Consider the following 70,548-nt stretch of genomic DNA (forward strand, 5'->3'; position numbering starts at 1 on the left):
TCCATGGGACACACACACACACACACACACATACATGCACATCAATTGCTTGTAAGATAAACTCCAAACCATTGAGCATGATAGTCAAGGCCCTTTCTGACCCAGCAGGCCAAGCCACCCTCCTGCCCTCACCACCATCCCCACCCTCATGAGCCCAGTACTCCAGCCCCACTTGACTTCCTTCACTCCCCAGACATGCAACAGTGCTTTTCTCATTTTTGTCCCCTAATCTAGAGAGTATTTGCCCCTCTTCTTTTCAGAGAACTCCTACATAGACTTCAAAACTCAAACCAAATATTTCCTCCTCCAGGAAGCCACAAAGTTAGTTGTTCCCTCCTCTGTATGCCAAGAGGCCTTGTACCCGTCTCTATGTCACTTGGCATATTGAATTCTGAATAACCATGCATCCCTCATATCAAACAGAAGTTAGCTACATTTGGCTGGGCCTGTTAGGAAAGGCGTGGTGGTTGCCAGAAGTGGAGGGGCTTTCTAAGAACTGTAACTGATTAATCACTATGTCAGTAATAGTTGTATTTGACAACTTTAGATTTTCTGGAAGCCTAAAAATAGTATCAAAGCTGTGCTTTGTACGCTACTTTTTAACTCTAGAAGCCTGTCTGTCTTATCTTTGGGAAGAGAGAGCATTATTTATTGTGTCGACCATATGCCCAATAATTGGTAGAATATGATTAAATAAAACATAGCCTGTAGCAGATCAATGCAGACATCAGATCCAGCCCTCCTCCTTCAACGTTATCAATGTTCTCAGGCATCTGACTCCACATCTGTGTTCCCCACGCCAGGCTGTGAATTCCCTGAGGGTCAGGACTGTGTCTTTTATTTCCCTGGCACCTGGCTTGGTGTCTGGCACACGGTAGGTATCCATCAGTATTAGGAGACTAACAAACCGGAAAGAATCACATGGGTTCCGGGGTCAGATTGCCTGGGTTCAAATCCTCATTCTGCCATGTACTTGCTCTATAATTTTAGACACGGTTTTAACCTTTCAAAGGGGCCTCTATCTTCTCACCTGTAAAATGCGCGTATTACTAGTATATGCCTCATGGAGTTATGGTGATCTCTATGACACTGGGTAAAAAGGACCAGGCATACAGCCTGCCCGGTAGTAAACACCTCATAAAAGGTCATTGTTATGGTCACTAATGTTGGGTTGAATTGTGCGGTTTATACTTAAGCACAACAGGAATTCAGAGAAAAGAGAGGGTGCCTTCACCAATAATCCAAGATGACTTGGATCTTCCAGGTCAGTATTTACTGAGCACTTTCTATGTACCTTGAATTAACGATGAAACCTCATGGCAATTCTACGAGGTGGGTACTATGATTATCCCCATTCTATTTCCATAAGCAACCAGGTAAAAGTGGTCAAATAACTTGCCTGGGATCACCTAGCCAGTAAGCAGAAGAGTCAGGAGTCAAACCAGGGCAATTTGGCCCCAGAGTGGGGCTCTTCACTTGCATGCCACAGAGCCAACCTCAGGGAAGCTGGAGACTCAGCTGGACTTTGCAGGACAAGCCACAAGACAGAGGCACCTCTGCTGGGAAGAAGGAACAAGAACTTCCCCTTATGCACTTCCCATGATCCAACTCAGGGTTTCTCCCGAAGGCCTGCGTGCTTCTCTCTATTCTCTCACCCCTGCCTTTCCCACCCTGCCAGCCTCCCTCACTCCCTTCTTTCCCTTCTTCTTCCTGTTGTCCAGGTCTGAGAGTTCATCCTGGCCAATGACTGGGAGCTCCCGGAGCAGGTGATATTGGAGTAGGGCTTTGAAGGATCCGTAGGAGTTTGCCAGGAGAAGGTGGAGGAGAAGTCAAGGTTGACTGTACAGTTGTCTCCCTACATTCTTGGCATTCTGGGAGTCTCTGTGCCTCAGTTTCCTCATCTGTAAACATGGGAGTAATGAGTACCTACTGCTTCTCAGGGTTTTAGTAAAGATTAAATAAGCTACTACATGTACAATAATTTTATTTAATAAACACTCCTGTAGTGCTTACCACATGCCAGGCACTGTTCTAAAGGCCTCACACTATTAAAAGTTGCTTAGAGCATGCCTGGCACACGGTAAGTCCAATCCATGTGTCTTCTGCTATTATTATTACAGTTATGCTCCATATAACAATGTTTCAGTCAACCACAGATCACATATACAGAGGTGATCTCATAAGATTATAAGGGAGCTGAAAAACTCCTGCCACCTGGTAACAGCACACACTGGTGTGAACAAACCTACTGCACAGCCCGTTGTATAAAAGTCTAGCACAGGGCCAGGCGTGGTGGCTCACGCCTGTAATCCCAGCACTTTGGGAGGCCGAGGCAGGCGGATCATTTGAGGCCAGGAGTTCAAGACTAGCCTGGCCAACGTGGTGAAACCCCGTCTCTACTAAAAATACAAAATTAGCCAGGTGTGGTGGCGTGTGCCTGTAATCCCAGCTACTTGAGAGGCTGAGGCAGGAGAATTGCTTGAATCCAGGAGGCGAAGGTTGCAGTAAGCTGAGATCATGCCACTGTACTCCAGCCTGGGCGATTGAGTGAGGCTCCATCCCAAAAAAAAAAAAAGTCTAGCACATAGGATTATGTACAGCACATAATACTTGATAATAAATGACTATGTTACTGGTTTATTTACTATATTATACTTTTTATCACTATTTCAGAGTGTACTCCTTCGACTTATTAAAAAAGTTAACGGTAAGACAGCCTCAGGCAGGTTCTTCAGGAGGTATCCAGAAGAAGGCACTGTTACCACAGGAGATGACAGCTCCGTGCACGCTTTTGCCCCTGCAGACCTTCCAGTGGGACAAGACCTTCCAGTGGGACAAGACCTTCCAGTGGGACAAGATCCAGTGGGACAAGATCCCACCTGAAGACCTTCCAGTGGGACAAGATCTGGAGGTGGAAGACAGTGATACTGATGAAACTGACGCCATGGAGGCCTAGGCTAATGTGTGTGGTTGTGTCTTAGTTTGTAACAAAAGAAGTTTGAAAAGCAAAAATAAAAATTCAAAAATTCAAAAATAGCTAGAATAAGGACATAAAATGTTTTGTAGAGCTATACAACTTTTTTTTCTTTTTTTTGAGATGGAGTCTCACTCTGTCGCCCAGGCTGGAGTGCAGTGGTACGATCTTGGCTCACTGCAACTTCCACGTCCCGGGTTCCAGCGATTCTCTTGCCTCAATGTTTTACTTCAGTAATACAGGTGCGCACCAACACGCCTGGCTAATTTTTGTATTTTTAGCAGAGATGGTAGAGTAGAGTAGTAGCCACATTGGTCAGGCTGGTCTCGAACTCCTGACCTCAGGTGATCTGCCCATCTTGGCCTCCCACAGTGCTGGGATTACAGGCACGAGGCAACACATCCGGCCTACAATGTGTTTTAAGCTACGTGTTATTACATGAGTCAAAAAGGTACTTTGGGTTTTTGCTTTGTTTTGTTTTTTGTTGTTTTTTTTTTGAGATGGAGTCTCGCTCTGTCGCCCAGGCTGGAGTGCAGTGGCACTATCTCGGCTCACTGCAAGCTCTGCCTCCCGGGTTCACGCCATTCTCCTGCCTCAGCCTCCCGAATAGCTGGGACTACAGGCACCTGCCACCATGCCTGGCTGATTTTTTGTATTTTTAGTAGAGACGGGGTTTCACCGTGTTAGCCAGTATGGTCTCAATCTCCTGACCTCGTGATCCACCCGCCTCGGCCTCCAAAAGTGCTGGGATTACAGGTGTGAGCCACCGCACCCGGCCAATTTTTGTATTTTTAGTAGAGACGGGGTTTCACCGTGTTAGCCAGTATGATCTCAATCTCCTGACCTCGGGATCTGCCCGCCTCAGCCTCCCAAAGTGCTGGGATCACAGGGGTGAGCCACTACACCCAGCCTAAAAAGTTTTTAAAAATTAAAAAGTTTATAAAACTTTGAAAAAGTTACAGTAAGCTAATTATTATTGAAGAAAAACATTGTATAAATGTAATGTATGCAGTGTGCACTGACAGTCCTGCTAGCTGCAATCATGGCAAATGCCATATATACGTGCACCGTTTTTTAATCTTTTATAGAATATTTTATTGTACCTTTTATTTATTTATTTTTAGAGACAGGGTCCCACTTTGTCACCCAGGCTGGAGTGCAGTGGTGTAATCATGGCTCACTGCAGCCTCAACCTCCTAGGCTCAAGTAATTTTCCTGCCTCAGCCTCCTGAGTTGCTGGGACTGCAGAAATATACCACTACACACAGCTAATTTTTTAAGTTTTATTTTTATATAGAGAGAGGCTCACTATATTGCCGAGGCTGGTCTCAAACTCCTGGCCTCAAGCAATTCTCCCACCTCAGCCTCCCAAAGTGCTGGGATTACAGGCATGAGCCCCTGCGCCCAGCCTCTTGCACTTTTTCTATGCTTGGATATGTTTAGATACATAAATACTTGCCATTGTGTTACAGTTGCCACAGTGTTCAGTAGAGTAGCATGCTGTGCAGCTTTGTAACCTAGGAGCAATGGGCTATGCCATATAGCCTGGGTGTGCAGCAGGCTATCCCACCTCGGTTTGTGTAAAGACACTCTATGATGTTCGCAAGGTGAAATCGTCTAACGACGCCTTCCTCAGAACACATCCCCGTCGTTAGGTGACGCATGACTATACTGCGGTATCTTTGGTGTCTTCATTTTTAGTGCTGTGCACCTGCTGTGTGTCATTGTGCTGGACACTTAGGTCTGCCCACTTTTTGGGTCCTCACAAATCTTCTCTGTAGCGATCATCACTGTGCAAATGACACAGAAGAGGAAGCCAAGGCTCGGGGGGTGGGGAGGAGGTGAAGGGACTTCCCCAGGATGACCTAAGAAGAACTTGCTGTAGCTAACTGTGAATGACACCTGTGTGCCCCCAAACCCACGCCCTTTCCTTACAGCATGCCGGTAAGACAATTTCAATATTCCAGCAAGACAAGATAAAGGTCTAGGCTTGGCCGTAGCCTTGAAAATGGGCAGGGGCGGGCAGTGAGGGTAGGGGATGGTGATGAACAAATCTAATGTCCTCCAAGGTGGGAGGAGTAATCCCCAGCCGGCCCATCTCCCAGGACTGATGTGAATGGCAAGCAAGACCAAGGACTTCTTGGACAGTGCTTCATAAGCTGAAACACATGGCTCACTTGGGAAGGGCTGCTTTTGCTACTTTCTCTGGCAATGGACAAACACCTCTGGAGGAGGGAAACAGCTGAAGCCATGTCAGTCGTGACAATTTCATGCAAATTATTTCAACAGAGCCATTCATAAGAGTCAGTTTTCATACAACGGGAGGGAACAGGGTCCACGAAGGCACTGACCACTTGGAAGTGGATGACGTAGAGCCGAGGAAAATAGGGCATCGCGGGAGTTCACAGGCAGGGGTTGGGCGAATGGCCAGGGCCCTAGCCTTGCAGCAGGGGAGCCAGCTCTGCATTTCCTGGGGGTGCGACCTCAGGCCCCTCTGGGAATTGCTTTCTTTTATTTTTTATTTTATTTATTTATTTATTTATATTTTTGAGACTGAGCCTCGCTGTGTCGCCCAGGCTGGAGTGCAGTGGCGTGATCTCGGCTCACGGCAACCTCTGCCTCCCAGGTTCATGCCATTCTCCTGCCCCAGCCTCCCGAGTAGCGGGAACTAGAGGTGCCCGCCACCACACCTAGCTAATTTTTTTGTATTTTTAATAGAGACTTGGTTTCACCATGTTAGCCAGGATGGTCTTGATCTCCTGACCTCGTGATCCGCCCGCCTCAGCCTCCCAAAGTGCTGGGATTACAGGCATGAGCCACCGCGCCCAGCCACTTTCTTTTCTTTATTAAGGAGAATTTAAAATGGAAACTTAGATAGAATAATATAACGAAGCCCCTATGTACCCATCACTCAGCGTCTATAATGATCAACTCAAGCCCCATCTTATTTCCCCCGTTCCCTCGCCCACTCCTCCCCATATTATTTTGAAGTCAATTCCAGACACCCTGTCACTTCATCTACAAATATTTCAGTCTGTATCTCTAAAAGGTAAGGACTCATTAAAAAAAAAAAAAAAAACATAACTACAGGGCCCTTATCACATCTAAGAGCACTGACAATGAATCATTAATAGCAAATATTCACTCGGTCACTTGAGCCCAGGAGTTTGAGACCAGCCTGGACAACATGGCAAAACTTTGTCTCTACAAAAAAATACGAAAATTAGTCAGATGTGGTGGTGGGCACCTGTAGTCCCAGCTGTTTGGGAGACTGAGGTGGGAGGATCACCTGAGCCCAGGGAGCTCGAGGCTGCCGCGAGCCATGATCAGACCACTGCACTCCAGCCTGGGCAACAGAATGAGACCCTGTCTCAAAAAAAGAGAAAAAAATATATATATATAAAAAAATATATATATATATGTTTTTACTCATTCACTCAGTGTTCAATTTCCACTTGCTTCATAACTGGAGCATTTAAAAAATATAATGTGTTTGAATCAGGATCTGAATCAGGTTCCCATATTGATTAGTTAACATGTCATTTAAGCTTATCTATAAATTCTCCATCTCTCTCTTTTTTTTGTCTTCCTTATAATTTATGTGTTGGAAAAAACTGGGTTGTTTTTCCTATAGAGTGTCCCACAGTGTGGATTTTGCTGATAGGGCCAACGTGTTTATTGTAAACACATTGTTTATGATAAAATGGGGGTAATAATTGTCTCCAAGAATTAAATAAGATAATGTCTATGAATGAACGATGATAACTGGAAGGCACCCCACAAATGTCGTGTGTTAATGCTTCATTACAGCCTTTCAGTAACACCCTAGTGCTCCTGTTGTTCTGGTGATATAATTGAGGTTCAGAGAAGCTGAGTAACCTGCCCACCCTCACAGCTAGCTCATGGTAGGGAGGAGACAGCAGAATCCCACTGCACCTTCCAATTGCTCTAGGGCTTTGGGATCTACGGTTTGAGCCTCAGTTGCTCCATTTGCAAAAACAAGCCAAGAGACCAGACCAGGGGCTTAAATGAGCTAACGTGATACCTGGCACTTGGCATAGTGCCTCACCCTATTCCTTTTGCTGTCTGCCCTCTCTCATCCCTACTGGTTATCTGGTGGTGATAAACCTAGATCCTCATGTGCCCTAAGCCCACCCTCAGGCCGGCAGAGGCAGGGTGGGTGGCCCTGGAAGCTGAGCACACTCTGTTCTCAGGGAAGCTTGGGCCGGGTGGCTGTGACCTCTTGGGCTGCAGGAAACAATCAGCTATTCTTCCTCCTTCCCTCTTGATTCTGTTGCTCATATCTTGGGTGAGGGGGCCCAGAGGGAAGTGCTCCAACTTCCAGCAGTTCCCAGCCTATCTGTGCCCAAATACGTGGTTTCAGGGCTCTGCCCTTGGCTCTAACAAGCCTAAGTCATAGTTCATACTAGAGCTGACCCTGATAGTTTAATTTCTACCCAAGCTCAGTGTCACTTATTCAATCAATAGGCAGTGTGCTGGGCCCTGCAAATAAGAATAACAGTAATAATGGTAGCAACAACAGCAGTAATAATTGCCCACATTTGTACAGCACCTACTCTATGCCTGCCATAGTTCTAAGCACTATGCATATGAGGCCAGTACTAGTATTGCCCCCATTTTACAAGTGAGGAAACTGAGCACTATGTTTGAATTGCTCACCCAAGGTCACACAGCTAGTCACTGACAGAGCTAGGATTTGAATAAAGGTTTGCCTGGTAAAATGTTGGTGCTGCAAACAGAAGAATGTAAACCCAGCTGCAGATGGGCATGTATGCCATGCTTCATGCCTCCAAATACCAACCTTATTGTCCTCATTTGCCTTCAAGGAAATCAAGGCTCAGAGAGGTAGAGCAATGAGTCTGCTTGACTTCAAGACCATGCTCTTTCTACTCCTCCAAGCTGAAAACAAAATCACATCACTAGAACTCAAAAGAGAAGGGGAGAAAGGTAGGAGGGAGACGGTGGGCTGACAGCACTCAGAAGATGGGGTATTGCCTTCTGAAGCTTCCTGCATGAACAGCCACTCATGCTTGGCTTTGAATCTTGGTAAACCAACCCCTCACAGCATAGCAAGTGTCTAACTGGCCCACTCCTGTAAGGACCTCCCAGTGGCAGGTCTGGCCCCTTCACCCCATTTTATAGCTGTGCAGACTGAGGCTCCAAGGAGTCAAACTGTCTGAGGTCCCACAGTGAGGCCCTGGGCACCATGGCTCTGTCCCTGAACTGCCTAGCAGTGAGGGGCAATCTTGGTGGGGCTTGGAGGTGGCAACTGAGGAAGAATGACACCCCCCCCCCAACAACCATCACCGTCACAGACCAGTGTCATCACAGTCACAAGACTCTGGTTATCAGCTATCTCCCAGATAGACTGTACATCTTCTAGGGAGAGGGGTCGGGGCTGTCGTGGGGACCCCTCGGCTCCCAGTTCCAAGCACAGAGCCAGGCACAGAAACTTCATTGGAGGGAGGGAGGGATGGGTAGGATGGTGTACCAAAGCCAAAGACCTCAGGCTCCAACCCACTCCCAAGGCCAGCAGCGCCCTGCCTATCACATATTAAGAAGAAATTTCTTTCTTTTTTTTTTTTTTTTTTTGAGACAGGGTCTCTGTCACCCAGACTGGAGTGCAATGACGCAATCTGGGCTCACCGCAACCTCTGCCTCCTGGGTTCAAGCGATTCTCCTGCCTCAGTCTCCCAAGTAGCTGGTATTACAGGCACCCGCCACCAAGCCCAGCTAATTTTTGTATTTTTAGTAGAGATGAGGTTTCACCATGTTGGCCAGGCTGGTCTCGAACTCCTGACCTCAAATGATCCACCTGCCTCGGCCACCCAAAGTGATGGGATTACAGGCATGAGCCACCACGCCTGGCCAAGAAGAAGAAATTTCTAGAAGAAATATTTGTAGGACATGTAGAGCTTTCCCTCGAAGGAGGGAATTTTGTGACTGTTACACCCATACCTGGGGGCTGTCCCATTGCAAGGAGCAGAACAATCCCGTGTGCCCCCAGAGCGTGCGAGCACTGGAGACGGGCAACACTGGAGAGACAGATTTCAGGTGAAATTAGGAAGTACTTCCAAATAGGCAGGGTGGCCCACTGGCCCTCGGGACACACCCAGCTGGCTGGGACAGGAGTTATGCCAAGTGGGGGCTGGAAAAGGGATTTCTACACCAAGGAGGGCCCCAAGGCTGGCCCAGCTCTATGACCCTGTGATGTCAGGAGTTGGCCTGTGATTCTGGGTCACATTCTCCCATCCCAAGGTTCTATTCTGTTCCAGCGCCATCATCAGAGCCCCTGTGAGCTACGCATTGACTGTGGCAGGTGCCGTGCTGAGCATTCTACCTCATGCAGTCCTCACACCATTCCACATAGGGGATATTCTGACCCCATTTGACAGATGGGGAAACTGACACTCACAGAGGTCAAGTAGCTTGTCCAGAGTCAGCGCTAGGAAATGGCAACACCTGGACTTGAAAACAGACTTCAGACTTCAAAGCCATCTCGTCTCGGCTGCTCTGATTCTGGTATCCTGTGGTCCCAAGATTTTCTCTGTGGCCTAAAGCCAGAGTTCCCCTGGGAGTGAACCACAGGCCCCTCTCACCACTGCCTGGCCCCTCCCAACCACAGCTCCCATCCCAGCCTCACCGCAGCGGCTCCGTGGCTTCCTGGACACTCTCAACCAACAGCAGCTTTTACCATAATGGTTCCCACGAGGGGCTGTTAGTCCATTTTCCCTGCTTAGTTCGCAATTTCTTTGATGGGGGAAGATGGCTGGGCCCAGGGTGCGGCCATTGGCTGCCCTCCCCTAATGACCATATTTATCTTATACTCTGGACATGGCACATCATTTCAGCTTAATTTTATTTCCTCTTATAAATGGGCACAGCACAGGAAGTGTTAAAAAACAAACAAACAAAAAAAAAACCAAAAACAAAAACAAAACCAGTTCCTTCACAAGGCTGGAACAGGTGAGTACCCACAGTGGGGCAGGCGCCTTGGTCTCTTTTTTCCACTGTCTTTTTCCTTATTTAAGGTTTTGGCCATGAACTCAGGACAGGTACGGTTAATAAACAGGTTACAGGGGAGAGAAGGGGCAGGGAAGGCCTGGGGGAGGGAATGGCAGAGCCCCACCCACCCCAGGCCGGTTCTGTACAGGAGAAAGGACTCACGGGAGGGAGGGACACTGTCTTCAGGGGGCTCTCTGGAGCCACGCCGCCTACGAAAAATATTTACATGCATTTGCCACGCTGAGGCCAGGGTCACTGTGGTGCCAGGCAGGTACCTGGGGGATGCTGGGGCCATCGGCTCTCAGATGGCGACCCCCAGGGCCCAGTCTCGATGCCTCTGTAAATCTGTACAGTTTGCGGGCTTCTATTTACAGGCAAGAGGCCTGGGGAGGCGAGTCCAGGGTTGTAGTTGTTGGGAGAAGAAATCCAGAGAACACAGGAGGCAGCCACTCCTACCCCATGAGGCAGAAGCTCTGCTCCCTGCGTCCGGGGCCCCCACCAGGAGACCTGACAGGCGGCTTTGCCAACCCCAGGGGGGTTTGGCCCACACACCCTAAGCCCTGCCCAGCCCTGGTTGCCACCCACACGCCTCCAGCGATCAAGGGGACCAGTCTTTCAGGCAAGGCCCCCATCTGGCCCCCTGGAGACAGGGTCTGGGCTCTCCAGGTCCTGGCCTGCCTCGTGCTCTGGCAGCCAAGGCCCCAGAAGCTTTCAAGCCACACAGGCTCCCTCTCGTTTGGAACTTGCTGTGCTTCCAGCAAATGCCAAAGACCCTCAGAACACTCCATCACAGGCAGGGGTAGGGCGACATGAGGGCCCTGCACCCACATTGCACCTTGGAGAGCCCTAGCTGGTCCTCACTGAACTCTCCTGGACTGCCTTGCCCCGGTCAGGCCGGCCAGGGCAGATTTGGGCTGGTCAGACTCTTCAACCTCACAAGGATAAAGCCTGGAGATCTGCCTTGGGTCCAGGGCTCCATGAACAAGGCCCCTGGCCTCTTCTCTCAAATGCTAAGGACACAGAGAAGAGAAGCCAGTGCCTGGAGCCCAAGCCCCAAATCAGAAGCCAACCCCTAGGATGTGAGGAGCTAGGCCTGCTGGGGCCACCCCCACCATGGGCTCCAGCCCTACAGAGAACCTGCACCCACTGTTGGGTCTCCCACCCAGGGTCTGGCGTCTTCTGGGGCTGGGGGCCCAAGCCCTTTCTCCTCTATCCTCCCTGGCTTCTCAGCCTTGGCCTGCCCAGGCCGTCTCACCAGAGCTGTGGTCTCCAAGACAGCAGCACCCCAGCGAGCAGGGTAGGGAGGCTGAGCCTTGTGGTCTCTGGCCCCAGGACCCAGCCCTTCTGCTCCAAAGATGACCGAGGCCAACCCACACCCTCTAGATATCGGGGGCCCCTCATGCCCACTCTTCTAAGGCTGGGTCCACCTGGCTTCCTCACAAGCCTCTGGGCCCTGTGAAGGGGGGTTTGGGGACTGAAAGATGGAGCCCAGCCTGGAAAAGGCAGGCTGTGGGATGGCCCCCAGAACCTCCCCCTTCCTGCCGACACACCGCTACCCCTCATCCCGCAGAAATCTGCTGCCAGGGCGTCTTGAAAAGGGCCCTTATTTTATTTCAAATCTGCCTTCCTGACTTGAATCTGGGATGTGGGTGAGGGGTGGGGGTGTGAGTGCCAGCCAATCACAACTCACACCACATCCCTTTGGCTCCAAGAGGCCCCCTGCCAAGCACACCCTCCCCCAAAGATCTGTGACCCCACATTTAAAATACCGATGGAAATAGCCCTACTTGCTAGGTAACAAAAGAAGTAACCCCTCCCCCACTCTCACCTGGTCTCATCCCTCAAACCCTGACCTCAGGGCCTGAGGGATCTGCAGGGGCTGCTTCCAGCCATGGCCCCTGAAGCTGCAGCCAGAACTGTTTGGCCAAATAGGTGAGGGGTGTCCACAGGGAGGGCCTCTGGGCAGGTGGGCTGAGGTTGGCCTGCCAGGCAGAGGGCAGAGGGTGCGGAGGGCCCGCCCTCACAGGCACTTTGGAGACTTGTGTCCTGGGAGGCAGAGTCAGCCCCCTAGCTCAAAGCAGGAAGGGACACAGGGAGATAAAGGAGCCCAACCACATGCCCCCTCCCTGCCCTGGGCCTTCCGTCCTGGGAGACCCAACACCCCCCAACAACCTGGGGTCAAATTTCCTTCCTCAGACTTAGAGGAGCCCCCAGGCTCCCAGCCAGTGGCGGTCTGGCCCCAAACCTCCCCCTTTGCCAGCTGCAGTGGGGAGGAAGCAGGTAGGGGTGAAGCCAGGCCCACCTTCGTCCAATGCCCTAAAAGGGCTGTGGCCCCACACTTTTTCCAAGAAAGGCAAGGGCCTGCCTGTTTCCCTCCAGCATTGAGAGCAGGTCATGTGGAGTGAGAATGTGCATCCACGTGGGATTGTGTCTGACACTGGCTGGGGTTGGTGGCTGCATGGTTGGTGTGGGCACCATGGCATGGGACTGAGTATGACGGGGCAACTTAGGGGGACCCAATATGGGCTGATTGTTCCAACTCAATTCCACCCTCCCCAGTGAGCCTGAAAGCTGGAGACAATGTGTGTGGTGCCAGAGTGTGGGTGTGTTGGGGGTAGGAGGAGGCCACACGGTCACTGTCATGTGACCATGACTAGTGACTTGCATTGCAGTACGTGTCTTGGTGTGTGTAAGTGATGCATGAGGATAAACATTCTTGGAAGGATGTGTGTGTTCTGTGATATGTCTTGATTGGCTGGGCAGTCAGGATTGCGTATGGTTTTGTCATTGCATGCTTTTTGTCTTGTGTGTGACTGCATGAAAATATGTGTGACAGTATGGGCAATGGTGTCTGTGCAGAGTCCCCTCATAGGAGGGACATCAGAGCAGCCCCTCCTCACCAGTGGCTGCCCCAGCACCCTCAGGAAGCTGTTTCTTGGGGGAAGATGCAGAAAGAAATGAAGTCTGGGGTACATGTGTAATTGGCAGGCAAGAGGAGAGATTCAACAACCCCAGAGAGACCAGGACAAAACAGGCTGGTGACAAGGGACACCCTCTCACCCAGGCAGAGAGAGGCCCTGGGATAGGAGCAAGAGGTTGCAGTGTCTAGACGATTTCAAGGGCTGTGTTTACCAAATGTTTGTCCTGGAAACCAGCCTGAGTGCCTCTCTGCCCCAAAAAGGAGATATCAGTGAGCCCTGTGGGTACCAAGTCGGGGCTCAGGCCCATCTCAAGCCCCACCCTTTCTTCCACCACCAGCCAATCAGGAGCTTTCTTCCTCCCATCCATCTGACATGAGGTCCTGAAGCCCCAGACTGGTGGCAGGGATGAGGGGAACAAGAGATGAGCTCATAAGGGCACAGTCTGGGGCAGATGGCAGCAGCCCCTCTTCCTCAGGGAAGATCTGTGTGAGGTTGGCAGCCTGGGCAGACCTTGGGAGGAGGGCAGAGAAGAACTGGGGCCAGGTTCCAGGCCCAGTCCCAGGCTTGGGCTGGTGGGGCCAGGCTGGGGACTGGACAGCAGGGTGGTGTTGAGGCTGCAGGGAGGCACTGTGGCTCCACTAGGCATAGAACTCCTCCTGCTTGTCAGGCTTCTGGTATGTGACGCTCGCCTGCTTGGGTTCCTCCAGCGTGTAGCTGCCCTCATCCTTTTTCTTCATACGATAGATGAGCAGTGTGACCAAGAAGGCAGCAAAGAGGGCGCCCACCACCCCGCCCACAATCACAGCTGTGGAAGAAGAGGGCACAGGTCAAGGCCCAAAGGCAGGGTAGAACCAGGGCAAAGGGTCCTCAGGGGAGGGGGCAGGGTGAGGAGAGGGCTGGGAGTTCCGGATCTGGGTTGGAGTGGAGATGGAGTCAATACTACTACTACCAGCACTGGGTACCATTATAGGCCTTCACTGGCTGCATTCTAATCGCCCAGCACACTAACTCACTGAACCCTGACACCAGCCCTATGAGGGAGGGGTCATCCGAGGGCTTCATCATATTTAAAATGCCATCAGTCAAAAGATGCCCTAGTATTTTATAACTGCTAGGAAAGAAAAAACTCTGCTAACTAAATGTGACATACCCCAATTACAGAAGAGTTAACATGTGAACAGATGTGCCTCTTAGAATTGATTAAGGGCAAAATGACTATCCCCATTCTACTGAAGAAGAGAAGGAATACTGGAGAGGTGAAGTACCTTGCCTTGAGTGCAAAGCCAGGATTTGAACCAGGAGTCCACAGACTCCCTAGATGCGGCCAGGGCAGGTCCACAGGGACGGGGGTCAAAAACTGGGGAAGGTCAAGCTGAAGGATGGGTCAGAGATTAGCATCTAGGAAGTGAGGTCCCAGGGGGTCAGCCACTGTGGCCCAGGAAAGTGGGGATCAAAGTCAGAGTCCACAGAGGGGTCAGAGGACACTGAGGAAAGACCTAGAGATGGACATGAAGTCAGGGTTGGATATTGGGAAGGAGGAAAGTCAGGAGGAGCCAGAAGGCAGGTCCCGGGGGGTTGAGTTCTCAGGTTTCCTTCCTATCTGGCTCCTAGGAAACCACGCCCTGATCTCCTTTCTGAGTTCCTAGAGGCAAACTGAGGCCCAGCCAGCTGTCTCACTCCGGTATCCTCCCAGGCTCCCCTTGGCCCAGACCCCAAGCCTCACCTACGAGCACCTCCTTCCGCTCCAGGATACTCTTCTGAGGCAGCTGAGCAGCTGAGCTGCCCGAGTCGATGGCATTGTCCAGGAGGCCAGGGCCTGGGCGGGCACCCTTGGGCAGTGTCCCAGGTGGAGATGATGGCTTGGCCGCAGCCCCTCCCACAGCTACCACCTCATTGGCTGTGTCTGGTTGTGTGGTCTCTTCTTCTGGCAGCTCGAAGTCTCCGCTGGGCCCCCCACTCACCGGCACCTCTGGCTCATCCTGGATTGTGGTCAGGAAGGTCTCTGGAGTTGGGGTCTGCAGAGAGGGTGGCATGAGCCCAGGACAACCACACATGCATGCATGACCCCCCACCACCATCCTACTGCCCTGGGGGGCTAACACTTGGCACTCCCTACATGCCAGGCACTGTGCTACACACCTTCCCCATGAAGGAGTGTAACAACGCCCCCAGTTTACAGAGCAGGAAGTCAGCTCAGAGTGTAAATGACCTGCCCAAGGACACACAGCTAGTAAGTGGGGGACAGAAGTAAAATTCAGACCCATCCGTCTCCGGAGTCTGTGTTTCTAACACACTGCGTCTGTTCTTGCTCTGGACACATCCTGTCCCCTCATGTCCCCTCCAGCTGCCTTAGTAACAATCCTCAGGGGATTCCTGCCGAGAAGCTGTTTGGGAACTGCTGGGTGCAGCCGCTATGGATGTGGGCCTGGTCCCGGTCCATGCCTAAGGCAGGGGAACATCCTGCAGCCTGGAGGCCAGTCCAGCAGCACAACCTGCAGAATACGATGGCCTCAGGGGCGGGTGTCCTGGAAACCAGCTCAGTGACTGACAATCTCCAGGGCTCCCACCACTCGGAGGCAGGATCAGAGCTGGGAATCGTGAGACCACAGTGGGGGCCGTGGGAGCCATTAGAGCACGGATGTCGCTACTTCAAAGGTGGGCATGGAAAGGCGGGCCTGGTGTCCAGGCTGAAAAGAGGCTGCAGCAGTGCCCCAGTGTACACAGCACGCACGGTGGCTCCTCCAGCAACCTGGGCTCTGTGCACCTTCTCCTGGGCTCCGTGGCCCATCACTGTTTCCCCTTCCTGCTTGGCCAAGTCCGTGTGAAAACCCCAGACTGCCCCAGCTGCTTGAGGAGGCCACGGAAGGGCCTGCATCCTGCTGGAGCTGGCTGGGGAGTCAGACGGACGGACGCTGACCCTGAGGCAGCTCCACGGCCCAAGGGCCTTCCTCAGTGAGGCCGGCTGCAGAGGGCTCTGGCACCCAGTCCATGTTCCCACCTCTCCATCTTACTCAGTGCACCCAGCTGGGACCAGACCACCTCTCTCATGTCCTTGGGATTCATCCATCCCTGGCACTCCTGACATCTTCTTCCTCTTCCCATCAATTCCCCTGCCCCATCCAGAATATCCCAAATGCACACACATGCAGCCCTGGCCCTGCGAGACTGCCCTGCTCTGGCACCAACTGCCTGGGTTCAAATCCTGACTGTCATCACTATCTACGGAGCCTTGGGAAGTGGCTTCACCTCCCCGTGCACCCGCAGTTGCTTGTTTGTAAAATGAGATGACCACAGTGCTGCCTGCGGGGTGGGCATGAGGGCCGGGGCTAACACAGGTAAAGAGCTGAGCACTGAGCCACACCCAGGCAGCCCTCCACAAGGCGAGGGATGCATCCTCATACACCAGCTCTTAACCACCCTCAGACCCATGATAATAACAACCGTGATGACGACAGCAGCTGAGAATCCACTGGCTGTGCCATCACCAGGCGCTGTTCTAAGCACTGTGGATGTCAGGAGATTTCATGCTCACAATGAAATGATACACGTTCTATTGTTTTCTCCTTTCCGTAGGTGAGGAAGCGGAGGTATAGAGAGGATCAGGGACTGGCCTGAGGTCCTGTGACTAGGAAGTGGCAGTGGAAGGGTTCTAATCCAGCTGCCAGACCGCGGAGTTAATGCTGCCAACTGAAACACTCAGCCTGGCCCCCCTTGTCACCAAAGCACACGTTCACCCAATTCTTTCCCCAGCAATGTCCCATCCCATTAGGATCCAACCACCCCAGCCCTCGTTTTCTGTCACTCTTCCCTCCCTATCCGATCTCTGCCCTTTGGTCCTGCCCCTCGCCCCCACTTTGTCTGGCTCATCTCTATAGCCTCCTGGTCCTCAGTCCTGTCCAGCTCCATCCTCCTCATCCCTCCCCTGACCCACCCTCCTCCGCCCTCCTCCCTGTCCCTTCTCAACACCCTCACCTGAGCCACCTCTGTGGGTCCAGGGGCAGTGGTCCCCAGGGGCAGGGTGCTCCTCTCAGGAATGTCAGGCTCCTGGGTGGTGGCCGGCCTGGGAAGGGCTCTTGGCCGGGAGGTAGCTGTGCTGACCAGCCTGGGTGTTGGGGCCTCGGTGTCCAAGACAGCCGCCGTGGTGGGCGGGGAGGGCGCCTCGGGGGTAGTGGCCCGTGCTGTGGCCACTGTGGTCAGTGGAAGAGGCAGAAGCCTCCGTACGCCGGTGGTCCTTATAACAGCAGTGGTGGCCGTAAAAGGGGGTGCTGCAGGGGTGCTGGGGGCGGCAGTGGCCACGGTGGCAGGCACTGTGGCCACAGTTGGGGCCCCTGTGGTTGCAGCAGCGGTGGTAGCCATGGTAGTGGAGACGGTGGTGGCTCTCTGGCTGGGCTCTTCCGGGACTTCTGTCACCACCAGGGGGCTGGTGGCTGGCTCCGGGGTGGGGCGCTCAGAGGGGAGCTCTTCAAATGGTGTGCCCACAGGCCGGATGTTCGTGGTGGGCAGCACCGCGGGTGTGGTGGACACCGCCAGGGCTACATCTGGGCTGAAGCGCACGGCTGTCTCAATGCCCGACTCCTGCTCGAAGTCTGAGGGGGTGGGGGAGAGGAAGAGAGCTAGGGAGCTGGGTGGTTGTGAGGGGCATGAGGACCCCAGGTAAGCAATGGCCATCGAGATTAGGTCCCCCAACCCCCTCTCTTTGCCCAATTTTCCCAGAAAAGATCAGAGAAAGGAGGAAGGCACAGTCCGGCTAGAGGCGGCCGGTTGCTGATGTTCCCCAACTTCTCTCTGCCAAGTCAAAAATTCTGGGGGCCGCCTCTCCCGGGAAGCCTTCCTTGACTATTCCTGCCCACCCAGCCTACAGTTTCTATGAGGTTGAATCCAGGCAGCAGCAACTGAGAGGCTACTGGCTGCAAAACTTGCTGGGGCTTGCAGGGGAACACAGGAGTGGCATTCTGGGAAGAGTCAGACCCCAAAGGCACCCCTACCACAAGCTCAAGGCAGGGGTGGTACACTAAGGGCTTCCCCCAGAGGCAGAGGCAGAGGGTAAGAGAGAGAAGAAGCCCTCGAGGCAGGGAAACTGCTTGAGCAATCTGGCTGACGCAAAGCCAGGACAGTGAAGGAACTTGGGAGGAAATGAGACAGGGGGGTGGGGGATGGGGGAGGGAGAAGCCACAGCCAGCTCCTGGGCTCAGAACCAGGCAGGAGGAAGGGGAGCCAGGGAACTTTGCGAATAGAGATGTGACCCAACAGAAACGGGTTTTACAAAGATTAATTTGAAAGAGGCTCAAAGGACTTGGCTAAGGAGGGGAGACCAGAGGCAAGGGCTGTGGGGAGCCAGCTCTGTGGCATGCAGACCCCGTACCATCTCCTCAGATGCCAGCCCGTGCCCTCACTGGGCCCAGTCTCAGCTGCCTTCTTTTTGCTACCATTTTGAGAGCTCCTCCTCTGTGCTAGACCCCAACTTCCTATCCCAAACCCTCCTAGAGGCACTGAGAGGAAGTCGTATTTCTCACCATCCACAGGTGAAAATACAGGAATTCAGGGAGGTGGAGCACCGAGGGGGGCACAGTTGCTACATGGCAGAGTGGGGTTCCCAGTGCCCTTCTCTCCCGAGATTCTGCTAGATCCAGCTGACCTGGCTCCCCTTCCCCAGGGCGGGGCCATCCCGGGCACTACTTGAAGCACCTGCCTGTGTCATCACTGCCCTAACCCCACCATTGGCCACAGCTTATTGCACCTGAGGGGACCCCCGGAACCAAGCAACGTCTGCAGAGAGAGCCACATAGCACACACAGAGATGCAGATGTGGGACCCTGGAGAGCTGGACATTCTGGGCCCTGAGGTCCTCCCAGGCCTTGTTCCATCCCCAGGAGGATGTTCTGCCCTTCTTGTTCTGGGGATCCAGAGCAAGAAGAACTTGCCTGACCCATACAGTAAATGCCCCCTGCCTCACTGAAGCAAGCCCTCTGTGGGCTCCTCAGAGCTGGGGCTGGATACAGACTGGTCACTGCCCCCAGGCAGAGGTAGGGAGGGGGTACTTACAGCCCGAACCCGACCCCGAGTAGAGGTCATCCAGTTCATCATCGGGAAAGGAGTCATCGTCCCCAGAGCCCTCCAGGTCCACCGGCCTCTCGAAGTTCTCGCTGCGCCAGCGCTGGGCCTAGGGAAGGTAGAGGTGGACACAGGGCTCGGCACCCGAGACTGGCAGCCTGGGTGAGCCCAGAAGGGCGACAGGTGCCCTTGTGGGCTAAGTGACATCCACGTGGGTGACAGAGATCTTGTGTCTACCCTGAAGGAAAGTGCACGTGTGTGAATAATTCACAGGGCAGGGGTGGGGCGGGGCAGGTCACCTGGGGTCCCATCCCAGAAGGCTTTCAGTGTCTGGCTGATGACTTTCTCTTAGAAACTGGTCATTTTTCATCTTGACTGCACATCTGAATATTGTGAAAACTAAATTCAGTGGTTCAGTAGGTCTGGGGTGGTCTCTGAGCAGCTGCAATGTTGGGCTGGCTGTGGGGAGCCCTGGGGCATGTGTGAGCAGAGGAGGGCTGGACTAGCCCTGCATTTGGGGCCCAGCCTCTCACCCCCTGCCACTGATGGGCCCCCTTCTGGAGTTGATACAGAGCCAGAGTGAGGATCTCCATCCTGTCTTCACATCCCCAGCCTCAACCACCTGCTCCAGGGCCCTGCCCAGCCAAGCCAGGGCAGGGAGCCAGGAGGTGCCCCCTCACCAAATGCACACACACACATAGTCTCAAAGTAATGAATTAATCAGTATTTACTTTCTACCAGTGAGTCATGGAGTGGAACAATTAGTGTAATTGCTCCCGTGACGAATTGCTGGGTCTTCCTCCTTTTTAGACATTCTAGGAGCTCAGAGCAGTAGGGCCCAACTTTTCCCCAGCTCCCCTCTGCCCAGAAAGACAAATACCCAGGGTGGAGGAGCTAGAGCTCCCCATGCCACTCCCCTCCACAACCTGAGCCAGCCAACCCGGAGGCCCTGCTCCCTCCAGCTCTCTGGCAAGCAGCCTGATGTCACACAGAAGAATGGGGACTGAGCAGGGACCCAGGCTCCAGCTCCTGCCCCTGCCCAGGGCTGTCTTCACTGTCTGTCTATCCTTCCCAGCAGGCTGGGCAGTGGCTGGGAGCCCTTTAGCTGGTGGGACAAGGGATACTAAGAGGTCTGTGGTCCCTGGAAGCCCCCAGCTGAGGTAAATGTGGGTGGCAAAACAAGGGAGTCCCCAAGATTCCTCAGTGACCAGTGCCACTTAGCCCCTAACTTCCTGCTCCAAGAAAAGCCTGTACAAACCCAAAGACGTACCCCCAAGCCACATAGACCCTTGAAATGACACACCCCAGAGACACAGCACATGCACAGACACACACTGACACATGCTCACCTAAAAGCAGCCACAGAGGGCTCAGCGTGTCAGCATGCCTGGGGGTAAAAACAGCCACTCACACGGGGCAGGAGGAGCCGGGCCTGCCATGCAGCTCTGAGCTCAGAGACAAGCATCGAGCCTCCTGGAAACCCATCAGCCTCCACTCAGGTAGCGCTCACCTAGATACTATTCATCCCCAGCTCAGTAGCCATCGACATGACAACCGTTACCATGACGACCATCTTCTCCATGCTAAGGACCAGGAGCTGCAGCTCCCCACAGAGATGGGGGGGTGCAGGAGAGGGAGAGATCACGGGGGAACTGAGAGGATGACAGGGAGTGGGGAGGCAGAGACAGAGACGGTGACAGAGAGGTGAGGACTGAGGGAGGCCGGGGGCAGAGGGGCAGAGACGGGGAGGGTGGGCTGGGGGGTACGAGAGAGGGAGAGAAGGCAAGGGTGGGAGGCAGAGGGGAGAACTCACACATCCTAATTTAACCTCATGCTGATGAGGCAAGGCTGGGGAAGGGGCCGCCTCAGTAATTTTCCAAACCTCCTTCCAAGAGTACATTCTTTCCGAACAGCAAGCACCCCCAATGGCAGGGCTTGCAGGGGGAGGAACGGCCCAGTCACCCCTGAGCCCACCTGGGATGCTCAGCGGGAACTAAATGCGAGGACACCTGCGACCTGCAGGCACGGGCGCTGGCACTCAGTGAGGCCCTCTCAGGAACACTACAGAGGGGGTGCTGGTAGCTGCAACTCCCAGAGGGGACAGAGAAACGGGGGTTGGGGAACGGAGCCTGGGAGGCAGCAGGGAAAGCCTTAGGAGTCACAGAATGCCTGAGGAGGAGGGTGACAAGCAGCCTTTGACCCCCAAACGACCTCCGCATTTGCATAATCCATCATAATGAGCATAATTATCCATGCCATTCCCTTAAAGGAGAACTGAATCCAAAAGCCCCAGCACGCTGCCAGCTTCTCCTTGACCCTCACTGTGCCCCCTCCAGGTAAACACAACCCCCCCATGCCTGATAGGAGGCTTCCATACCCCCAAGACATGGGTGCACGCACGCACACTCACACACGACAGCCCAACATCCTCATGCATATACATTCTCCTGCATGTACTATGCACCTCAATGGATACACACACACACACACTATTAAGTGCAATGTTTGCCCACACCAATCTGTATACTCACCACAGCCTATAGGCAATACAGCCCCGCCCACACCAGCACACACTCACCCATCTACTTCACCCCTAGCTGCATGTACACACGCCCTAGGGTACTCACAGACACACACACACTCCTCTCCTCACCACACACCCCACAGATGCCCCCGACAAACCTCAGCACATTCTCCTGACCCCACGCACCACACTCACCTCACTAAGGCCCACGACACGGACCCACCGCCATGGTCACATGTTCCCTAAACACACATCGCTCCTAGACATCATCCTCGGCAGGTGCATCCACTGACTCAGACACGTACCTCACAACTCGAATACAACCTTTCCTCTCGGCTGCACCCCCACACACAGCGAGCGTGCCCGGCGGAAGCACAGAACCCTCTGCTTCCGGCCACCACTGATCTCGGGAGGGGACACCCGAGCGGCCCATGAAGGCCTGAGCATCAGGTCCCAGGGGAGCCGCTGAGCATTCCCAGGGCACTCTAGAGACCCCTGCCCGCTGCTGCTGAGGGCCTGCCCCAGGCCAGGTGCTGGGAGCATGTTACCTGTGCAGCCTCCTTTAAGCATCACCACTGCCCAGGGTTTTATCATCCCCATTCCACAGATGCAGGAACTGAGGCAGGGGTTAGAACCCAGGCATGAGGACTCTGTCTCTGAAACCCTTGTCCTGGACATTCCTGGGCCACCCCCAGACCCATTGCTCGTCCAGGGCTGAATTCATACATCTGTGCCCCGCAGCTGCCCCTCACCCCCTGCATGACATCAACTCAGCAACGCCCACAGCTGTCCACGCCCACCCAACATCCACACCCACACGCCAGCACACGATGGTGATAAGACTGTGCAGCTCATAGCATTGCGGGAGAAGGGGCTGAGCACAGGACCCAACACACCGGGTGCTCCCAACACCCTGCCTCCACATGTGCGCAGCCTACTTGTCCCTCCCTGAACCTGCCCCAGCGGACATACACCCCGCCTCACATGCCATTAACAGGCCCACAATACCTGCATCCCAGTTCCCTCCACACACACAGGCGTGCAAACATGCACTTTCCTTCCGGGTACACATAAGTGCACACACACATCGGGATGAAACGTGGCACCCTTCCTAATGGACTGATGCCCCCCACTTCCATTTTTCCTCACAGTCCCCTGGTCACCACACCCTCCTGAACTAACCCACAGCCTCACTCCACAGAGGCACCTCAGGCTCCCAGCCCAGAAAGGACCAGGCCCAGCAGTGACCCACAGGCCCCCTCACTCCACATCCACTCGCACCAATCCTCTCCTAGAGTTTTAGAGCAGCAGCTGGGGAGGCTCCCGTGGGCCACGGGCAAGGAGGTGTCCCCTCCCAGGTTGCCCAGCCCCCTCCCTCCCAGGAGCACCCCGTCAGGGCTGTGATGGGTGAGGGTCCAAATGAGCTGGATATCAGCTAAGTCCCCTCACTTCCACGGCTACCTCTACCCTCCCACTCATCACTCACTCTGAGTGCAGGGGACACGTTCAGGAAGGCCAGTGCATCCCTCCCACCCCATCCTCCCTCAGAGCCCACTCCAGAGTCTGGGGTCTCTCGTGTCCAGCCCCACACCACCATGAGCCTTCCTAGAGAAACAGGTCAGCACAGAGGCAAAGCATAATGAACCAGCTCCTCTTTACTACCCAGGTGGCTGTCAGGCAAGACATTTAATCTCGGCACCTCAGTTTTCTCATCTGTAAAATGGAGATGGTGATGAGACTATGCAGCTCATAGCATTGCTGTGGGAAGGGGCTGAGCACAGGACCCAATACCAGGTGAAAAATGAATAAATCAATGTAGCCAAGATTGCTGTTAGTTTATGTTAAAATTTCTATTATTATTTCCAAGTCTTTATCTGATGTAAGCCTCAACCTCCTCATGAGGGAAGCCGAATTGGGATGACTACACCCAGGCAGATGAGACAATTAATGCCCAGAGAGGTTAAGTGGCATTGCCAAGGCCACACAGCAGGGGAGAGTGCAGAGAGAGACAAAAAGAGAGAGGTTGGATGAAGGGGGAGAAAGGGCAAGTTACAGAAACAGACACAAGCACACAAATTAGGTCAGCAGGCTGGGGGCCAGCAGCCCGGCACCCCTGTGCAGCGCTAATCATGTTGCAAAAAGCCAAGAATAAAATCGAGTGTAATTAGTTCTGCCCGAGCTTCCTTCCCCTAATTAGCCAGACTCAGGCCTCACTTTCCTGGTGACCAGAGGCGACATGAGCAAGGGGTGGGGGCCCAGCTTTAGGTTCTGACAGTCTTGGATTCCAGTTCAGCTCTGCTTACTTGCTGGGTGACTTTGGACGTGTTACTTAACCTCTCTGAGCCTGTTTGGTTAAATGAGGCCAACAATGATACTTCACAGGGCAGTTGTGAGAATCAAGTGAGATCATGCCTGCACACAGTCCGAGCCCCGTAAGGCTTTGTCTGTATTCCTACAGCCTGCACTTCCCACCTCAGGCTGCAACTTCAAGGCTACACTGGGCCTGAGGGATCACTGAGTTCAACTCTCCCCTCTTACCGATGTGGAAACTGAGGCACAGAGAGGGGAAAGCTTTGCTTATCACACCCGCTGAGAAAAAAGGAGGGGCGGGGTTAGTCTGCCACGAAGCATTCAGAGAGGTAAAGTGATTTGCCCAAAGACACACAGCGACGTAAGGACTAGCTCCTCGAGGCAGGGAGGGAGGGTGTCTCAGCATGGCCCTCTGGATCCCTGCAGCCTCCGTCCCCAAAAAGCCCTCAGTCCTGTGAGAACTCAGTGCCCCTCACGCTCACCAGATCCACCCCGGAGACCCAGAGCGTTGCCGCAGGAATGTGGGCTGGGACCAGGCTCCGGGCAGCAAGACAGCCAAGGGGGCTGCACAACGGGGAGCCTGGACAAGGAGGGACACGTCTCAGCCCCCACCCCCACCCAGCCACAGCTGCCCTGGCCAGGAAGCCAGCAGTCCCACACCCACTTGTGGCTGGAGATGAGGGGCACGAGGACTGCACCTGCTGGGGAAGGGGCCATGGAGCCCAAGTCCCAGAGAGCAGAAGCCCGGGGAGGAGTGGAACGGGGAGGGCAGAGAAGGCCAAGCTGAACACCACATACCCCCCAAAGAAAAATCCACCAAGCCCAGACACACACCCTCCCACTCGCCCCAACTCACACACTCAAGCCTCTCACCAACCAAACCTATCCCCACCCCCCACTCCCATCTACAAAGGCAGCTCAGAGGGCAGGAAATGTTCCCTTTGGGCCCGTCCCACCCCAGTCAACTCCTCTGCAAAGATATCATGGCAGCAGAGCCCTCCCTACCCCAAGCCTGTATCTCCCCTGTCACCCCCCGTCTGCACTCTACCCAGCCCTGTGTTCCCACCATCCCCCCCGGGATGCCCTTTTTCTCACTGTGGCACCTGCCTCCACCCACAACCCCACCCCAGCCCCAACAGGAGAGCAGGTAGCAGCCCTGGCTCAGGCGCCCACAGCCTCAAGACAGTGGGCAAATCCTCTTCCCCCTTCTCTGCCTTTCCTTGCCCCATTTGCAAAATGGAAAACCAAGCATATGGTGGTCTAAGGGCCTTTCAGATTCTGACACTCTGGACTCCCAAGAATTTGGTCCTTAGGTCAAGGAGACCTAGGACAATGTTATTTATGAGAGGCAAAAAATGGAAAGAACCCACATGCCGAACGACAGGGGACGAGTTAAATAAATGAGGGCACAACCATAACATGGAATATTACGCAGCTATCAACAATTGAGTTCTCACAAATCTACACTGTCTAATTAGGTTATTAAAAGACATAAATGCATCATAGAAGGCTTTTTTTTACTTGTTACAAGGAATATTGAAGGATGTGGGAAAATGTACATATTGATCATCAGAAGACAAGACAGTATAGCTGTTGATAGGAATATGCAGATGGCTCTCTCAATTCCGAGGTGACCTTGGGCAGATATTTAACTCTTTAGGCTGCTTTAACTGGTAAAACAAAGATAAGAATGCCCACCTCGTGGGGTTCACAGAAGCGGGCTGGGCATGTTCACACATTAACAAATTGCTCAGTAAATGCTGGCTATTAATATGAGTATCATCATTATGTTTAAAAAATAGGTTACAAAAAATACATAGAACTTGATCCTGTTTTAATGAACTCACTACCAAAGTGAATTTCTAAATGCTGCATTATAACTACAGGTTCCCAGAGGCTCTCTGGGTGGTGGGATTACAGGCAGCTTTAATTTCTTCTCAGGACCTTTCTGTATTTTCCACAATTTCTACGACAAACCCACAGCACTTTTGTTATTAGAGACAGCACATTCTCCCTGAGTCTCCATCCCTGGTGTTCTCTGGTCTGTGGAACTTCCGTGTCCCCTGGTTCTGCTGAGACCCCATTGAGACTGTTCGTGAGGAAATCTTATGAGGAAACTGAAAAGGGGGGGTGGAAAGGAAACGAACACAAAAGCCTCTGAGGGAGCTGGCAGGGCCCAGCGGCCCGACCGAGCCTCACCACAGGCGGGCTGGCTTGGCAGGGCCTGGCTCCCTCCCCTGGCATCAGCCCGTCTGGCGGCCACCTTGGCCTCTGGTGCCCAGACACCCACCCGCCCGCCTTCTCCCATCAGCCCTGTTCCTGCCTCAGCCGGCCTGGCCAGTCTCCGTTGAGGTGCAGACTGGCTGCCCTGCAGCAGCCCACTCTGTCCCCTGCGCCTAGACAGAAGCTGACAATCCAACCCTGGGGAAGCCAAGCCCCCTCCTCAACCCGGGGCTGGGACGCCTCTGTCACCGCCCCGTCAATCCCAGCCACCTGCCCTCTCACGTCACTCTCGGCCACCCTGACTCACACTGCTCATTGATGCCTGTCCCCAAGCTCGTGCCTGAGAGCAGGACCACCCACTGAGACCCCGTTTCCAGACCCAGCAGCACCCCCCACACCCAGCTCCCAGCTGCCCACCCCCATACTCCTCCCACACAAAACTATTTACAGCTCTGGGAACACGGGCTCCTTCAGGCCTGTTCCTGCTTCCTGGAATACCTTTCCCCACCATCTCTGCCTGGCCAGCACCTACTCAGCTGGTTAATCAGTAAAACCAATGGTTATTAAGCACCTACTGTGTGCCAAGCACCATCCTAGGCACTAGATATGTCCTCACAAAGCTGGCTCAGCTCACACAGTGCCTCCTTTGTCGGCCTGCTTGAATGTCACATAAGCAGCCAACCACCTCCCTGGTCCAAATTAGTAAGTCCTTTCTTGGGGACCCAGTACCTCCACTGTGTTGTCATTTACTAAGGGAGAAGGCCCACCAACCTGCTCCCATCACTCTAACAGGCCCTTCCACTGGATCTCAGCGAACCCACTCAGCTGCCCTGGGAAGCAGATAATATGGTCTCCATTTTATAGATCAGGAGACTGAGGCTGTTAAGCCACCAGTGGGGTCACACAGTATTTGAATTCTGGCCTTGCTGAGTCTAAATCCTGTGTTCAGGTCCTGAACCCCTGAGAATGCATGCAGGGAACCCCAGTTTGTGATTCAAGACTCCTTCCACTGAGCACTTTTCTGGAAAAGGCTGGGCCATTCCATCCCTTACGAAAATGATCACAGCCCCCACGGAGGAAGCCCCCACGGAGGGAGCCCTCACCAAGTGCCAGGCTCCTTATATGCACATTGCCTCATTGCTCTTCTCACTTTACCAGAAAGAGATTGTCATTTCCATTTCACAGATGGGCAAACCAAAATTCAGAGAGGTGAAGCAACTGGCCCAAAGTCACCCAGCAATGGGCCAGGATTTGAACCCAAGATTAGCTGAACCCCAAAGACCATGCCCTTTGGATTGTAGAGCACACCTGCTAGCCCTAATCAGTTTCCTCTGCCAGAAGGCCCTCAAAAGCAGGGCAAATGTCAGAGACCAGCACCACCCTGCACAGAGACAGCCTGAAAGCTTGGGAGTGAGTAGAAATGGAGCACAAGGCGCACTCACACAACAGGTGGCCCAGCTCAGGTAGGCACCCCCCCCCCCCCCCACCATGACTCACCAGCAGGTGCCTCTAGGAGTCCGTCTCCATGCTCCACGACTGTCACTGCTAGCAAACACGGCAAGGGTTGCCCGCTCCTGGGGCCCAGGAGTCTCTGAGGAACAACCCGGTGTGGAGTTAGGTGTTCCAGCCCTGGCTTCCCACTCCCAAACTGGTTACCTGGTCACATCCCTTCGCCTCACTGGGTCTCACTCTGTCCTCCTATGAAATGGCAATAATGATCCCCCACACACGGGGATACCAGCGGTCACACGCCTGGCGGTGATAGGCAGTTAGTAGGCACTGGGATGTGACACTGTGTCCCCACTCAAAGCTCACCTCCCTGACCACTAGATCCACCCAGACGACCTCGCCACATGCCCAGCTAGTCTGCAAAACCAGGGCTAGTCCTCAGTCGCTCTCCACTGCCTGAAAGTTGGCTGGTTTATTTCTGGGCTTCACAGGAATGTGTCTGTCTCCCCCTCCGATTGCTCCTGGTGGCAGTGACTGGGTCTGTGTGGTCATTTCTCTAAGCCCAGGGCTCAGACTGCTTCTGGAACACAGTCAGCCTCCGTCAGTCTTTGTTTAGTGAATACTGTGGGTTGCGTCACCTGCCTCCTGCTCCCAATTGCTATGGGATCCCGAGGCAGGCCCTGCTCTTCTCTGGCCTCAGTCTCCCTGTGTGTAAAACCGAGGAACGGACGAGAGTTCTCTCTGGTCCCTCCAAAATCCAGCCAGGAGGACTCCAAGTGAGCTGGGAGGAGGGAAGAGAAACAGACACTGATCCCAGCATATTTTGTCATAAAATGTTTATGTAAATTACATGCAAATATGCAGATCAGTGGGCTCCCAGTGGAGCCTACATTCTGGCCATTTCTCAACCAGGACTGGAGGAAAGCAGCCTTCACTGAGCACACACTAAGCAGTGGACCCTACCTTCTCAGCAGCCAGGCGAAATGGGCCTCCTTACTCCACAGAGGCAGAAAGCCCAGGCGACTTGCTAGAGGTCAGTGAGCTCAGCCAGAGTCAGGATGGGATTCAGGACTGGAGCAGGGAGAGGGAGAGCAGGCGGAGGGGACGTGGCGGTGGGACGGGGCTGGAGGAGCACCTGGAGGCCCCTAAGAGCAGAAGGATCCTCAGCCTGACCTTGGAACCACTTGAAGCCAGGTGAGGGGGCTCCAGGGACCTCGCCAGCCCTAGAGCTCTGCTGGGCTGACCCCAGCCTGCTCCAGGGAACTGAAGAGAACCTGCTGGAATCAGCCCGAGCAGGCCCAGCCCTTCCGGCTGTCCCGGGAGCCCGCACAGCTCTGACGGCTCCCCAAAGCCCTCCCCACAGACATGCTGAGTATACACCCTGGGCACACACAGCACACACACACAGAACTGAAACGGCCCTGTCTGTAAGAATGTGTGTGTGTCCAGGCCTGTCCTCCTGAGGGGGCGGGCTGTGGTTCCCCGCACCCTCCTGTTTGCTGGGTTATTTATAACCAGCCCAAACTCACACACAGTGGAGATGCCACTCCCCGCCCCCAGCCTGGAGCAGTCCCACTGGCTTCTCGGCTGCTCCTCTTCAAGGGACAGAACAAGCCAGACTCAGATGATCTGAGCCACAGCAGCCTTGGGAGTCACCACCACCATCACCCAGATGGGCAACTGAGGCACAGAGCAAGGCATCAGACAAAAAGCCTGGAAGAAGGGCTGGCAGGGCCCTCAAAAGCCAGCCTAGGGCCACACTTGCCCCTAGGACTGTCTCCAACCCAAGATGAGGCTCTGTGGGACACAGTGGGGTGAGAAAGGGAGGGAAGGAGGGAGCAGACATGTCTAAGCCCTCACCCTCACCTCCAGAGGCCTGGGAGACACAGCAGGGACTCTGATGCTAGACTATGTGGCTCCAAATCCCAGGACTGAACTTCACCAGCTACGCGACTCTGGGCAAGTCAGTCTACCTCTCTGAGCCTCAGTTTCTTCACCTACTAAGTGGGCATAGTAATAGGACTGACCTCAGTGGTTGGGAGGATTAAATAAGATGATCCAAACAAGGCTCTCAGCTCAGTCTGACTACCTCTCAGCCTAGTGACCCAGAACAAGCTGCTTGGCCTGAGCCTCAGTTCCGTCATCTGCAAATGGAACAATGATACGGCCCACAGGGTCATAAGGACTGAAGCACCGGTTCCCACACACAGTACGTGGTCAGCACGTACAGATTCCATCCTCTTTTCCTCCATTCCTGGGGGCCCCATGGTTCCTGACCACCCCCAGATCCTCTCCTTGATACTTCCTTTCCCCCATCTCTGAGCATCTACTGCGTGCTGGGCTTGGTGGGGGTTGTTCTAGATATTATGCCATGGAACCTTCTAAACAACTCTTCAAGGGATAAATTCCCTTCCCAGCTCTGCAGTGGGCCTTCTGCTTTGTTGAATATAGATGTTCTATAAATACTTGAGGGATGAATGGATGCAAGAATGAATGTGATCAAAAAGTCAGATAATCACAAGCGTTGGCGAAGACGTGGGGAAGTCGGAACCCTCACACACCACTGGTGGGAATGTAAAACAGCACAGCCGCTTTAGGAAAGAGGCTGGCAGTCTCTCAAAATGTTAAATGGAGTTTCCATATGACTCAGTAATTCTACTCCTAGGGTATATATTCATGAAAAATGAAAATACATGTCCACGCACCAAAAAAGGGAGCATTATTCATAATAGCCAAAAGGTTGAAACCACCCAAATATCCGTCAGCTGATGAATGAATAAATAAAATATGGTATGTTCGTACAGTGGAATATTATTCGGCAAAAGAAAAAAAAACTAATGCTGAGGCTGGGCATGGTGGCTCACAGCTGTAATCCCAACACTTTGGGAGGCCGAGGTGGGAGGGTCACCTGAGGTCAGGAGTTCGAGACCAGCCTGGGCAACACAGTAAAACCCCATCTCTACTAAAAATACAACATTAGCAAGGTGTGGTGGCACGTGCCTGCAGTCCCAGGCTATGTGGGAGGCTGAGGCAGAATTGCTTGAACCTGGGAGGCGGAGGTTGCAGGGAGCCAAGATCATGCCACTGTACCCCAGCCTGGGCAACAAGAGCAAAACTCAGTCTCAAAAATAAACAAATAAACTAATACTGATACTACAATGTGGATGAACCTCGGAACCATTATGTTAAGTGAAAGAAATTGGCCACAAAAGACCACATATTATATTATTCCATTTATACGAAATGTCTGGGATAGGCAAATCCATACAGACAGAAAATAGATGAGTGACAGCCTATGCCTGCAGGGATTGTGGAGAAACAGGCAGCGACTCTTAATGGGTACAGTGTTTCTTTCTGGGGTGATAAAAACGTTCTAAAATTAGTGATGGCTTTACAACTATGTAAATATACTAAAAACCACTGAATTAAATACTTTAGATGGGCAAGATGTATATGAGTTACATATCAATAAAGCTGTTGTTTCAAAAATAATAATGAATATGAGACAGGCTCAGAGAGGATGAGAAACTTGCCCAGGGTCACACAGCAGAGCCTGGACTCAAGTTCAGGTCCTCCAGAGAAGCCCAGTGTTCCTGATCCTGACAACACGCGTGTCTTGGCCCTGCTCACCTCCTCTCCCATTTGAACATCTTCTTACCAAGCCCCAGGTGAAGCCTCCACAGCCCCCGCCCCCAGACAGGCAAACGTTTATTCCGCAGACCACAAGTGGGAGAGGCCCAGCTCAGCAACTGCCTCTTCTAGGCTGTTCAAAGGCCACTTTGTCAGGTGGGGCCAGTGGAGGGGGACAGGCTCAGCCCAGAGTCATCAGAGACTCCAGGGACTCCAGACCCAGGCTGGCTGCTGTCCCCAGTCCTCGACCTCAGCATTCCAGCTGCAGCCCTCAGTGGTTCCGGATGCCCCACCCCACCCTCTGACCATGTGCCTCACCCCTGGCTGCCCTCAGGAAAAGCGTGAGGGTACACCCCTGCCAAGGAAGGGGCGGAGCCTGTCAGGGCCCCAGTGGTAAAACACGCCTGAATTTTAACTCAAGTCCATCTGCCCTCTGTCCCCATGGCTGTCTATGGCAACCCTGAGGACAGGCGCCTCTTCAGGCCCCACCCTTCACCCTGGCCCCATCTTCGCCTGGCTCCCAAGCACCAGCTCTGCCCAGCATAGCTGGCAGCCCCAAGCCCCTCGGGGGGCTTCCACTCTACTCTCTGGCAGAGGCCTGTCTGTCCTGGGCTAGGCCTGGGCTGGAGCTACCAGGCCTTTGTCTGGAAGGTGCTCGGTCATCCCCTGTCTCCTATGCATGAAGGCTCATGTATGAAGCCTCAAACCCCTCAGGCCCTGTCTTGAGCCTCGACACCTTGGCTTGCCTCCTGGACTCTGATCTCTCAGCCATTATGAAGGGAGGAGGAGGCCAGGAGCAGTGGCTCACACCTGTAATCCCAGAATTTTGGGAGGCCAAGGTGGGTGGATCACGAGGTCAGGAGTTTGAGACCCCATCTCTACTAAAAATACAAAAATTAGCCGGGCGTGGTGGCGTGCACCTGTAATCCTAACTACTTGGAAGGCTGAGGCAGGAGGATGGCTTGAACCCGGGAGGCGGATATCGCAGTGAGCCAAGATCACGCCACTGCACTCCAGCCTGGGCAACACCGTGAGACGCCGTCAAAAAAAAAAAAAGAAGAAGAAGAAGGGAGGAGACCTCACAGTGCCTTAGACTGCCAGGCAGGGACCACAAAGGATCCTGGGTGGGGAGGCCAAGAACTCTACAAGGAAGGGGTGCAGGGAGCCAAAGAAAACCCAGTGCTCACCCCCCCCACCCCAACATCCTCCTCCAGGCCCCTGCAGGTCCCGCGTACCCCAGGTGTCCTGCTAGCCCCTCCTCCACACAGCCACAGGCTCTTCCTCTCCCCCACTGAGCTCAGATAGAGTCCAAACACCTGCCAGGGCTCCAAGACCCTGAGTGCCCTGGCCCCTATCCCTGCAGCCCAGGGATGAGGCCTGCCCTCCACTCCTCATGTGTCACCTGAACGTGGCTTCCCTGACCCAAACTGCTTCAGGTCTCAGCTGACCCACCCTCTCCACCAGGAATAGCTCCCTGAGCCTCCCCAGGCAAGTTCAGAAGCCCAGCTTCTGCCAGTAGGGACCTAGTCACACCAGCTTGGCACCCTCCCCTGTAGGGAGCTCCACCAGGGCAAGGTTGCCCACCAGCCTTAGCCCCAGGCCCCCAGGCCCCCAGGCCCCCAGGGAATGAATGAATGAATGAGTCTAAACAGTCTCTACCAAACAGAAACCAAAGCTCTGCAGTAGACAGTGCTTGTGGGAGAGGAGCTGGGCTAGAAAAGATGGACTCAAAGCTGGACATCGGGCAAGTGGCTGTTGCTAGAACACAGTCTTGTTCCCCAAACCCAGGACAAGGATGGGCAGTGACTGCCACCTCTGTGGTGATGGTGGGCTCTCACGGCCACTCCCCCAACATTTACCACGACTAGTCAGCAGCCTGCGTGCGAGCAGAGCAGTGCACTGGACTCTGCGCCAAGTAAGCCCTAGCTCTCGCAGCACCCTGTAGCACCACAGTCACCCTCCAGCTTCATAGAGGACAACACAGGCTCAGAGGATGACACGAGTACAGTGACCTGCCCAAGTTCACCCAGCTGACATGCAGAGGTCAAAGTCCAAGTCCAAGTCAAGTCTCAGCTGATTCATCCTCCCCACCAAGAATCCCTCCCTGAGCCTCCCCGGCAGGACCAGAAGCCCAGCTGCTGCCATTAGGGACTGAGTCACAGCAGTGTGGCCCCCTCCCCTATAGGGAGCTCCACCAGGGCAAGGCCAGCCCAAGAGCCAAGTGGGCTGATGCCCAAACGCCCTCTTTCCACCATTTATCACGGCCATCCCCTTAGAGACCACACAGGACACTCATCCCTCTAAACATGGAAAGGCAAAAGGGAGGGAAGCGCTGAGGGTGGGGAAGGTGCAGGGTCGGGGGAATCGGCCCGCGCAATCTCTGTGCACCTCCACGGTGCCCCGGGCAGTGTGGAATGTCCCTCCCTCCCACAACATGACAAAGACAGTCTCACCTCTGTGCCATGCTCCATACCCACCCCACCCACCAGGAGCCCCCCTACCATGTCTCATGACCAAACATTTGTCAAAAGCAACACTATTGGTACCTGGGCAGGACGATTTTCCACCAGCAGGACTGTTCTGGACACTGTAGCCATTTAGCAGCCCGACCCCCACCTGGCCGATGCCAGCTGCACTTCCACTACGATGACAACCAAAAATTTCCACATGCCCCAGGAGCCAGCACCCTCAATGCCCAGCTCACGCGTCTCCTCCGCATGGAGGCGTCCCCATCCCACCGTAGTCTCAGGCGACCGCCCCTCCTCCCTGCTCGGGGCCCCAACTTCAACATCTCTTGGTTGGGCATCATTTTCCCCGAAGTCAGAAATGCCCTGATCAAAGGAACAGAATCCCCCCCAGAAATCAGAATCCCCACGAGGCCTTAGTGCCGAAGACTCTGATCAGGGTTTCCCCAGGCAGGTGGTGAAATAAAGGGACCCGCGTCTCCTGGCCTCTCTGACCCCAGCTGTCAGTTTCCTCAGGGGCACAGCCACACTCCCCCTCCTGCCACCCCCCAGCCTGCCGGCATCCAGAGTTTGGTAAACAACATATGACTGAATCTCCGAAGGAATCCAAGGTTGGTTTTTAGTGGAGGGTGCAGGGGAGTGGAGAAGTGTCCCTGGAGGTCAGGCAGAAAACAAAGCTCTGAGGCCCTCCACACACACACCACACACACTGCTCCTGCCTTAATCACCTCTAACGAGGCCAGATGACCAGCTGCCCCTCTGGCCTGGGCTCCTAGACCCTGGGATTAAGAGTTGGGATTAAGGACAGACATATTTTGGTGGCTCAGAGCCCCAGCAGTGTGTGTGTGTGTGTGTGTGTGTGTGTGAGAGAGAGAGAGTGTGTGTGTGAGATTGTGAGTGTCCGTTAGTGTGTGGGAGGGGATGAGAGTGCGTGTGTGTGGATGAGACTGTGTGTGGGGGGGTGACAGTGTGTGTGTATGTGTGTGTGTGTGATTGTGAGTGTGCGTGAGTGTGTGGATGAGTGAGTGTGGGTGAAAGTGTGTGTGGGGAGTGAGAAAGTGTGTGTGTGAATGTGTGGGTGAGTGTGTGGGGGGTGAGACTGTGTGAGTGTGTGGATGAGTGTGAGTGTGTGGGGTGAGTGTGTGGATGAGTGTGTGGGTGTGTGTGTGGGGAGTGAGAAAGTGTGTGTGTGTGGGTGAATGTGTGGGTATACACAGGCATGCACATGCACACATCCAAGCACATTCAAGGGTGTTTCTGGGCGTGTGTCTCTGTCTAGGTGCATCCATGTGTGTAAGCCTAGGGCTGCCTGGCGTGGCTTAGATGCCTGTGTGGGTCTGAGTGTGTCCATGTTAGCGTGGAGGGCTGCGTCTCTGAGTGGTACCTGTGCACATGGCAGCGTATGTGTGTCCCTGTCTCTGTCTCTACATGTGTGCACAGGACAAGGCCGTTTGCACAGGTCCACGTTCCTTCATTTGTAAGCCTCTGAGCCTCCCAAGGTAGAGAGAGCGTCTCCCAACTTCCTTAATGCACAGTGTCGGGGGAAGTCCCTGGAGCTGAGGCAGGGGGAGGGACAGCAGTTGGGGGACTCCTGATCCCCCTGGCATAGGCTACACTTTTTCCTACCAAGATGCCAGGGCCCCATGCATCAGCACAGACACACAGCAACACACCATCACACATGCTGCGGGTACACGCAAACCCCTAACCCAAACTAACGTCCTAAACAGAAACATGGCCTTAGCTCCACGTGGAAAAGAGACTACCTGGCCTCACTTGCAGCCTTGCAGACCATCCCTCAAGACACATCTGAGCTCCCTCTGGATCTGAGATTGTCCCTACAAGCCCCCCAGCTCCCCAGCTCACATGAGAATAGGATCCAGCCAGCCAGGGCTCAGCTCCCACAGGCCACATAGGGGCTTCAGCCCCGGGGAACCTGTTCCACTTCTCACTGCTGAGTGACCCTGAACAGCCACACTTCATCTCTGGCTTCAGTCCCCTCATCTGAACAGCAAGGTCAGGGCTGATTCCTGGCTGTTTGCCCCAAAACTCCATTTCAGGAGGGACGGATGCAGGGAATTGTGAGTTCTGGGGCCAGGAGGGCAAGGAACTAAAGAAGAATCAAGAATCTCTCTGGCCTTGGTCCTAGCTACCCCCTCAGCCCTCGAGACCCCTGTCCCCAAGGGGAACCCTCAGGTCCTGGCCCTGGTGAGTCACAGCCAGGGACATGGCAGGTTCCAACCAGCCAGGGAGCAAGATAAAGGCCTCTAGGGAAGCAGAGCAGGGGGAGGAAGCGAGTATGAGGAGGAGGGTGGGAGGAGGGAGGGAGGGAGGGGGGCTGAGCAGAGGCGGAGGAGGAGATGGAGAGGAGGGAGGTTGGAGACGAGGGAGGTTGGAGAGAAGGTCTCCTCAAAACCAAGCCTGAGCCTCCAAGCCCACAGTCTGTCCACCCTCCAGAAAGACGGAGCCAAGCAGGCTCCAGGGCACCGCTACCCGCCTGCACCTCCACAGCTCACTGGGGCTGGAAACTGTGTCCCCTCGTGCCCACTGCTCCCTGCTGCCAGGCTCCACTTCCCTCTTCTCCCAGTCTTGGGGGTCACATGAGCAGGGGGCTGGAGAGAAAGGACAAAGTGTGACAACAGGGGAGAACTAGAAGTGAAACAGATTGAGGATGTGTGAAAGCAGGGAAAAGAAACAAAGTAGCAATGTCAGAATTTGGGGAAATGTAACAAAGTACCATGTGTGAGGGTTGGAGGGGAGATGATGTAATGGGGAGCTAGCAGCTGCAACAATGTATCCAAGTGAGAGCTCCAAGGTGGTAACAATGTAACCCTGCAGGGAACCAGACACTAGGAAGTGAAATAACAGAACTGGGCTTAGCAAAGAATCCTAACAAGTAGAAGAGGCACCTGGGAACCCAGAAGAGGGAGGCAGGAGCGAGGGGCTGAGGAGTGGCTCACTGTGCTTGGGGGCTGGTAGGAGGGGTCATTATTGGACTCCCAGAGGAAGGGACATCTGTGCTGGGTTTTAGAGGATGAGTAGGAGTTCACTGAAGAATAAAGGAACAGTCCATGAAGAGGGAACAGCACATGGGTAGGCATGAAGAGAAAAGAGACAATGGTATGCTCTGTGCTCAGGATGGCTAGTAGAAGTGTGGGATGTACAGACTGGGCGCAGTGGCTCAGCATTTTGGGAGGCTGAGGTAGGTGGATCATTTGAGGCCAGTAGTTTGAAACCAGCCTGGCCAACATAGTAAAACCCCGTTTATACTAAAAATCCAAAATATTAGCCAGGCATGGTGGCATGGACCTGTAGTTCTAGCTACTCAGGAGGCTGAGCCAGGAGAATTGCTTGAACCCAGGAAGCGGAGGTTGCAGTGAACCAAGATCACGCCACTGCACTCCAGCGTGGGCGACAGAGTGAAACTCCATGTCAAAAACAAAACCAAAAAAAACAGAAGTGTGGGAAGGCAAAGGGATGAGGCCGGAGAAGTGCATTGAAGGCACTGACGGGAATTAATTTGGCATAAGACATATTGGGCATATGGACAGCTGGGGTGGTCAAGGAAGGCTTCCTGGAAGAGGGGTGTGGGAGGAGCTGAGCCTGCATTCGGACAGAGCAGAGACAAGTACAGAAAAGAAACATAGTACAGGGGATAGTGCCCTGCCCAGGAGTCAGGAGACAGAGTTCTTAGTCCCAGCTCAGCCATCAACTTGTGTACTTTGGGCAAATTATTGTACTTCTCTGATCCTCAACTTCCCCAAATGTCATATAAGACAGTTGAATTACAGAATCTCAGAAGATACTCATGACTCGAGATCAATGCTTTGGCCTCAGTGTCCCCTTTGAAACAGTGAACAATTTGGACAAAAGTATTTTCAAGGGCCCTTCCAGCTGAAATCCTCTCCAGCCGTGTGATCTTTCCCCAGCCTGGGTTAGCCTCTGCCCATAGCCCCATATGGACAGAAAACATGCTGCAGAGAACAGATCCATGTGGAAGCCAGGAGCCCAGAGTCCCGGGAAAGGCCTGCCCGGCAACAGCCACACAAGTTCAGGTGCCCAGCAAGGCCTGACTGGCCCTACGTTCATCCTGTAGGGATACCACACTTTACAGTTTGCGATGCACACGGCAGCATGAAGCAGTGCTTATATACTAGACGGGACTCCGGGGCAGGCTGCTTGGTTCAAATCCCAGCTAGGCCGCTCACTAGCTCTGTGACCTTGCACAAGTTATTTAACCTCTCTGTACTTTGATTTCGTCTTTTGTAAAATGAAGATTACAATGGCATCTCCCTCATAAGGCTAAGGATTGTTTATAGATGAGACATTCGGCAGAGGGTTTTGCAGGCAGCCAATGGGCAGAACTCAATATTGTCACCTCCAGGCTCTGGCATCTCATGCTATCTCCTCATGACAGTAGGGCAGCACCCTCTACCTGCAGGACAGGACCCAAATGCCTTAGTGTGGACTCAAAGGTCTTCCATGTGGAGGACCTGTGGGGTTCAACTGTTCAGCCCAAGAACACTGAGGCACTGGACCAGACACCCACGAGGTACCTGGTGACTGTCTGTTAAAGGCATGAAACAACACTCTCATCAGAAAGGGCAGCCCCCTGCAGCAGTGACCCCTCACCACCAAGGGAGGCGTGTTCCCCTCTCCACATGTGGTAGCTCCCTGATATACTGCGACCTTCCCCACTTCTCAGACTTTGTCCATCCTAGTCCCCCTGTCAATGTGCTGCCATCTGTCAAGGCCTGGTACAAACGATGCCTCCTCCATGGAGCCTTCCTAGTCTTCAGGGTCTAAATCAACCTCTCATTCCCCCACAGAATTGAGAGCTTCCTAATGTCAGGGACCAAGCTGAGCCCCCTGGGGGTCCCTAGTGCTAGGCTGAGACCAGACACAGAGGGGCCATCAGTAAACAGTAGCACAGTGGGGATGAGGATCCAGGTACTGGACTCCCTGCCCAGCCCCCAGCTAGCCTGGAACTGATGATCATATTCCAGGGTTCTGGGAGGGAGGTGGTGCCCAGCGTGATGGGCAAGGGAAGAGATGCCTCCCATCCTGGCCCAAGAGGAACCACAGACAAGCCATGTGAAGGGAGCAGGCCTCCCCTCCCCACCCAGACCAGCCGTCCTGCCTGCCCTTCCCCACCAGGCCAACTCCAGGTCAGGCCCTGTCTCTGGCCTCAGGTCTTTCCAATAGTTTCTCCAATCTGAAGACTACAAGGGCCCCTGGGTCACCCCATTCACTCTTCCCATTTAACAGATGTGGAAGTGGAGGCCCAGAGAGGGAACAGGCTGCCTGTTACCACTTGACAAGCTAGTGGCTAATTCACCTCTGAGACACAACCACCTTGGGGAATGTATAATTAAAAGTCATCACCCAGCAGCAGGTTCCTTTTAACCAGCTGCACCTCCCACCACTCCTCACCACCACCTAACGGGTCAGGGATCACTGGATCCGTCTGACAGAAGAGGAGACTAAAGCTGAGTCAAGAGTCACTTAGCCAAATCCACCCACTTCTTCGTTTTGTTGTTGTTGTTGTTTGAGATGGAGTCTCGCCCTGTCACCCAGGCTGGAGTGCAGTGGCGCAATCTCAGTTCACTGTAACCTCCACCTCCCGGGTTCAAGCAATCCTCCTGCCTCAGCCTCCAGAGTAGCTGGGATTACAGGCATGCGCCACCACGCCCAGCTAATTTTTGTATTTTTAGTAGAGATGGGGTTTCACCATGTTGGTCAGGCTGGTCTCGAACTCCTGACCTTGTGGTCTGCTCGCCTCAGCCTCCCAAAGTGCTGGGATTACAGGCGTGAGCCACTGAGCCCGTCTTGTTGTTTTTGAGACCGAATCGCGCTCTGTCGCCCAGGCTAGAGTGCAGTGGTGCGATCTCGGCTCACTGCAACCTCTGCCTCCCAGGTTCAAGCAATTCTCTGCCTCAGCCACCCAAGAAGCTGGGATTACAGGCACCTGCCACCGCCTGGCTAATTTTTGTATCTTTAGTAGAGATGGAGTTTCACCATCTTGGCCAGGTGGGTCTTGAACTCCTGACCTCGTGATCCACCCACCTTGGCCTCCCAAAGTGCTGAGATTACAGGCGTGAACCACCTCGACCAGCCAAAATCCACTCACTTCTAATGGCAGAGCTGGGGCTCAGCCTGTCAGGGAGGAGGGGTAGGGCTTCCTCCCTGCTTCTCTTCAATTCCCGCCTCGAGACCTCACAAAAGCACACGCACCTGCCGCCAGTAAACCTGCCAGAAGCAAGACATGGCCAGACAAGACACAGGACACACACGACCCAACTGAACACTGACAGCCCCCTTGCACAGGGCTTCATATACAGCAGGTGCTTAGTAAATGTCTGCTGAGTGAGCAACGCAGTCAATCAAGACTGGCACCCATGCAGGGGCCCACACGTCTGCCTGATGCCCTTGTGTGGGGGAAAAAAAAGAGATCAAAATGGAGTTTCTTATGTCTTCCTTTTCTACATAGACACAGTAACAATCTGGTCGCTCTTTCCTTTCCCCACACCCTTGAACATGCATCTCCGTAGCACCCAGGCTCCAGGCTCAGAGTCCTGCTAACTGCCCCACTGTGGGCACATTGCTCAACCTCTCGGGGCCTCTGTGCCCCATCTGTAAAATGGGGTAACCATGCCTGCTCACAGGGCCATAGTGAGGACCCACTGAGATAAAGCATGTGAAGCACTTAGAACCACACCTAGCACATGGCATGCAGCGGTATTGGCCGTTATCTTTGTCATCATCTTCCTCGTCATCATCTGTGCTTGTGTCTGTCTCCCTGACGCATGGAGCATCTTGAAGGCAGGAACCAGGTAAGATGCAGCTGCAGACACCCCCCACAATGGCATCCAGGCCTTGAGGAGGGGGCGGTAAGCAAGGGGTGGATGACAGAGGGTAAAGACTGACACAGGTACCTACACCCCAACTGTGGGCCTGGACAGGGAATAGTGTATGGCTTCTGTCAGGTAAAAATGCCCTTCCCCTGCTCCCAAAACAACAGTCCACCTCCCCCCAGCTCTCCAGGAGCCTTGCCTACTCAGGCCCTGCATCCCCCACGGAGCCCCCCCAAGCCCCAGCCCAGGGAGGGGGACAGGTCTAATGAGCCGCCCGCAGCCCCCTGGTGCCCACAATCGAATTGGCAATCAGTTTGCTGCAATTAGATTTCCCAGATCCCGCTGGTGATTGATTCTAAATTACCCTCATTAAAGTCTGGGCTGGCGGGCAGGGATGGGGGAGGGCAGGATGGATGGGGGGGTCCTAGCTGGCAGTGCAGGGGGTACAGGAATCTCTAGGGGCGCCTGGGCCAAGGCTAACCCGAGGGTGAAGCAGCACCAGACAGCAGCCTGGAAGCCCATGGCCCAACCAGAAGCAGGATGAAGGCCCAAGTCAGTGTTATCCCCAGTCCCAGCCCCACCCCCAGAAAACCCTGGCTCTGTAGGGGATGTGATGACAAGATCAGATGGGGCTCCAGGGTAGGAGAAGGGGCAAATGAACACCAGGCTCCACCAGCTCCTGGCTGTGTGTGCTTTGGCAGGTGGCCTAACATCTCTGAGCCTTCCTCTAAATAAAGGGAATCCCACCAGCCCCTCAAGAGTGGTGGGAGGCTCAGTGGGACCATCTAAGGCTGGAGAGCCAGCCCCAATCCACTGGACCATCAGCTGTGGCATGTCAGGCTGCAGGGCTGGCCACCTCTCTAGGACTCTCCACCTCTGAGATCCTGTGTAAACAACAGTCACCTACTCTGGGCCAGGGCCCGAGTGACAGACAGAACACAGCCGAGATGCTCCCTGGCTGGGAGGAAAATGGAAAGCACCCAGTGTCACCAAGTCCTGGGCTCAAGCTGCAAATAGCAAGGCCTCTCTGGACTTCCAGGACTGGAAGGGCCTGAAGAGTCATCATGCAGGATGGACTGCAGGCTGCACAACAGCTCTGGAGAACCAGCGCCCCAGAAACTCAGCACCACGGACCCTGGAATGTGCTTCCTCTAATCTGGCTTAAGTCCTGCTGGCTCCAATTGGGAGTCTGGCCCATGGTCTCCTTCTAAGGGTACCCCCACCCCCAGAGTTCTCCTTCAGGCCATCCATGATCATTCAAACTTAGTTCCCACTCTCTCCAAAAGAAAACCCTGCTCCTCACCCCCAAGCAGTAGTTCTTCAGTAAGACCCCGAGAGAGACAGGAAAGAACAAAAACCAAGACAGGCAAATGGAAAAAAACAAGATCTGCAGGAGCAGCCCGCTCCTTATTTACTTTAGTACTTTATTTACTTTAGTACTTTATTTAATTACTAATTCTCAAGCAACCCTGAGGCCCCATTTTAAAGAAGAGGAGACTGTGGGTTCAGAGAGGTTAGGTGAACTCACCAAGGTCACACAGCAGGAATGTGACAAAGCCAGGATTTCAACCCTGAATCAACTGGCTCCAGGATCCCTACCCCTTCGATGACTTCAGACTGCCCCCTCAGGCTTGGGACACCCCAAAACAGACATAGCACCAAGGCCAGGGGTGGGGAGAAGGCAGGCCTCAGCCAGCTGGGGCAATAGGGGTTGTAGAACCCTCTCCACCTGGTATAAAAGGCCAACATAGGCGTTCCCTGCCCTCCACCCACAGCAGCCAGGTAAAAAAATGGCCAGATCATTTGTTGGGGCCACCACCACCCCCACTGCTGGGCCCTCAGCCATGGCCGCTCAGGCTCCCCCTGTAATCACGGCTTCCTGTTTGGCGCTGAGACTGGGCTTGGCCAGTGGGGGAGGGGAGTGGCTGCCCCTCTGGCCATGGCGGGAGGGGGGCGGGAAGTGAAGGCTACCAGGCCTCCTGGAATCTGGGGAGGCTGGGAGCCAGGGGGAGTGAGGGTGTGGAGGGTGCCATTAACAAATATTTACCAAGAGCCAGCCCGATGTTCCCAGGATGTGATGTTATGGAGGACAGAAGCCTGGCGGGGCCAGTGAGACGGGTCAGGAAGTCCAGGACCAGCCCAGACCCTGCTCTCTGCTGGGACAGGGGTTCGGGGGGGATGATGGGAGCAAGTGCCTGGGGCCTGGGCAGCTCCTGGCTCTGGCCACCCTGTCCCTTGAGACACAAAATCACAGGGCTCCAAGCAGCTGGGCTAGAGCCCAGAGCCACAGTCCCTCGGTCCTGCCCAGATGCGGTGGTGGCAGTGCCTTGGCACTCAGACCTCAGACTGAAGGCCTGCCCGATGCAGCCCCCTGGCGCCTCCCAGCCCACGGGCACACGCCTTGCATGCAGCAGGACTCTGCCAGCCTCGCTGTCCCCAACCCACCTACACAGGAAAGGACACAAGCCCCCGCCTGGGCTCCACAGCTCACAGTCCTGGCTTCCTTCATTCCTTTATTCCCTCATTCATTCATTCACTCCTTTGAATCATTCACTCAAGCCTGCGCCAAGCACAGAGTGGTCCCTGGGGGTTCAGTGAGAAAACATGGCAGCCACGGGCCTGCCCAGGAAGCTCAAGGTCTATCAAGAAAGCACTGACATCACTCCTGACAGCTGGGGGACCCCACCAAGTCACACCCCATCTCTAAGCCTCAATCACTATTAGGCCAGAGAGAATCTTGGCTGCAATGGGGCCAGTGCTCTGAGATGGGGCAGGAGGAACATAGATTTGGCCTCCGCACACTTTCTAAGGGCCAGAGGGGGTTAAAGGCAGGCCTGGTCACCTCTGCAGACTCAGCCCCCAACACTGGGGGCATCTGGCACATATCAGGGCTTATGGTGGCTTTTTAGACCCCTTTCATCCTGAGATTCCAAACATTTCCCCTCTCCTGTGCCCTGACCACATGACCCAGACATAAACTCCCTTCCGCACACACATGTGCGGGCACACACACAAATGTACACATGCGTGCACCCACAATCTTGCTGACAGCCCTTCGCAGTTTATAAAGCTCTCTCTCCCCACCCCATACACCCCCAGTAGCCCTCAGAGTAGCTGCTTTTATGGACTACAGAGCCTTGGGAGGCAGTAGAGGAGGAAGAGCCCTGGCCAATTCCTCCCACATGGTGAAACAGCATCGCCAACCTCCAGGGCTATGGGAGAATTAAGTGAGAAAAGATATGGGACCAACCCCCTTCCCAGCCCCACTCCGCCACAAGAGCAGGCATTTACTAAACAGTAGCCAGTGCAGACATAATCCAGGTGGTAGGGAGGCCCCAGAGAAGTAAAGCAGTTTGCCTAAGATCACACAGCAAGAGGGGGCAAATTTAGGACTGCAGCCCAGTCCCATTAGCCTGTCAGGCCCTGGCTCAAACTAGCTCTGCCACTTCTGGCTGTGTGACTTTGAGTAAGTCACTGAGCCTCTCTGTGCCTCAGTTTTCTCATCTGTAAAATGAGGGTTCTGGCCGGGGGTTGTGGCTCATAACTGTAATCCCAGCACTTTGCGGGGGCCGAGGTGGGCAGATCACTTGAGGTCAGGTGTTTGAGACCAGCCTGGGCAACATGGTGAAACCCCATCTCTACTAAAAATACAAAAATTAGGCAGGTGTGGTGTCATGTGCCTGTAATCCCAGCTACTTGGGAGGCTGAGGCAAGAGAATCGCTTGAACTCAGGAGGCAGAGGTTGCAGTGAGCCAAGATCATGCCACCACACTCCAGCCTTGGTGACAGAGTGAGACTCTGTCTCTAAATAAAATAAAATAATAAAAGGTGGATTCTAATAATTCCTACATCAAAAAATTATCATAAGGATGAAATAAGCCAATATGTGTAAAGTGCTTGGTGGGCGGGGCTCTGGGTAAACATGACCTCTCTCCCCCACTTGGGATGAGTCCCTCCTCGCTCTCCCCACCACTGCCACCACTCCTGCTGCCCCGACCCCCCAGGGATCCCATGCCCCCCTTGTATGAGGTGGGAGGAGCCACTGGGTTTCAAAAGGCCATTTTTTTTTGTTTTTTGTTGGTTGTTTTCTTTGCTTTTTTCTCCAGCACAGCTCACCTCGCACCAACCTCCAACACACTGAACTCACAGCTGGAGGCATTGTGCTCACTCCTCCCCAGACAGCAGGAGGCTTCAGGTTCAAATCCCAGCTCTGCCATGAGGATAGAGTCACAGCCCCCAGTAACGATTCTAAAAGCCAAGTATTTGCCCCCAGTTGACAGGTGAGAAAGCTATAGCCTGCTAGTGTCATGTGATGACCAGTTTGATTACTTAGCTCAAAACCCTCCTCCTCCAGGAAGCCTTCCCTGACCCCATCCATGCTTCCTCCCAGAAAGGTCCCATCTCCTGAGAGCTCACTACGTGGCAGGTGTGCTGGGTCTACTCAAGCAACTCATTTCCAAATCACAACATCCCTGTGAGGCTGACACCATTACGGTCCGCATTTTATAGACAGGGACTTTGAGACAGAAAGAAATCCCTCACTGGAAATCACACAGCAGGTGTCTGTCCCCAGAGCCCCTGGTACCTTTGGAGCTAACAGGCAGCATACAGCTGTGGTGTCCCTGTGCCTGTCCCCCAAATGCTGGAAGGGGAGATGGTTCACCCAAGAGCCTGGCCCAGAACAGACCAGGGACCCCCAACTTTCCATGTTTTTGGTGAGGACTATCTCATCCTGGAAACCCAAGGCTCACAGTCACCCAGGGCAGCCTGGAGAGGAGAAGAGCAGGGATGCTTGAAATGGGGTGAGGAGGGAACGGAAACCACAAGGCCTGGGGCTGAGCTTCAAAAGAATTCCCCACTAATTACCCCGCCCCACCCCCACCCCCACCCCCACCCCTACTCTCTCTCTCTCTCTCTCTCACAAACACAAACACACACACACACACACACACACACAAGCACACGTCTCCCACCCTTCCACTCCCCACCCGTCCCACCTTCCCAACCACAGTACAGCAACTTTGTAAATGAACAAGAAATCCACATTTGTTGAGCACTTAGTAGGTGCCAGCCACTGGGCTAAAGCTTTCCAAATTAAGCCCTTCCATTCTCGCATTGTCTCCATTTTAAAGAGGTGGAAACTAAGGCACAGAGAGGTTAGGTAACTTTCACAAGGTCACACAGCCACAAGGTAGTGGTCTCCCATCACTGGGAGTATTCAAACAAGACTAACACCTAAGATCCCTTCCAGCCCTGGACTTTTAAAAGAACATGTTTCAAAAGCTAAAATGTTCAGGATCCTCACACTCCAAAACTTTGAGTGGTGACTTAAGTACAGTAGCTGAGGTGGCCCTAAAGGCAGATGTCCCTCAGAGTCCTGGTAACTTGGTCTGTCAGAAGAGGGACTCCTCAAAGGAGATGCAGGAGACAGACAGACAGACACACACACACACACACACACACACACACACACAGGCTGGCAGGCAACCCAAGGGTCATCACGTCCCTGCCCTTCCCTGCCCCGAGCCAGCCACCACTCATCTACCAAGGCCACCCCTGGAGCGTCCCTGGCTGGGGCTTTTCTGATCTAACCTCAGTCCCTCCTGCTGCAGGCACTGCCCTCTCCCTCTGGTGCGGAACTGGCAACCAGGTACCACCCATTAACCCTTTTCCTCCCAAGCCAGATGAGGACAAGAGGAATGATGCCCCTCCTCGACAGCCTGACCCCTGGGAAGATGTGAGGCCTGGAGGACACTCCACTTCCCACCACCTCACCAGGCGCCCCAGTCCCTGCCCTCCCCCAGGCCCCGCCCACCATTTCAGCCTCTGGGCTCAGCCTCTCGGGGTCTGCTGGATCTGCCACCCAACAATGGGTCTGAGCCCCACCTCTCAGATTCAGGGCACCTGCCTTGCGAGGCCCTACTTTGCATGAGGCTATTAAATGCTCTCACTAAGTCCTTCCACCACCTCGTGGAGTGTGAATTATTAGCCTTATTCAGCAAGGAAAGTGGCCTGCCCAGTGCTCCATCCGGCCTCCAAGTCTAAAGCTTTCTGTCCTGAGCCCCTTTCATTCATGTGCACACCACGCGACTCCTGAGCTTCTTCTCAGGACACTTGTCAGTCATCCCACTGAATTTTTGCCCTCTGAGGAAGTGGTCATTAGCCCCATTTCACAGAGGGACAACCAAGGGTCAGAGAAGTAGGAGGACCTGCCCAAACCATGCCATGGATCGGTGGGGGTAGCAGGATTGGAACCCAGGGTTGTGTGATTCCCAAGCCTTTGATTTTAAGGATGGTCTTTCAGAAATTTGGCTGAGAAGGCGACCCCAGCTGCTAGGGTGTGCTGGGTCTCTATCCCTCCCAGGGACCTCTTCCTCTCACCCCACTTGGGGGAGAGCTGGGAATGAGACATCCTGGCCAGCGGGCACTTCACACAGGTCAGCCCTCAACACTTCCCCTCCCTCCAGCTGACAGCCCCCTAGATGGGGAAGGCTGAGGAGGGGCCTGTCCATCCAAGAAGCAAGCTCGGATCCCCTGCCTGTCTTCCTCCTGTCTTACTGACTGGCCCACTGAGGCTGGAAGAGGGAAGGAACTTGCAGAGGCCGGCTGGGCACCCAGTGTTGCTTGAGAGGCCTGGGTCCTTTTCAGCCTGGGGGATGCAGGGCAGCATAGCTCCCGGAGCCAACCCCGGAGGCTGGACCTAGAAATCCCCAGCCGGCCTGAGCCAGAATCTGGACACTTGTCCAACAAGAACTCATTTGGGACCTGGATCCCTCAAAGCGGGATGAGGTCCTTCCTTCCTCTGCCCTCCCTGACGGAGCTGGGACCAAGCATGGCTGCTGAGGTCACTCAAAGGGACACTCAAGGGTCACTTCATACATACCATCACCTCCACCTACACATGCTTGGTCCCCCTCAGGGGTCCTTGTCCCATGTCCAAGGTCCCCCATGCACCAGCATGCACATGCTGCTATGTGCACTCACACACATTCATGGGTCCAAGCACACGCCCACCACAGAGGCCTTTCACACACACACCCTCACCCACCGCAGCCACACACGGCGGTAGCCATCAGTGGCCCAGCCGGGCACAGGCACACATCATGCACAATGGGTCACCCTCCCACGACCACGGACGGGAGGGCACGCTGGCATCCACCCGTGTGGCAGACACATCCTTCACCTGCACACGCCCCACAGGTCCCCGCACCCCTCACTGAGTTGGCCACACACGCCCACACACAGGGTCACCCTCACTCCCCCCCTCAGGTCACCTTCACCAAGTCACCCTCCACCTCCACCTCCCCCTCCCGGGCCCACTGCCCTGGCCGGCTGCCGCGACCCTGGGGAGAACCAAACGCACACCCTCCCCTCGGAGGGGGAACCGATCCGATTCCCAAAAAGTGGACACGGTCTGGGCACACCCACGAGGCAAAAGCCAGACTCACTCCCACCCCAAGACACACCCAGCCGGGACGGCGACCCCCAGCCCGCCGCCGGGTCCTTCCCGCGCCTCCCAGGCCAGCGCAGGGGTCCCTGCTTCGTCCCCGGGGAGACAGTTCCCGGAGCCACCGGGAGGTGGGAGACCAGGGCTGAGGACCCGCGATCGGGATCCCGCCCGGGATTCCCTCTGGGGAGGGGTCCCAAAAGGAAGGAGAGAGGCGCCCCCCGAAGATGACCAGCGGCGGGGGCGGCCTCTCCCCGCGGATGCCAGGAAGGGGGAGATTCCGGGGGGGGCAGGGTGCGGAGAGGGGCGCTCCGGGGAGGGGCGAGGGGTGGCAGGGAGCGGGGTCCCGGGGGAAGCAGCCGGCGGGGAGGGAGCGGGGTCCCGGGGCGGGGATCCGGGCGCGTGTCACTCACCCCCGCGGCGCGCCCCGCCAGCAGCAGCAGCAGCAGCGGTGGCAGGAGCAGCCCTCGGGCCCCGGGCCCAGCCGCGGCCCCGGCCCCGGCGCCGACCCCGTGGACGGTCCCTGCACGGTGCGGCGGCCCCGGCTTCATGGCGGCTGCGGGCGGCGGGGCGGGGGCGCCTTTTGTTCCCGAGGCGCGGCGCGCGGGGCGGCTGCTTTGGCGGCGGCGGGGCCCCGGCGGCTGGACCGACGCGCTCTGGGCTCGCGGGCTCCCGGCTCGGCCGCCCGGCTCCGCCTCGCAGCTCCGCGCCCACAGCGGCCGCGCCCGCAGGAAGCGTGAGCCGCCGCCGCCGCCAAAGCAGCCGCCCCCAGCGCGGGCGGAGCGGGAGGAGGGGCCGGGGCGGGGCGGGCCCAGTGCGTCCCCCGGGGGATCCGCGCCCTCCGGCCCCAGGCCCGGCCCCCGCCCCCACCCAGAGGGAGCCCCGCGCAGCCGAGGGGGGCACCCGGGCACCTGAGTGAGCGGCCGGCCTCGCCGAGCCCGGGGCTGGAGGGCGCGGAGCCCGCCGGACGCACCTCCGCGGCCGCCGTGCTGGGTAGAAGGGAAGGGTCCCGCGTGGGCTGCCAGGGGCCGGGCTCCCTGGAGTCGCCGAGCGCAGGGGTCGCATGGGCGTTTTCATCTACGGCCTCCCCCGTGGGGCTCCACGCACGCGTCTCTTCCTGGACTCCCATCGTCACCCTCACACCCTCAGCCAGTCCACCCAGTGGGCCGAGGTCATCCAAGACCACGGGCTTCCATGCCTCCAGGACGCCCAGGGGCTGTGTGACCTCAGACCAGGGCCCGGCCCTCTCTGGGCCTCGGTCTCCCCAGGGGACCATGGGGGTGGTCACTTCTGGGCCCTGTCACTGTGGATCTGCAGAGGAAAAGCCACGCAGACCTGAGCGCAGCTGCTTCCACACCAGCTGTGCGCCTCCAGCAAGGCCCCCAGTTCTCTGGGACTCAGATCGCCCATGGTTGAATGGGACCACCCACTCCAGTGCAGGATGGCGAGAAAAGTACATCTCTGAGTGGCAGCATCTAGCACTCGTGGTCTTTCTACCCTGTGTGGTCACGGTGCCTTTTCCCCCTTCACCTTCGTCCCCAGCGGCATGCCCCACGCTGTTCTTACTTCTCCAAGTCTCCAGTGGCGCGTGAGCTCCAGCGGGGGCAGGGGTTTCTGTCTGTCTTGTTCGCTGCTATGTCCCCAGCACCAGCACAGGGCTCGGCATGACATCGACGCTCAGTCCAAATTTGTTGAATCAATGAGTGTGTGCGGATGGGCTCACCCCCATCCAAGTGTTAGATGGGGGAGAGTGAAACATTTCTTGAACCCTGACCACATGCCAGGTGCCCAGCGCTTTCATGTGTTACATCATTTCTCAGGAACCCCACGAGGTCGGTCTGTCAATATCTTCACTTCTTCGGTGGGGAAGCTGACAGCCAGCCAGAAGAGGTTATTTGCTGATGACAGCTGGCTGGACGTCTCTACCCTCAGTTACTCTCCTCTCTGGCCCCTGTGTCCCAGCACCCAGCTTACAGCCTGCCATTAGCAAATAGGAATGAAATCAGGCCGGGCGCGGTGGCTCACGCCTGTAATCCCAGCACTTTGGGAGGCCGAGGCGGGCAGATCACGAGGTCAGGAGATCGAGATCATGCTGGCCAACATGGTGAAACCCCCTGTCTACTAAAAATACAAAAAATTAGCTGGGCGTGGTGGCGGGCGCCTGTAGTCCCAGCTACTCGGGAGGGTGAGGCAGGAGAATGGCGTGAACCCGGGAGGCGGAGCTTGCAGTGAGCCGAGATCGCGCCACTGCACTCCAGCCTGGGAGACAGAGCGAGACTCCTTCTCAAAAAAAAAAAAGAAAAAGAAAATAGGAACGAAATTGAGAACAATTCCCTCAAGGAAAGGGGAACCAAAACCAGGATGAATGGAGGGGCAGGCCTAGAGGAAGAGACTCTGGGGGACCAGCCATGGGTTTTTGGTGTTGGGTGGACTTGTCCTGCAGGGCCCTTGGGAGGACAAAGGTCAACTCAACATGAAGTAGAGATGAATTAGACGGGGCTCCCCGGGAGGGAGGGAGGGAGAGCCCAGCCCGTAAAGGGTATGAAAGGCAAGCTCACCACCCTTCGACAGGGATCCTGGACAGGGAAGACAGGGAGACTCTCAAACTAGGAATTCTGAGGTCCCAGCCTCTGAAAATTCAATTCTCAAATCTTTTGGAATTCTCAAATCTTTTGGCATGACATCAATGCTCGATCCAAATTTGACTGGCACCTTGGGGAGACGGGCGGGGAGGCTGATGGGGTGCAGTAGGTGGGAAGCTGGTTTCTGTTGAGGTAGCACAGCTTGGAATCGAAGAGCTCTGGCTCTGGGTCGGCCAAGTACCTGGGTTGAAATCCCAGTTCTGCCAGTTATGAGCTGTGTTGTGTTGGATGTGTGACTTAACCTCTCTGAGCCTCAATTTCCCAACTGTAATATAGAGATAATGACCAAGCGGAGTTCATTCATTCATTCATTTAGCAAGTATAAATTGGGTGCCTGCTGTGTGCCAGGCCAGGTGCCAGTTTGTGAGGATTACATGAGCTCTTCCCTGCCATTGTAATGGAGTTCAGCGAAGGTGGCTGGGATGAAGCTTATAAAGGAAGGGACTGAGACGTAGGGATAACATCGTCTTTCAGAGGGGCTGAGCAGATCCCAGGAACAGACCAATCCTGAGGTGCTCCCAAAGGGCCGGCAGGGTTAGGGTGGGGATGATGAGGAGCCAGATGTCAGCTGGCCACAGACAGCAGTGGCAATTCCAAGAGGCAGTAAGTACCCTGTCTGGAAAGGTATTCAAGGCTCGGAGAACTATTTAGCAGGGAGACCATTAGGGTGGTTTCCATGAGTAGGGTGGGCAGTGAGCATGGCCCATCTTCAGAGGTTCCTGCAGCTCTGAGACTTCTGGAAGCAGCAACTCCACTTCCCTGACATCCTGGGGAAGAGGTGGGGGCGGGGCAGTGAAGAATCTTTGGTCTGGACAGGCCAGGAGCGCCACCTGCTGCTCTTCAAAGACACTGGCCACAGCCAGAACTAAGACAGGTCTGGGCCCCTGAAGGTCCTTCTCATCTTGCTCCCCCTGTCCCAGGTCTCCCTGGGGTTCACAGATGCACACGTTTGCCTGCCCTCAAGCACATGGGTCATCTGCACAGTCACCCTTGCCCAGGCCTCCTTCTGCATTGGAGCCACATCCCCACATACTCAGGGACTCCCTTCATAGCACCATAACCTCACCCACAGGCACCAGCCGCTGCCGCCTCCTGGCACAATACTCACAGCCCCCTCCGGCCTTTAGAATATACACTGCCTCCTCTGGGAAGTCTTCCTGATGTCCTCTGGGTGATCAGGCCTGGTCCTGTCCCGCCGGCACCCCGATCACACTCATCCTGCACTCCTCACCTGCTTTTAGTCCCTACTGTCTGTCTTGCTCAAAAGTGGGAGCATTCAGTATCCCAAATGAACAGTAGCTATAGAAGGGCCCAAGTGGAGCTGATTATGGGCCAGGCACTGCTCTATCAAATGCACTCACATTAGCCACATTTCCAGATGAAAAACCAATGCACAGAGAAGATGGGAGATATGCCAAGGCACCACGACTGGCAGAGAGAGAGCTGAGATCCTGACCCAGGCCAACAGGTAAACTGCAATGCCAGGCCCAGTGGTGTATCGGGAGGCATTTGGTGAATGAATTAGAGTCACCGAGGGGATTCACAGAGTCACACACCAACATGCAGACGTACTCAGGCAATCTGGCCTCTGGGGAACCACGCAAGGCATGCCTAATGGCTGCGTCTCAACCTTTCCACCTCACCCCCACCGCAGTCAGAGCCTTCTCTGCCCTTGACAGGGCCTCCTAGCTCTAACCAAGCAGCAGAAGGGTGGGCCTCATCTCTGAACTCCACTCAGGTGAGCCTGAGATGCCTTATTTAGAGTGGCACGCCCAGGCCTGGCACAGAGTGGGAGCTCAGGAGCTGTCACCTGACTCCACCTGTCTCCCAGGGGATTGGCTAAGCCAACCGGCTCTCTGGACCTCAACAGTGCCATGGCATCCAAAAAGCCAAGACTGATGGAGGCCTTACTACCTGCCAGGCACTGTTCTGAGCACTTGCCAGACACACCTTCATCTACTCCTCCCCACAGGCCTGTGATTTGGGCACGACAAGCAAACTCGCCTCCCAGGGCTGCTACTATGAGGACCAAATGAGCGGCCAGCCCTGGAGTCCGGCGCACAGTGAGCCCCGTCCGGGTGCTTGCTCTCTACTTGGTCCCATTTTACAGCTGGGGAATCTGGGGCTCGCGGGAGTTCAGTAATTTATCCCAGGTCACCCAGCCAGGCAGTGGGCAGCGAGGATTTGAACCAGGCATGTGATGACAGAGCCCTGGCTTTTCACCCTGTGCTGAGCTGTCCCCCGTGGGCAGAGGGGACTTTATGATCCTTACCAGACCTCCCAAACACAAGTGCTGTCTCAGCTCAAGGCAATCACAGGGCTTGCAAAACAAGTTCCTGCCTCCACTCGCCACCCCCATCTCCATCCTGCTCCCTCCCCACCCCAACCGTCTCCCATCACAACTTCCGGTCTTGCCCAAGAGTCAGGATGGAGGCCACAGCCCAGGCTTGCTTCTGAGAAAGTCCAAGTGACAGCAATCTTGGAGGTCAGTGACCCCCAAAACTGAGGAACCAAACAAAACAGGGCTCTGACCAGAGGGTTCCAGATCAGGAGGACCCCAAAGTCCTCCTAGGGGAACCTGGGGAGACTCGGAGGCCATCTGGTGCCCCAGTGAGTGGAAATCTCACGGGGAAGGATCTGCAAGGTCTGTGGCGGGGCCAGGGTGACTGGTGAGAAGGCTTGGCCTCCCCCCAACAGGGGTCCTCCATCGTGGAGAGCCTCCTGCGCGCCCAAGGGACCTGGCCCATGTGAGGGTCTCACAGAGAGCCATGCCCCTGCCCTTAGTACAGAGTCAGGCTCAGCCAGCCTTCCCTGACCTCCCTGTGTGCTGGGAAAGTCCTTGTAGGGTGAGAGGGTAAGTGACACCCCAGGACACACGGCCGCTAGACACAGGTTAGGATTTGAACTCAGGCCTCTTCTAGGTCTGTGAGCTGAGGGTTTGCAAACTGTGGATCCCAAAGCGTTCCTGAGGGCTGGTGGATCCCCAGGTCGCTCAGGGCTGCTGTGAGAGGAGGGGGAGTAATCAGATTTTGTTTGAGCTCAGTGGCCTGTAGGTCACAGAGCAAGGCCTGAACTGGCCTTGTAGGAGGGAAGAGGCTGTGTGGACTCAGCAGGGCCTGTGGCTGAAGAAGCCCCAGATCGGCAGTCGGGGAGGGGAGCTGCTTGAGGGGAGAGGAGAGCTCTGGGACCCCAAGCTGGGTAGGGGTGGAAACCAGGTAGGTCCCACCTCAGTGGGGTCTGAGGCTTCTACAGTTTGAAGGGATCTCGAGTACCCATTTAGGAAGAAGGCTCTGGAAAGGGGCTGTGAAATGAAGGGCCCTGAAGCATCAGCTTCATTTTATGGCAAATGTGCCTCTGAATGGTCGCCGGCCACCCCGCCAGATACCATCGCCTGAATTCAGCGAAGTCAGAGGTGGACTGGGCTGGGCGTTGGCTCAAGCCTGTAATCGTAGCACGTTGGGAGGCTGAGGAGGGCAGATCACTTGAGCTCAGAAGTTCAAGACCAGCCTAGGCAACATGGCAAAACCCCATCTCTAAAAAAAACAAAACAAAACAAACAAACAAACAAAAATAAACAACAACAAAAAAAACACAAGCTGGTTGTGGTGGCGGGCACCTGTGGTCTCAGCTACTCAGGAGGCGGAGGCAGGAGGACCACTTGAACCTGGGAGGCAGAGGTTGCAGTGAGCTGAGATCATGCCACTGCACTCCACCCTGGGCAACAGAGCAAGATCTTGTCCCACACAAACAACAGAAGAAACAGAGGGAGCCTGGGCAGGGAATGGCTGCCTCCTCTCTGAGGGAATCTAGGAAGGCTTCATGGTGGTGGTGGCGACATCTCCCCTGAGCCATTGCAGGCAGGCCTTGGAGAACTGGGTGCTCTGAAGTGGTCCTTCAGGGGCTGAGCCCCACCTGGGAGGAGAGTCTCCAAGGCCCTGAGCTCCAGCTTGAGGCTTCATCCTGACATCGTGTGTGGACGAGGCTGAGAACATTCTGGAGGCTTGTTCCCTGTGATCTAGAATGGACAGAGCAGGCAGGGCCTACTTTAACTGCCCATTTTACAGAAGAGAAAACTGAGGCCTTAAAAGGGAATGTGACTGACCCCAAGTTCACATAATAAGCCTGTGGCAGAGCTGGGACTAGAACCCAGGTGGCTTCACTCCTTGTCCTGGGGCCTTTCTCTCTTCCACTGCCTTCTCCTGGAGCAGCTGCTCTGTTTTGACAGAGCTCTTAGGATAAGCCCCCTCCCCAACCAAGGTCTTCATTCAAACCCACAGGCCGTCCCACTCTGGCCATCGAAGGTCACAGGACTAGGAAATGACCATTGGCAGAGCTGTGCTCACACACCTGCCCTCTTCTCTGTGCAGGGGTGGGGAAGCTGGGTGAGGAGAGAGGAGGGGAGGAGAGAGAAAGGGGAGGATGGGAGGAGAGAGAAAGGGGAGGATGGGAGGAGGGCACTGCCCCAGAAGCCATTCCAGGAACACACCCCCGTGCCTGGGAATAAACTGCTCATTTGGAATCATTTTCCTGGAACCAAAAATAAGCCTCCCTAAAAATAGATTTTCTTTCTCACCTCATTCTGAGGCTAGAGCAGCTCGGCTGCCTCGAGGAGGTGGGCGGGGGAGAGTGACCGGGGCCTGTGGGGGGAGATCCCCCTTTCCCCAGGGCTGTGGATACTGACCACTGGGTCCCCCTCTCTGAGCACAGCTGTCATTGAGATATGCAGTACATCACGTTTGTGTGTGTGCTTGGTTTTTTGGATTTTCGAGACTGTTGGACCCACATTCAAACTTCAACCTAGAGTTATCGAACCCCAGTGAGGGCTGGGCACAGATCTGGACACGGAGGGAGCTCCCACCAAGGGTGGGAGGCAGGCAACAGGCAACTGCACCAGGGGACGCCCTAGCGCTGCCCTCGCCTCCCGTGTGCCCCTGAGCAGGTGCTTCTCCCACCCTGGGCTTCAGTCTCCTCGTCTGTAAAGGGATCAGATGCAGGTAGCCACACTGAATTCTCCGCGGGCTGTCCTGCCACTGGCCATGGCGGAGGAGAAGAGCAGCTGCCCTGGCAACACTGGCTCCAAAGAAAGGCCTGGGGCACCCAGGGTTCAAATTCTTGGTCTGCCACTCCCAGGCCAGTGGCCAGGGCCAGTTTCCTCCCATGCAAGTTAGGGTCAGTGACGACTCACGAGGCTGGAGGGAGGTAAACAAAGCAACGCAGAACAGCACCCAGCACAGGGCAAGGCCCACAGGCACATGCAGCAGACCACTGTGCTTTTGTTGCTGTTTTTAGATCTCACTCTGTTGTCCAGGCTGAAGTGCAGTGGCACAATCACAGCTCACTGCAGCCTCTATCTCCTGGGCTCAAGAGATCCTCCTGCCCCAGCCTCTGGAGTAGCTGGAACTATAGTGGGGCCACCGCACCCAACCCTAGGCCACTATTTTTTTTTTTTTTTTTTGAGACAGAGTCTCGCTCTGTTGCCCGGGCTAGAGTGCAGTGGCGTGATCTCTGCTCACTGCAAGCTCCGCCTCCTGGGTTCACACCATTCTCCTGCCTCAGCCTCCTGAGTAGCTGGGACTACAGGTGCCCGCCACCACACCCGGCTAATTTTTTTTTTTTTTGTATTTTTAGTGGAGATAGGGTTTCACCATGTTAGCCAGGCTGGTCTCAATCTCCTGACCTGGTGATCCACCCGCCTCGGCCTCCCAAAGTGCTGGGATTACAGCGTGAGCCACCGCGCCCAGCCGATTAAATTATTGTTGACTAGGCCAGGTACAGTGCCTCACCTCTGTAATCCCAGCACTTTGGGAGGCCGAGGTGGGCGGATCACCTGAGCCCAGGAGTTCAAGACCAGCCTGGCCAACACGGTGAAACTCCGTCTCTACTAAAAATACAAAAAGTAGCCAGAGGTAGTGGTGTGTGCCTGTAATCCCAGCTATGCGGGTGGCTGAGGCAGGAGAATAGCTTGAACCCGGGAGGCAGAGGTTGCAGTGAGCCAAGATCGTGCCACTGTACTCCAGCCTGGGCAGCAGAGTGAGACTCTGTCTCAAAAACAAAAACAAACAAAAAAAGGACCCGGTGTGGTGGCTCATGCCTATAATCCTAGCACTTTGGGAGGCTGAGGTGGATGGATCACAAGGTCAGGAGTTCAAGACCAGCCTGGCCAAGATGGTGAAACCCCATCTCTACTAAAAATACAAAAATTAGCCAGGCGTGGTGGCAGGTGCCTGTAATCCCAGCTACTCGGGAGGCTGAGGCAGAGAATTGCTTGAACCCAGGAGGCAGAGGTTGTAGTGAGCCGAGATCGGGCCACTGCACTCCAGCCTGGATGACAGAGTGAGACTCTGTCTCCAAAAAAAAAAAAAAAAAAGGTTATTATTGACTATAGTCACCCTTTTGTACTATCAAATAGTAGGCCTTATCATCCTTTCTTGTTTGTTGCACCCAGTAACTGTCATCCCCACCTCCTCTCCACTACCCCCTCACTAGCCTTCCCAGCATCTGGTAACCATCCTTCTGTTCTCTATCTTCCTGAGTGTAATTGTTTTGATTGTTAGATCCCACAGATAAGTTTAAAGTGCTTCTTTGAGTGAAAAGCAATTCATGAACTGGGAAACACCAAACCAGAAGAGGTTTAATGTTCCAGTGACAAATTGTCAGAGGCAAGTATTTAAGGGATAAACGCAGAAGTAAAATAAATTATTTGATTGGTTGCAATTATATAGTTGTTTATTTGGTCTATGCCATTAGAAAGTCCCCAGTTATATAAAAATTTGTGGACTACTTCTGATTGGTTGAGCTGAAGTTCTGTTTTTCTTTAATAGAGGCATTTACAAGAAATAGCTCAAGTTTTGCTTATGTTTGCAAATCAAACAAGGTTGAGGTCATGTATGAGGCCTTACTGGTTTTGTCTGCTCTGGGATTCTTCAGACCTGGTCTCCATTTTAATTTAGCAACTTAAAGTGTTATAGGGCTGGGTACAGTGGCTCACGCCTGTAATCCCAGCACTTCAGGAGGCTGAGGCGGGTGGATCACCTGATATCAGGAGCTCAAGACCAGCCTGGTCAACAGGATGAAACCTTGTCTCTACTAAAAATACAAAAATTAGCCGGGTGTGGTGGCATGAGCCTGTAATCTCATCTACTCAGGAAGCTGAGGGAGGAGAATCGCTTTAACCCGGGAGGCAGAGGTTACAGTGAGCCAAGATCACACCATTGCACTCCAGCCTGGGCAACAGAGGAGACTCCATCTTTTTTTTTTTTTTTTTTTTGAGACAGAGTCTCACTCTGTCACCCAGGCTAGAGTACAGTGGTGCAATCTCAGCTCACCACAACCTCCGCCTCCCAGGTTCAAGCAATTCTCCTGCCTCAGCCTCCCAAGTAGCTGGGATTACAGGCGCCCACTACTGTGCCAGGCTAATTTTTGTATTTTTAGAAAAGATGGGGTTTCACCATCTTGGCCAGGCTGGTCTCGAATTCCTGACCTCGTGATCCCAAAGGCCCCGGCCTCCCAAAGTGCTGAGATTACAGGTGTGAGCCAACACGCCCAGCCTCAGGAGACTCCATCTTGAAAAATAAATAAAGTATTTCAGGACTATGGTTCCTGTGCCCACTGCACAGTAGCAGACCCCATTATATGGAGACGGCAGGGTTTGCAGAAGCAGAAAGAGTTTACTGATCGCAGGGTGCCAAGCGAGGAGATCCTCAAATCCATCCCTCCGAGGAGTTCTGGGCTGGGATTTCTAAGGGGACTGTTGAGGGTGAGGGGCTAGAAAATGTGGGCCATTGATGGTTCTGAGTAAGGGGGATGAAATCATCAGGACATGGAAACTGCATTTTTTGGTGAGTCAGCTCTTCAAACCAGTCAGGTCCTTCAAACCAGCTGAGTCAGCAGTTTCCTCAGTATGCAGGACCTGAAGGAATAGCTCAAAGAGAGAACTTAAGGCTTCCTAATGTTCAAGTTGTTATCTGTAGAGCAGCTAGGGGGAACTATCGTCCTGTAACAGGGTCTGATGATTCTAGGTCAACAGGCTGCAAAAACAGCTGTGAGGAGGCAGGTCAGAGAGTCAGCTGACCTCAAAATGAAGGCTGAACGTGCTACAAGCTCAGTTTATTTTCGTTTTTTCCCCCTCTCTTCTTCGCTGATTAATTTTATAAAGTTTGTAGGGGCAGTTTCAAAAGCAAGCTGAGAGTGTGACCAGAGTATGGCATTATTCTCAGTTACCACAGTCAACACAGTCACTGGAACAGTCATGTAGATGCTATCATCAACAGCTGCGTTAGGACGTGTGGCCTTGTGGTCATTGGTATCCAAAATTGCACAGTCACTATAGGCCTGGGTGGTGGGCTTGCTGAGTTCTCCAGGGTGTTAAATCCTGCTGGCAATCATCCAGTACGCAAGTGGCTGCTGGAAAGCATTTATTTGTGCACTTATTTCTTAGAGACAGGGTCTTGCTCGGTCACCCAGGCTGGAGTGCAGTGGCACCATCATAGTTCACTGCAGCCTCGAATTCCTGGGCTCAAGTGATCATCCCACCTCAGCCCCCTGAGTAGCTGGGACTACAGGCACACGCCACTGCACCGGGCTAATTAAATTTTGTTTGTAGAGACAAGGTCTGACTTTGTTGCTCAGGCTGGTCGAGAACTCCTGGCTTCAAGCAATCCTCCTGCCTTGGTCTCCCAAAGTGCTGGGATTATAGGGTGAAATGGTGTTATTTAAAACCCTTGAGAGCATGCAATGCACAAAGGGGGTGAATACAATAACTATAAGGAAAATAATAGCCAAGGACTGAAAAATGCCCTGGAGCAAAGATTCCCAGGGGCCAAGATGTCACCAACTAAAACATATCAGTGAAGGAGGCAGCACATATCTGCTAAGACTTATATTTGTTTCTTAAGAGCCTTTATTAGCCAGGTGTGGTGGCTCACACCTGTGGTCCCAGCTACCCAGGAGGCTGAGGCAGGAGGATGGCTTGAGCTCAGGAGGCCGGCTTGAGCTCAGGAGGCCCTGGCTGCAGTGTGCCATGATTGCACCACTGCATGCATTCCAGCCTGGGTGACAGGGTAAGACCCTGTCTCAAAAAAAAAGAGCTTTAAATTTTGGGCAAAAATTTCTTATTAACATAAAAGCAACTTTTTTTTTTTTTTTTTTTTGAGACAGAGTCTCACTCTGTTGCCCAGGCTGGAGTGCAGTGGCATGATCTCGGCTCACTGCAACCTCCACCTCCCAGGTTCAAGTGGTTCTCCTGCCTCGGTCTCCCAAGTAGCTGGGATTACAGACGTGTACCACCACGCCCGGCTAATTTTTGTGATATTTTAGTAGAGATGGGGTTTCACCATGTTGGCCAGGCTGGTCTCAAACTCCTGACCTCAGGTGATCCACCCACCTCAGTCTCCCAAAGTACTGGGATTACAGGCGTGAGTCACTGCCCCCACCGGTCGAAACATTTCTTAATCAATAAAAGCACAAGCTCCTCCTTATTAAGCTGTGAAGTTATCAAGAACTATGTTGGAGTACTATTGAGGCAAATTGTTCATTTCATGTTGTATCCCCTGAAGGGAATTCAAGGTTTTGTTCTACAAAATCAAAAGAAAAACAAAGGTTAACATCTGGAGCAAATTATGATGTTAGTTTTTGAGTCTGAAGGGCAGCTAGCTGAGATGTCTAGATGTGAATGGGAAGCATCTTTAGATGATGGAATGAAGATGGCATTGAATGCCTCTGGCTATGGCATCAGGCAGTGTGCCAGCAAACTCTCCACATGACCCACATAGTAGCAGGCATGAAAGTTGTCCGTACATGATCTGTTGTAGTGATATTTCTAAAACTTAAAGTCATTGAGTTTCAGCTTATAGGGCTTAGGAAAGGAGCAGTTTTAGTTTTTAGTGAAACTAGAAAGTTTCAGAATTTAATTCAGTTTACAGATAGATAACAAAACCTCAAAGAAAATGAACAGAACTAGAATTTGATAATGGGTGCACTATAGTTTTTCACTGAAATAACAATCTTTTTTTATCTTCACTCCTGTTTTTACCAAAAATAATCATAGTTCTTTTTTTCAAAATAAGTCTAATTCCATTAAATTTGACCTGATTGTTTACAGAAATGTAACATAATAATTTCATGTATATTTTTAAATATGATACTTTAATCAGAGCTCTGTTCATATCCAAGGGGCTTTCGTGACTTTGTATCAATCAACCTTAGTTTTCAAAAACTGTCTGGTAATGAGAAATCTCAGAACAGATATTTTAAAACTTCTTGAAGAAGCCAAACTAAGAACTTGCCCAATTATGTTCTGAGAACCAATTTTTATTGAACCTATGCTAATACTCATATTGCAAATAAAAACATTTAATAAGAGTTTCCAAATTCTGGAGTAATCAGTTTCTTTTTTTACAAAATATATATATAATATATTTTTTTTTTTTTTTTTTTTTTTTGACACAGAGTCTCATTTGCCAGGTGAGTGCAATGGGTGATCTCGGTCATGAATCCGCCTCTAGTTCAGCCTTCTTCTGCCTCAGATCTGAGTAGTGGGATACAGGACCCGCCACCAGCCATTAATTTTTTTTTTTTACAGGGTTTCACTGTGTTAGCTAGGATGGTCTCGATTTCCTGACGTCGTGATCACACCCACCTCGGCCTCCCAAAGTTCTGGGATTACAGGTGTGAGCCACCGCACCCAGCCTACAAAGATATATTTTATCAAATTGCTATTAATTGTAGACATTTAAGGGAAGAGAAAAAAAGTCTACTTAAATTTAGAAAATAAAACATTTCTTAGAACCAGCAATGCTTCAAAGAAAAACTCATAAAAAATTAAAATTATTTTCGTCAGTTAATTTAGTCTCATGTAATTAATTTTTGTTTTCCTTGATATTGGATCAGCAGTTTTATGAGCCTATCAGTTTCCCATTACAGTTTTGGAAATTTTTACACAGTTCCATAGTATGATCTTATCAGAAAGCTGTATTGTCTGCCTTTTCTAATGAATCTCTTGTGTTTTTGTATCCTAGTGGCATTCAAATGCTTTCAGGAAGGAAATTTGGTTGTTTTCTGGCATATAGCATCTTAAGACAATAATTAGATTTATGACTGATAACAATATACCAGGATATATCAGATTTCTAGGAACTCTATACATTTCCTGGGATACTCATATCAATAACACATATAACTTAAAGAAGGATTAGTATCACTTATTATTTGACAATGTCTTCCATGCAATTAACATATCAAATAAGCCTAATTAGTTTAACACTTCTCATTTACAAGGAGAGAAAATAAATTATTTTGAAATATTCCAGGGACACTTCTGGAAACTCCCAAAGTTAATGTGAGGTGGAAAACACTTAATTTAGAATTAATTTTGAGAGGCTGTTAAAAATGTCAAAATGTTTAAAACACTTGATTAAAAAGGATCATAAGTCACTGAGAAACAATACCAAAGTGATAAAAGATTTTAAAGGCAAATACAGAAAGTTACATAGTTAAAGCTTGGCTTTTTTTTAAATACTGAAGACTAATTTTTCTCAAATAATCAAAGACCTACTAAAAAACAACACAATTTGGACTGCAGGGAAGACAATAAAAACAACAACATCAGGCTGAATGCAGTGGCTCACGCCTGTGATCCCAGCACTGTGGGAGGCCAAGGTGGGCAGATCACTTGAGGCCAGGAGTTTGAGACCAGCCTGGCCAACATAGAAACCCTGTTTCTAATAAAAATACGAAAATTAGCCGGGCATGGGGTGGCACATGCCTGTAATCCCAGCTACTCAGGAGGCTGAAGCAGGAGAATCTCTTGAACCCAGGAGGCAGATGGAGCTTGCAGTGACCTGAGATCGTGCCACTGCACTCCAGCCTGGGCGGCAGAGAGAGACTCAGTCTCAAAAAATTAATTAGTTAATTAATTACAAAATGAATAACATAGACATACATAAACACACAGACAGACACAAACAGAGATTCATGGCTTCTGTTCTGAAATTTGAGCCATGTGTCAGTCACAATAATATAAAACTCCCTAACTGTATCCAAATTGTGTTCTTGACAGTTAAAGTTACCTGTTCAGATGGCTAAAGGCTTTCATTAATATTTTTGGAAAAGACATTCAGGATTCTTTCATTTGGCACTTTTATAAAAACTTCTTTGTTTTTTTTTTTTTATTCTGATGAGTCATTCTTTGAAGTTTGCATTTTAAAGATTTAAATATTTCTAAGGCAGAAAGGCTATTAGGTTTTCCCCAAAAAGGAGTCTTGGAGCATATTTACTTAGTATTGGGAGTCAATCTTGTTGAGACTGTGGACTAAGTTTTAGGTGAGTGACAGGGAAGAAATCCAATTTTTTTCTAATTAGTCTCAGGCGGTTGCTTTTATAATAGCCAAGTTGTGTGCAAGACCAAGATTTGCATTTAGTTGTTGCAGACACTCCTGGCTCATTTGAAGATCTTTTAAAGGAAGATGGTGTCCAGAATATTCAAGTATTCAGATGGAAAAAGACAAGAGATCAAACAGCCTTGTAGATTCAAAATAATTTTTTTTCTTTTTTTGAGACGGAGTCTTGCTCTGTTGCCCAGGCTGGAATGCAGTGGCACGATCTCGGCTCACTGCAGCCTCCACCTCCTGTGTTCAAGCAATTCTCGTGCCTCAGCCTCCTGAGTAGCTGGGATTACAGGCGCCTACCACCACGCCCAGCGAATTTTTGTACTTTTTTAGTAGAGATGACGTTTCGCCATGTTGGCCAGGCTGGATTTGAACGCCTGACCTCAGGTGATCTGCCCGCTTCAGCTTTCCAAAGTGCTGGGATTACAGGCGTGAGCCACCATGCTAGCCTCAAAATAATTTTTATGAGTGTGCTGTAAAGATTTCTTTAGAGAAGCTTTTTTTAAAAAGTCATTCTGTCTTTGGGAAGCTTCTCTGTACCATCGAAAAATGCCTCTCATTGTTTCTTAAGTTCTCAGGATCATCTTTTTTAAATGTGCCCATAGATGAACAATTTCATCTAGAGCAAAACTTCCCTATTGTGGCCACTATAATTGTAAGTTATCTTCCTGAGGCGCATCCATTTCACTAGAATGGCACAGGTTCTGAATCTTCAGTTTCTAAACATAAAATTAGCTGGAGCTCCAGACAGAGGAGTTTCAGACTCCCCAGATTCTGATGAACCCACAATGCCCTGTCCTTCTAAGTATGTGCTTACTTGAGGCCTCCAACTGGACCCTGTTCATTTCCTGTCAAACACCCACTTCAACCTCCAGATCCCAATCTGGATTCCAGTCTGGAAGTCAGTATACTAGACTGGACCTAGTCCAGCTCCTGTAATAATAACTCCTATTTGTGGCTTACTGTGTGCCCAGCCCTGTGTGTGCCAAGGGCTCCCAATATACCCTGTGAAATAAAGCTATTATTAACCCCATTTTACAGATGGGGAAAGAGAGGAAGGCAGACGACTTACAAAGGTCACACAGGGCCAGGCGGAGCTGGGATTTGAAGCTCAGTCATTAAAATAGACTCGGAGGTGTGGGTTGTTTGAAAGCTTGGTGCAAAAGCCAGGATGTGGCCCCAGAAAGAGGCACCAGGGTTGCATTAGCAGAGGCAGGGGGCTGCTACCCTGTCTTCCTGTGTGATCTCACACTAGCCCTGTGAGAGTGACAGACCTGGTCTACCACTCCAGGTGATGGCTGGAGAAACCATGGTCCAGAGAAGTCAGCGATTTGCCAGAGATTACATAGTCGAAGGCAAAGCTGAGGTCCGTGAGCCAGGTCAGTGACCGTTCCCTCTCACCCCACACCCACCATACCGTAACACCCTGTGTGTGTTAGGGGCTAGTGCTATGCACTGCAGATGCTGGAGGAAGCAGGAGGAGAGGGAGTGAAGAAGGGAGAAAGCTTAGCTTCAGGGCAGACGCCAGACCTCTGGTCTTTGGGTGGGATTCCTAACTACAGTGCTGAACCTTTCAAGCCAGGGGAAAGCCATCCCCAACCCTGACCTTGAACCCTTAGGCCTCCATAATACTTGCTTTAGGTGGCAGCACCCTCGTGTGGCTACAGTTGGTAACTACATAAAGTCACAGGTTTCCTCCCTCAAAAGGATGCCTCACTCCCCAGGGCCTCACCCTTCTGCGATCCCTCTGAGCCTCAAAAAGAGAAGATGGCCATTCGTGGGGCTAATGGCGGGTGGCAAGCGCAGGATGAAATGGACAGAGCACTGGGCTGGGAGTCAGGAACCCTCAGATAAAATCCTCACTTGGTTACTGACTGTGGGGCTTAGGTCTCAAACTCATCTGTATAAAGGGCTGAAACATCTCCCCTCCCTGACTCCCTAAAAGCTTTCTACAAGGACCAATGGTATCTCAAATACAAAGTACTCTGTAAACTGTAAAGCACTGTGAGAGGGTAAGGGTTATTACATAAACTGAGGAATGCACTTTGGAGGGACTCTGGAAGAGGGACCAACAATGCCGGTACCCAGCGCGTGACAGCCCGAGCCATTGAATCCTTGGGACGGACTTGGTAGCAGAGTAACAGTGGTCAGAAGAGGGGGTGGCCCAGAGCCCAGCCCGCTCCATGAAACTCAATCCTGCAGATGGAGGGGTCTGCCCCCATGCCCACCCCCTCGCATGATGAACTAAGGGGAAAGCTTTATTGATCAGAGTTGGTCTATCAAAAGACTTGCATCAGATCCTAGGACCTGTTTCCACATCTATGAGATAGGGATAGCCGCATTCTTCGCAGGGCTGCTGGTTCCCAGAACAGTTGTTGAGAACATGTAAAAACCATCTCACGGGTGACTTGGCACAGAGTCGGTTCACAACAAATGACATTATTATGTAAACTAATGAACAAAGAGTTTTGTTCATCAAAAACCGTGCAGGAGAACTGGTATCATTTATTACACCAGTGTGCTGGACACTGAATTTAATAGCCATAATTTCCCATGACATGAGAGCCACTTTACATAGATCTGCTTCCTTTGGTCCACTTCCAGCAAGGAATTTGGTGAAAGGCGAGGTGAACTAACTTGCCCAAGTGCACACAGAGTGGCGAGACCCACATGTGACCCCAGGTCAATCTGACTGGAGTCATGGTATCAGAGCAGCATGGACTGCAGTTCCCAATGCCTGCAGCATGCCACCTCTGCAAGCGCCATGATGGCTACTGCAGTGGGGAATGCTGGGAAAGCGCCCCAATGACAGCTGCTGAGGCAAAATCACGTGCTGGACTGGAAACCTGCATCCCCTCAGCTTCCTTTTCTTCTCCCCCTATTCCCAGGGCCTGTTAGTGATTAGCCCTTCCCCTCAAGGGGCCCATGTGAAGTTCCTTCAACCATCCTGAGGCTCCACTTCCAGACACCAGCTGGTGTGGGCTCCCACCTGGCCTCTCTGGCTGGACCCAGCCTGTAACTGCCAACACTTACCAAACCTGTCCCTGGAGCAAAGTCGGTGAAGAAGAGCAGATGGCATCCTCAGGCCTGGGCCACAGGCACAACGGTGAGCTCCAGCTTCCCGTGTTACAAGATAAAAGAGGTTCCCCAGTCTGAAGAGAAGGGCATGCTCAGACATTGGACCGCTTGGCAGGCCTCAGGAGTGGGCACAGGTTGGCAGGGTGCAACTGGAGCAGCCCAGAGGAAACGAGGAGGAGAGGCCCAGACAGATGGTGCTGTAACCCAGACACATCTGAGGGGCCCAAGGAGAATATTCTGATGTGCAGAGTTGGAAATCTGGATTTTTATGTGCAGTATCTTGATTCTGAATGCACTGGGCAGGCTGAACCAAACATCTTTGGTTTAAATTGGGCTCAAAGAGCCATCAGTTTGACACCCCTCCCCCCACCCTCACAGAACAACAAAACAAGCAGAAAGAAGCACAAGGAAAGGGCTGTCCTGGGGAACTAACTACATTGGGGGTGGGGCAGGGGGAGAGGTTAAAGTAAAGCACAAACCCAGATTCCAAAGTTCTGTATTTTTCAAAATAAAGATCACACATTGTTTAGAGACAATCTACACAAGGGTTACAAAAAATAGTTGCCCAGGCATAAGCATACACAGGTTTGTTAATTATACACATATGGTTACAAGTGTGCTTGCAAAAAAGTTCATTGGAAATATACACAAGGCTCTGGAAATGTACACCGTGTAGTGTTAAATTCTATATTCCAACAAGGAAAATGGACAGTATGTTACATTCACTTACAAGTAGACAAAATGCAAAATACAGTTCATCTTCTGTACAAAAGGGAAGGGAGATTCACACTTTACAAGGTGAGAGGGGCTCTGATTGTAAGGAAAGCTCGGGCAGGGCTAGACTTTTGCACGTCCTTTTGACTGTCACAAAATCAAAACATTACTTTTTTAGGATTAAAAAAACACTAGTGAGAACTCAGTCCTGAATAACATTTAGAAAGAATCTCGCTATACTTGAGACTAGATGACAAATAAAACCAAGCTATTTTTTTCTTTTTAAACATTAACTAGGCTGTATAAAGAACATTTATTCCTTCAAAAGAAAAAAATTTACTTCTGGTTGAAATTACAATTTACAATATACAACACTATATGCTACGACCATAAAAGGTGAGAATATACACTGAATGCACAGGGCTGGCTAATTCTCTTTTCTTACCAAAAAACGTGTTTATGTTGATTCAAACTTCTCCACATTTACATTACAGGTATACAAATGTACAATTGTACAATCAAAAGTATGTTCGACTACTAGGGTACATTATAGATACAGATTAGACATCAAAACAAGAAAATACTACAAATTTGTATATATGCAAAGTCTACACCAAGTATACACTATATATTTATAGAAGCAAGACCAAAAGCAGAGTTGGATTTTTTTTTCTCATGCTAAATAATCAGATTTTGCCTTTCAATGTTAATAGAAAAAAATCCAGTAGGCAGTAAACAATCACACCCGCCCAGCCTCAAAGACGTTCTGGGTGCTCGCATCTCCTCCTCACGAACAGCCTTCTTCAGTCTCCAAAAAAGGCATTTTTTAGAATTTCATAAACTTAATGTCACAAACTGAAGCTTTAGCAACTCTGAAACCTTTTTCATTTTATATATATATATATATATGTATATATATATTTTTATAAACAGTGTTAAATGCCAGTTTGGGGTCATTTAACTACAATTCAAACTTCTCAGTTTTTGTTGTTTTTGTTTGTTTTTTACTAAAATGAGGAGGTGGGGAAGAGCTATTTGCAAAACTTGCCGGCCAGGCAAATGAGCTAAAAACCTTTTCTTTTTTTTTTCTTTTTTTTTTTAAGCTATTTTTTTGTTAAACCAACCACCCTGAAAGTTTCCACATGTGAAATATAGATACAACAGTGAACAAAATATGTGGCCTCCCATGTACATTGGTTACCTATGTACAAGTATCCTATACACCAGTAAAACAGCAGGGCAATTAGTCAATTAAAAAAAATAGTACATGTTATGTGTGTAATAAAATTAAATTTACAAAGGCTTTCCCACTCGTGGATTTGATTCCTTTTCTGGAGGAGGGAGTAATCCTGGAGCAACCGCCTGCCCGTCTCAGACTCTACACTACAACATTTCTGGTTGCTGGTTGGATTTGCCAGTGGGCCAGTGAGGTCAGCGGGAATGAGGGAACAGCGGGTGACACTGCCTCAGATGATACCATTAGGGGGGCCACAGATGGGCCCTAAGTCAACGCCGTTCTTCATGTAGTACTTCTCCAGCTTGGCCAGAATGTGCTTGCCATAGGTGTACTTACGAAGAGTTGCGATGTGGGGCCGGATCTGGGGAGGAAAGACAGTCTGTGTCACATGGCCTGAGACTTGGGGGCAGGCTTCCCGGCCATGCATTTGCACGGCACACATCACACACACACACGCCCCACAGCAATACCTTTCACCGGTTCAGCCCAGTCCCCTGACTTCTAGCCTTTGGCAACCCATCAGATGAGGAGAGGAGCTCCTACCCTGAGTGGTGCCACAGGGCCTGAGGACCCTGGAGGCTGGGTGGCCACGGGCCACTCCCAGGACACACATGGAGAAAGTGCATCCTAGCCGGGAAAACACTGCCACCACCCGCCGGCTGCACAGTGCTTCCCTGCAAGCGCGCACACAGGCCCCTCTGGCCCCATGCACGGCATCCAGGCTCTCCTGGGCACCATGAATCCTGAGCTCACTTGACCCTGTCTCTCCAGGTCACAGTGGATCACAGAAAGCTACCAATGAGAAGAGCAGAAATGATGAACGTCATGAGCTGCTGTGATTACCCCCATCTTGCTGACGGAAAACATGAAGGCGCAGAGTGGTTAAGTCACTCAGCCAAGGCTGAATGGCTAACAAAGGACAGCACAGATGGCTGAGCCCAAACTGCGTGGCTCCTCCACAAATCAGGTTTCTCCCCACTGTGCTCTCGAGGCACGTCCGCCACACCAGCCTCATCCCTCACGCTCTCCGACCTGTGCTCCGGGTCACTTCTCCAAGCATTCCTTTCTGTTCTTCCTTCCCTGGGCTGATCCATTTCAAGAAGTCCTACATTCCAGGACACTTGAGAGGTGCTTCTTCTCTGGAAGCCCCTTTTCTTTTGTGTGAGCTCAGGGAGCATTCCACATACCTCAGCTGTGTCTGCAATCTTTTGCTTAATTATCAATCTTTCCATATAAACAGTAAAGGACCACAGTTTATTCAGCAGATTCCCCATCCAAACCTGCACCTGCCTACATAAACACTGGATAAATGTACCGCAGTAGACAGAGGCTCTCCAGGTTGAGAGCTCCATGAGGGCACCAATTTTTGTCTGTTTAGCTGTGTCCTCAAAGTAAGGAAGGGCTGATCCGGTCTAGAAATCACCTGCGCATGCTTCCCAGGACATACAGATGCCTCGAGTGTCACACTCCCGCTTCGGAGCCTACAAGGGAAACTGGCTGGTGGCGGACAGTCCTTGGTTCCAGTTTCACCTTAAACTCACCTGGAAAATGGCATATGCAATAATCTACACTTTCCTTTCAGTTCTAGTACTATGTTACTAATGTTTCTGTCATGAGAACTTGAGGTTCAAGATCCCCTTGCTTTTGGTAGCTTTCCTTTTAGAAAATAACCGAAATCCAATCCATTCCTCCGTCCCTGGAACTGGCTGCTGACGAGTCCAGGAACTTCACCTTTGTACTTCCCCAGAACAAAATAAAACAAAACAAAAAAACCCTAACAACCCCCACACACTCAACATGTTGAACTCCATTTTTTATTGGATTTAACCAAAGGTGAAACGTTAATTACCTGCTCCTCTCCTTGTGTCCCTTTTGCTGAAAAGGATATCACTTAGTAATGGAAGAGCTGAAAAACTAAGAGGGCTTCTCGGGACTCTCCCCGTCAACTCCCTCAGCCAACCAACTGCTAAACCCTACCAATTCTAGCGCCCTCTTCTGTCCACTTCTCTTCAATCCCAAATCATCACCATCTGCTGCTTTGACAGCCTCCCATGTGGTCTCATCGCTGCCTCCCCTCCTCTAAACTACAAAGGCCACATGGCAGCCAGGACAATTATTTGAAATATAAGTGTGATTTTGTCACCACACTCCTCCCCCACTGAACTTGTTTTACTTCTTCGGATACAACATGGTCTGGTCTCTGGCTTCCAAGTCTTCACACACCATGTTCCCTCTTCTGGAAAGGGTCATCACTCTATTAGTATCACTCCCTTAGAGAGCCTCCTCTGTACCCACACGTTATAGAAGACACCCTGCCCATACCTGGACAACCCTTTCCCCTGTATTTCTCCAGCGTCCCAGTAACTAGCTGTGCACAGCACTGTCGTGTTTATCAATAGAACCCTGCTAAGAATACGACCTGCTGTACAACAGGTCTTTAGCACTGAATGAATGAATGAATGAATGAATGAATGAATGAATGGACAGGTCTTAAGCTCCTACTTACCTCCAACACTCCCTCTGCCTTCATCAGCATCCTGAAAACTTACAACTTTAAGAACCTAGGACTCCCCCAGCCTTTAACTGCCATTGCCAACACCAGTGCAGTGGTTTGGATTGG

General features: G+C 52.7%; 1 protein-coding gene across 1 annotated transcript; it reads right to left on the bottom strand.

Annotated features, from left to right (window-relative positions):
- Window positions 1-9,816: 9,816 nt before the first annotated feature.
- Window positions 9,817-48,610, bottom strand: SDC3 (syndecan 3). The gene is made up of 5 exons (XM_032160002.2): window positions 48,288-48,610; window positions 18,964-19,081; window positions 16,894-17,507; window positions 14,645-14,936; window positions 9,817-13,726 (listed from the first exon to the last, which is right to left on the bottom strand). Exons 1-5 carry the CDS (start codon window positions 48,423-48,425, stop codon window positions 13,560-13,562), a joined length of 1,329 nt encoding a protein of 442 aa, XP_032015893.1. The 5' UTR covers window positions 48,426-48,610; the 3' UTR covers window positions 9,817-13,559.
- Window positions 48,611-70,548: the final 21,938 nt, after the last annotated feature.

The sequence above is a fragment of the Hylobates moloch genome, unplaced genomic scaffold, assembly GCF_009828535.3.
Source record: "Hylobates moloch isolate HMO894 unplaced genomic scaffold, HMol_V3 SCAFFOLD_8, whole genome shotgun sequence".
Lineage (NCBI taxonomy): Eukaryota > Metazoa > Chordata > Mammalia > Primates > Hylobatidae > Hylobates > Hylobates moloch.

Bases quoted from the DNA above. Each gene is read 5' to 3' on its own strand.
- SDC3 (XM_032160002.2), bottom strand. From the start codon at position 48,425: ATGAAGCCGGGGCCGCCGCACCGTGCAGGGACCGTCCACGGGGTCGGC. The intron at 19,082-48,287 runs GTGAGTGACACG...TACCTTCCCTAG, and splicing joins TGGCGGGGCGCGCCGCGGGG to GCCCAGCGCTGGCGCAGCGA. The intron at 14,937-16,893 runs GTGAGGGTGTTG...CCCTCTCTGCAG, and splicing joins GACCCACAGAGGTGGCTCAG to ACCCCAACTCCAGAGACCTT.